Source organism: Squalius cephalus (assembly GCF_949319135.1).
Source record: "Squalius cephalus genome assembly, chromosome: 1".
NCBI classification, from domain to species: Eukaryota; Metazoa; Chordata; class Actinopteri; order Cypriniformes; family Leuciscidae; genus Squalius; species Squalius cephalus.
In genome coordinates, this window is record NC_137122.1 from 2,555,327 (window position 1) to 2,627,415 (window position 72,089).

The window sequence follows — 72,089 nt, forward strand, 5'->3', positions numbered from 1 at the left end:
CATCTCCTGACTAATACACAAACACTACATTCCCCCATTACTTAAAGGATTAGTTCACATCAAAATGAAAATGTCCTGATAATTTACTCACCCCCAATGCCATCCAAGATGTTCATGTCTTTCTAACTTCAGTGGAAAAGAAATTAAGTTTTTTGAGGAAAACATTTTAGGATTTTTCTCCACACAATGGACTTCAACGGTCACCAAATTGTTGAAGTCCAAATCAAAGCAGTTTCAAAGGGCTCTGCACGATCCCAGCTGAGGAATAGGGTCTTATCTAGCGAAACGATCGCTCATTTTCTAAAAAAATACAAATGTATCACTGACTTATTTAGTAATTGTATTTTCTTACTTTTTAATGACTTTTTAAAGTATTGCATTATTTACAAACCGGTTATTTAGGAGTTGTTGTTAGTGGTTCATAAGATCACTTAGAAAGTGTAAGTAAACGATTAATAAACTATTTAAAAGTACAGTCATACATCTTAAATATTTCTATGTTCTGTATCACTGTGTTGTGTTTATTTCCTTTTTCTGTTTAGAAGATAACTGTACAATCTCCTTTGTAAAAGCTTTACAAGGCATAACTAGTCCTCACTTTAGATGAGCTCACAAAAAAACTGAATTAACTATTAATTATTGACACACTAAGTAACTATTACTATATGTCTGAATAATATGTATGAATGTACATTTAAATAGTTGATTTATGTAACTCAGGTCATAACTCTGGTCACTAATATTAATAATTAGTATTATTTTATTTATATCGCTATAAAACTAATAGTAAAAAAAGAACATGAAGTATCATTTTTATTTTATTTTATTATAAAAAGAAAAGGTTCCTGAACCGATTCCTGATTGGTGAAGTGAAAGGTTAGCCCCGCCCCCTGTTGGAGAGTTCCAGAAGATCGCGCACAAGCAGAAATGTAGAGACTGGAGATTGCGAACGACACGAGAGTGAGAGCAGATGCGATTGAGTGATTTGAGGGAGAACAAACTGTTTAATAAATCCAGCAATAGATTATTAACAAGTTGAGAAGTAGATTTATGAGGTATTAATTATTTAAAAAGCCCACGCTTTGAGAAGAGTGCGATGTGAATCTGAAAGCGACGAGAAGAAAAGACACTGACGGAGAAAATACTTTTTTTGTCTCTGATTTATATTTCTCCTTGGTGAGTATCAATTTCTTAATAAGAGATGTATTTAGGTAATGTGGATACTGTTTTTGGACTCTTAATGTGAAAAATACATTTGAAAAAGTGATGAGTGATATAAGAAATGTTTGAAAATGCTTTAAGTGTTTTCTAATATGATCTGTGAGTGCATATAGTTATGTTTAAATGTTTGAAAGATTATATTTTTTGTTGTGAAGTGTGTGCCATGCGCTGCTAGCTTCGCTAGCTCTGTACACAGACTCTAGTGTGTTAATCAAGCACATGGTGACTAGCATGTGTTGCCTATATCCAAATAATTGAAACAGACATTTTGGTCATTAGAAACTGTTTATTTGAATGAGTTACTGATGATTGTTTTGGCTTTGTTTTTGCAAGGCCAGGTTTTGTTCTTGTGTTTTATTTTTCTCTTTTGTGAGTGTCTGAAAAATTGCTGCTGTGATCCTGAATCCTGTCCTGGCTGTGGACTCTTATCCCGGGTTTGGACTGGCGAGCCATCCCATCGTTTCGTACCTGGAAACAGAGGAAAAGGAGTTGTGAGAAAAGGAGTTTTCTGATTGGGTAGGACAGAACTGCATACATTGCGTTTTTCAAGTATCCCAGGATTTCCCTGAAGACAAAATTAATTCTCTTCATGGACTGAACTGTGTTAATTTTTGAACAACTTTCCTACTCAGTCATTTTTTGGAATTTGAAAACAAGACATTGAACTTGAAATTGAGAAACTTGAGGTTGAATTTTAGAAATTGATATTGGACATTTTTACGCCCGTTTGTTTCACACATCCTCCGTGTGCAGTGTGTGTGCGGTGTGTGTGAGCAGTGCGCTATAGTGCTTTCACATATGCTGCATTTGCAGTGACTGATCCGCGGCTGTACCACAAACACACATACTCACTCTTTTTATTTCAAATCCAGAAGTTATCAGCAACTTTTATTAAAAAAAGTTTTTTGTCAGCGTTGCGAAACACAATTTAAACAACGTAGGGCTAGTATTCCATGCATTACTTCTACTTATATTAAGTTACTCAAGCAAGTGGTCAAATATTTAACCATGACCTTATATTAAAATCGCAAACATTTTAAATGAAAACTTAAAATTGACAGAAACAGCCGACTCTCATGCTTTTTCTTTTGCACTTAAATTTGAATAGGCTACAATACATCTTGCATGTCACAAAGAACTTGTTTTTCCACCTCCACGAATGAGACGAGTGTTGTTCATAATGTCGCCTTGTTGAGGTAAATTATAGTTTTCCTTGCTTTACCCCGGTCTTAGAGTAAAAAGATGACTGTGAAAAATAGTAGTATTTAATTAAATACAACCATGTGCTGTCACTTTAATTCAGCGCGTGCACACAGCAGAAATAGACTCGGTGTGGGAACGATCTCTGCACTGCTGTATACGCACCGCAACTGGAGCGGATCGCCGGACCGCATCCGCGTGCAGTGTGAAAGCTCTAACCTGTTAACATGGGCACGGAAAATATGCATTCCAGTGGTCTGAGTGGTTAATTGTTTTTATTATTTTCTTACGATCGTCTTTGCAAATATTTGCTTCAGTGAGTCGATCCAAATCTTCTGCTTCTGGTCCATAGTTTTGCTAAATAAATGTTGCTTGCCCACTAGAGGGAGACACAGGATAAGGATGGAAACTATGAATGGAAATAATCGCATTGATCCAGTAAACTAATTATCATGATTTAGTAGGCTAACATTAACCAATGGAAAATGTAATATTATAAAATAAAAGTAAAAATTCCAAATGTTATAAATGCATGAATGTTATATTTCTATATATTTTATGATTATATGTTATTTTCATAAGTGTTTAAAACACATATAATAAATAAATGTTGCTTGCCCACTAGAGGGAGACACAACATAAGGATGGAAACTATGAATGGCATTAATCACATTGATCTAGTTCATTTTATAACTTATGGTGTACTGACAGAATTGTTTTATACAATTAGTGTACATAGAATCTGTGAAATGCTTATGGATTATTAAATGTTATAACACATATATATATATATATATACACATATGTTATATTTATAAGTATTTATACCATATATGGTGCACTTATTATAAATGTTGTGAACACTGATTTATTTTTCACACAGGTAAAGGATTCACACAGGTAAAGTAATCAACAGGTTTATTTGCAGAAGTATGTGATCGCAGCGATGGAAGCAGGAGAGTAACTGATGAATACAGTGTTCAGGATAGATGTCTGTTCTGAAATGGAGATCGAGGCAATGACTGAAGACGGATGAAGGAAGCAGATGACTGAAGACAAGTTGTTCAGGTAGGTATCGTGCAGGTAAGGAGTCAGGTAAGGGCATGCAGGTGAGGGCCAGAGAGGATGATGGGAAATGTAGTGAGGAGGTGGTGACTAGCTGGTGACCATGACAAAGTGCACCATAAGTGAGTAAAAACCCTCACCATTTATCCGGGATTGGGACCGGCACTGACATCGCACTACTTTGAGTAATGTCAGAGGCTGGGTTAAAAAATAGTTTACATCTAAAAGAGTGAAGTGAGCTTTTGAACAAAAGAAATGGACTGGGGCGTACTCGTCCAGCCACTCGAGACCTAACCCCTCCCCACGGCACGATTTACGACTCACCCCACAGTCAAATACTCCTGATCAACGGGGATGTTCTGCAGAGCCTTAAATAAAACCACTTCCTGGTCTTCTCCGTTGACAACCATTTTCCAGCAGAATGGCTTATATTGGCCGGCTTAGAGGAATGATGGATTTGAATCCGATTTTGATTCAATATCGATTCATTTCGATAAATATTAGATACATGTTAATTTTTTATTACGCTATATTAGCAATAATGATTATTTTGGGAGACATGGATGAGCTTTGATTGGTGGTTCCCATCATGCACTGCAACATTAGGCTTTATGTTTATTTCACCAGTGATGGTTGGTTGGTCAGATGACAGGAAGTTAATAACCACAGGAGGAGCTGATGATGTTTAAAGGAGGAGCTGTAACTATATATAATGAAGAGGAAGACTGACAGAAACAGAAAATGGCTGATAAGTGTGATCTGTGTCTGCTGGGACTGATCATTCTCTCTTCACTTCTCACAGGTAAAGAAATCTGTATTTTCTCTAAAGACATTTAGTGGAATTAGTCTGGAAAGAGTTCATTTGAACATGCTCAGTTTATTCTTGCACACATTCACGTTGTGATCTCAGAGTTGTGTACTGATACACACAGATCATACTGTATTATTCCTGATACTGGACATAGTGTCACTCAAACATCTGATGATGAAGAATTATCTTCATATTAAGAGTGTGTCAGTGATTTGAACAGCTCTCTGATAAAGACTAATAGATTATTCTGGAGAGTGTGTTGTTTGCTTTAAGTCAGGAAAAATACTATGATTTAAAACTTCTGCTTTTAATCCTGGTGTGTTTTATGGTTCATTTATTAATACACTGTAAAATTCACCCGTATATTTACAGTAAAATACTGGCAGCTGTGGTTCCAGCCATTTACCATAATTCTACCATTTCAATACAGTTTCAAATTGTACTTGCAGCAATGGTCACAGCAATAATTCTACAATACATAAAAAAACATAATACATTATTAACATTTCTAGTATATGTAGTATATAATGTATACCGACATATCAAACTATTTTTCACAAGATGTAGAGAAAATAAAGAAGAACTAGATTATGGTACATCATCTTCTATTTATTAAAACACAAGCAAAAAATGGCCATTTACAAATTGGCTGAAACTGACCCAAACTGAATCTCAGCATAAATACAAACAATAAGTTAAAAAGTAAAATAGCACTTGCTTTAACAAACACAAATCCTTTAACTCTCTGGTGTTCTTCGGTCACTTTTGACCACAAAGATAACAAGTGACTCCCAGAGGGTTAAAGAATTTGTCCAAAAATGTAATTCTCATGATTCTTTACCCTGATACAATCCCAGATGTGCACAACTGCCTTTCTTCAGCAAACACAAACATTTTTTAGAAAGAAATTCAAAATCTTTAGATGCATACCATGAAACTGAAAGACAATCATTTGGAAAGTCCAAAAGTAATGCATGAACCTGATCAATTAATATCTTATGTAGCAAAACAATAGGTGTCAACAAAACAAATAAAGGTTTAACAAAAAAGCTCTTCCTGTCTGCACTAAATTCATTGTGTAGCTGTGCAACGCAAGTATGTTGGCATGTTAAAGTGTGTAGAAAACGATGCTTTGATTGCAAACAGAAGAATGAACTTCACATGAATATTCTGATATTTCAAACGGTATCAGAGCCCTGGTCAGAAGTACTAGTTTAAAGTAGAGAATGTTTTACTTGTTGATTTGTTTCTTACAATAATCACAATGCTGGAACCCATTTTCTTGCATAGTATGGATCCATGTAGGAAGCTTGAATTTCCTACAGATTAAATATATGCATTTCTATTCTGTTGAAGAAAGTCATATACACCTTGGATGGCATCTGGGAAAATAAATAATGAGAATCTTTATTTTTTAAATGATGCTGCATTATATTGTTTAAAATTATGATAACAGTTTTAAGAGGATAAATCAATGTCTAATAGAAAAGTGTACATTGCCCAGCCCAATGAGAGGAACTAGTGAGTGAATTAACTTTAAGAGACCAAAAAAAAAAAAAAAAACCAGCCAACACGTTACACCCTCTTTGGATAGATCTGGCAAGACGACTGTCGAAACTGGTCAACACACCCAGTTCTAAGAAAAAAAAAGAAAAAAAATGTTAGTGCTTATATATAGCATATGGCAAACAAACGATACTTATAAATAACATTGCACACACTTTTAAATTAAACATAAAATTAACTGTTTAGTAGATGAACATAATTAGAAACTTAAAGTGTAAATTGCAGGTTACATTTTTCACGGAGATAATGCAATGTGCTTATTAAACAAAGATAAGAGCCGCCCACCATTGTTTTGTATGTTTTTTTATACCAAAATGCTGAATATAATATGAAAAGTTGGTACTTTTTACAGTGGTTTTAAGCACTCCCTCTCCCTTTCACTAGGCAGGGCGTGACGTCATATGAGGGACTCCAAGCCTAGAGTTACCGTTAGTCTAACGGCAAGTAGGCTAGCAGTTATACTGGAGACCTAGCTAGCAAAATTGGTTAACTATTGTGTTTGTGCGGGATGTACGAATACATCAAAAACAGGGCAGAGGCTCTGCAAGTTTCAGGCAGATTTTACTGCTGCCTCCGTGACAAAGTCAGCCGTCATATGCGGCGAACACTTCACTGCTTTAGACTATGACCCTGGAGACATGCGTCAGTTCAGTATGGGTTTTAAACGCCAGGTACGACTCATTTCCGATGCAATTCCTTCACGTCATTCCCATTCCTGCTCCTCTGCCTGTCCTGTCCTGTTTATATGTTTTTTTTAGATTCAGAAGTGATGAATGAAATAACTAAATTGTAAACGTACTCGTGTGTGCTGGCTTCAAGAGGACCGTGATCCTGCCTGAAATGAGAGTAAGCTATTCGCAAAACAAACGGGTTCAGGCAGCATGCGTCAAAACCAGGATGCTGCGTGAGGCACGTCAGATCTGCCGGTCACGGGTCGAGCTGCTCCACTAAACTCCAAAACGTGTTCACCTCACGGCAGTTCATCACCCAGTTACTGTAAAAAACATGCTACCTTTGAAGAAACCCCAATAAATGTTATTTTAACACATTTTAAGACAGAAATGTTTAAAAATATACATATTGAGCTCTTTTTACGAGAGCACCACGGCACATGCATGGCCTTGCCATAACTGAGTAATTTCCTCTTGACCGCTTACACCATCAATATGCGTTGGCAAAGATGTTTTCAGTTATGAATTCTTTTGACTTCTTTCCAGAAATCATTTGAATTATTTTTTTGCAGTTTCCTTGCAAGTGATTCAGACCTCATTGTGTTTTCATTCCTCTTTATGAAACGTAGGGCATATTTAAAATGTGCATTTGCCCGTTTCTTATATTCAAATAAGGGACCATGTTTATGTCTATACTCAGCCCAAGCTTTAAAAGCCCTTTTAGCCTCCGCATGAAACTCTTCCACATATTCATTTACACCTGGCTTGGCTTTGTTCATCTTGGTCTTGTACAGAGGCCTGCTTGATCACCCACAATAAAAAAGCAGGTGGAAGCCTGATCTTGAATAAATGACACAGGCCAACCTGTTGAGATATTCATCTTCATTCTGGGAACTCTCATGGGGTGTATAGATGTTCAGGATGATGAATGTTTTTCCACCATAACTGAACTCAATTCCTATAGCCCAGTAAGCATTCAGTCTGATCAAACTTGTTGTGCCATAGTACGTCAATGCCGCCAGGTATTCTGCCATGAACTAATCCAGTGCTTAAGTCAGTGGCAGATTCACCCGCCCCATAGAAGTCTTTTTATGTGGGGAGTTCAGTCTTTCCAAATCCTGCTAAGCTAAAAAAAAGTCTCTTGAACACCCAGTACATCACATAATAATAATAATAATTCATTACATTTATATAGTGCTTTTCTCTGCACTCAAAGCAATTTACATGGGAGGGGGAATCTCCTCAACCACCACCAATGTGCAGCATCCACCTGGATGATGCGACGGCAGCCATATTTGCGCCAGAACGCCCACCACACACCAGCTTAATGATGGAGAGGAGACGGTGATGAAGCCAATCAGTATATGAGGATGATTAGAAGGCCATGATGGACAGAGGACAAGGGGCGAATTTGGGATTTTTTGTGACCACAGAGAGTCAGGACCTCGGTTTTACGTCTCATCCGAAGGACGGTGCTCTTTGACAGTATAGTGTCCCCATCACTACACTGTGACGTTAGGATCCACACAGACCACAGGGTGAGCACCCCCTGCTGGCCTCACTAACACCTCTTCCAGCAGCAACCTGGTTTTCCCAGGAGTCTCCCATACAGGTACGAACCAGGCTCAGCCCTGCTTAGCTTCAGTGGGAGACCAGTCTTGGGCTACAGGGTGATATGGCTGCTGGCCCAGCAACATGTCTCCAATACTTTATCCACCACAGAACGGCGTGATTTATTTCGGTTTATCGGCTGCTGTTCTCATGTAGAGCTACCCAAGTTCTCGCTCACACTGGCCTGAGCTTCCAGGGCCATTGCTGCCAAATCCGACAGGTGGAAGTTCATCCAGGTAGTGTGATACAAACCTGGGAATGTTTTCACCGCACTCATTAAGCACCTTCAGACAGTCCTTAAGGTTGTTAACCCTCTGGGGACCAAAAAACGTTCCGGCGCGTTTTGTTCGTGTTTTTTTTTTAGCAATGAAAAATAAACACTAAATGCTCTGTTAATTTTGATCTTTCATTTTCGTATAATACATCAATCGATCCTGTTCAGTTTCTATTTTTTTTCTGTATACTCACAATAAAAATAAAGTGTTTTGCTTTTTGACAAATAAAGAAAAATTAACATGATGCGATTTCTGCCTTCTCTCTGTCAGTAAACTCCCATTTGAAACGCGTTCGAAAATGATCTATAACTCCGCGAAAATTCAGTCAAACAGGCAAACTTTTGTACAAGGGCAAGCAGCAGCTCTAGCACGTACCGCCACACCCGTCGCCATCTTTCTTTATTTTTTATAAAATTATATATATATATATATATATATATATAATATATATATATATATATATATATATATATATATATATATATATAAAAAACGGTTAGTTCCAGTCCTTGATTCTGATTGATTCATTTTGACGGCAATGAACTTCAAAAGCTCACCCTCCACTATCACTTGCCAAATAGCAACATTATTAATTAATTAATGCCAGTGGCATTAAATAGTGACAACATGTTACAATGGTTACATGGTACAATTTCTGGTAAGCTATGCTTTTTTATTATTTCAGTTCAATTCAATTCTTGTGATTTGATTTAATATTGACTCATGTGGATAAATATTAGGTAGGCTACACAAGGTAGGCATTCATTTTTCTCAAGAAAAAAAACAGCTCACCTAATGTAAACATACAGAGAGCCCTATCAGCTGGCAGTATTATTTAAGGTTAAAAAATAACTCAAATACATATAATGCGTTTTTTTTATTAATAACAACTTTATTTAATGATATAAATAAAAATAAATAAGTAATATAGTACACATATTTAGCAAAATACTCTCTATAGCTCTTTTTTTCTAGCCAACTAATGTGCTTAGGTGATGTTATGGTCATCAAATGGCTTTCCTGAGGTAGCCTAAATGTTATGTGACATAATTGTTCTCCAGCTGTTTTATTGACCCATTTGTTTGATTGATTGGTCGATATTATGTATGAGGAATATACATTTCGGTAAGTTGCACTGTATCTTTCAGTGTTTATTCGTGTTTATTTACTATTAGGTTGTAGAGATGATCGGTTCACGTGCCGCTAGGGATCTGTCGCGTCACATTTACAAGCGCCAAAACGCTATTTTTTGTTTGAATTTCATAATAATAGTGACAGAATCTGAGAGCTGCGATTTTTTTATATCATAACTAACCTGCTCTGTCTAGTCTGTCGGTATCCGTGTTCTCTTTGCTTCGCAATTTTTCTGTGCGTGAGAAAATGGATGTGTGGCGTGAGAGCGTGTGAAAAGCGTCAACCGCGTGAGTCTCACTGTGAATGTGAGAGTTGGCAGCTCTGTGTTCGTCTTTTGCCATCTTGTGAATAATAGGGGTTATGCGGAACGCCCAACGTTTGAACCGGAAAACAGGTATAAGCATTTCCGGTTTTCACTGCTGTACGCATCTGCAACGCTAGGTGATCTCTGGGGTAACTTATTTTTCGCTTTTTTAGAATACAATTCTTATTTCTGTTTTAATTCAAATGTCACGAATGCTTAAGTCTCAGAAAAAAAAAATTTATAAAAAAAATAAAAATGCAGTCTTCATTCATTGTTTTAATCGTCTGCAAGCAAATATAAAAGGTTAAACTACTGATAGCATACAAGTCTAAACTAACTTACTGATAGTTAGCTAACTGTACATCGGGTGCCATTAGCAAAAGCTACATATACTAACTTACATACCTTCATAATCATGAATAAATGAGGAGGTGTAAAAACTTTAATCCTTTATCTAACGGAGTACTCGGGGCTCTGGACGTCCGTTTGGCAATACGATGTACATCTGAAATGGATAGAATGGGTAGCTCCTGTAAACACCGGCTATAAAAGGTCGCCATTCCTACGCTGTGTTTACCTCAGTAGCTGACGACCGGAAGTAGTTATACCCATTTTGTAGAACCCGGAAGTATGTTCCGCATTCCGCATCGGTACCCCTCCGGCTGACATGTTGATGTGATATCTGATCTAAGTGGGCGTGGTGTGCGTAAGGTACGAGAGGGCATGACTGATGATAGTGTCGTGATCCAGTCATGACAACGCTATTCTCAGCCTGCGCTCCAGCTGGGTAATCAACTTTATTTAAAAAAATTATTTATATATTTTATATTCAAACTCAAAACATGATGTGATTAACACTCAAGTCATTCAAGTCATCGTGTCTCAAGTCAAGTCCCGAGTCTTTAACTTCCAAGTCCGAGTCAAGTCTCAAGTATTTTATTTTTTGTCAAGTCAAGTCACAAGTCATAAAAATAGCGACTCGAGTCGACTCGAGTCCAAGTCACAAGTCCCCATGTCTGCCATCAAGTGACCTAATGGTGTCCTAAAACTCCATCAGGTGACCTAATGGAGAAAAAAAAACCTAATGGAGAACCCAGGCTCAGTTGGGGGCCAGTTCTCCTCTGGCATTTATGAACTAGAGGCCGGATTGTAGTTTGAACTGTGAGATTAACAATATTATATGAATGCCTGGCCGAAAAGATGCGTATTTAATCTAGTTTTAAACTGGGAGAGCGAATCCGAGCAACGAACAGTATCAGGAAGACTATTCGGAGCCAAATGTGAAAATGCTCTCCCTCCTTTGGTTGATCTGGATATCCTAGGTATGACCAAAAGCCTCGAATGTATTGATCTTAAAGAGCGCGATGGATTATAGGGTGATAGAAGATCCATTAAATAGACTGGAGCTAAGCCGTTTAGGGCTTTATAAGTCAGTAGCAATACCTTATAATTAATACGGAACTTTATTGGTAGCCAATGTAGTGATGATAAAATCGGTGTTATATGATCATATTTTCTTGATCTAGTAAGAACTCTAGCAGCTGCATTTTGGACTAACTGTAGCTTGTTTATTGAGGATGCAGGACAACCGGCTAATAAAGCATTACAGTAATCTAGTCTCGAGGTCATGAATGCATGAACTAACTTTTCTGCATCAGAAACTGATAGCATATTACGTAGCTTAGCAATGTTTCTAAGGTGGAAAAGGCTGTTTTTGTAACATACGAAATATGATTTTCAAAAGACAGGTTACAATCGAGTATAACACCCAGGTCTTTTACTGTAGAGGATAAAGTAACAGGACATCCTACGATGTCAAAGTTGTATTGTGAAAGGTTCTGTGGGCGTTTTTTTTTAACCGATAAGTATTACCTCTGTCTTGTCTGGATTTAATAAAAGAAAATTACGCGTCATCCAATCTTTTATATCTTTAACACACTCTGTCAATTTGGATAATTTAGCGTTTTCATCCGGCCGTGATGAAATATAGATTTGAGTGTCATCAGCATAACAATGAAAACTAATTCCATGTTTCCTTATAATATTTCCAAGTGGCAGCATATATATTGAGAATAATAGAGGGCCTAACACAGATCCCTGCGGCACTCCATAGTTTACTGGAATTATGATCGATTTTTCTCCATTTAAATAGACAAAATGGTAGCGGTCAGATAAGTATGATCTAAACCAGCTTAATGCTTGTCCTTGAACACCAGTATAATTTTGTAGTTGATCTAAGAGTATTGTGTGATCTATAGTATCGAACGCAGCACTTAGATCAAGTAAAACTAGTATTGAGATACAGCCTTGGTCAGAAGCTAAAAGTAAATCATTTGTGATTTTAACGAGCGCAGTTTCAGTGCTATGATGCGGTCTGAACCCAGACTGAAACTTTTCATAGATATCATTTTCTTGCAAGAAAGAGCCCAGTTGGGCGGACACAACTTTTTCTAGTATTTTAGACATAAAAGGTAGATTTGAAATGGGTCTATAATTTACTAGATTATTATGATCTAATTGTGGTTTCTTAATGAGAGGTTTTATAACTGCCAGTTTAAATGTTCTTGGAACATAACCTAAAGATAAAGACGAGTTAATAATATTGAGGAGAGGCTCTTCCACTATAGGTAATACTTCCTTCAGTAGTTTAGTTGGTATAGGATCTAATAAACATGTTGTTGTTTTAGATGAAGTGATAAGTTTATTTAACTCTTTTTGTTCTATAGTTGTAAAGCACTGTAATTGTTCTTGCGGGGGGATAATTGAGGCTGAATTATAAGGTGCGATTGAACGTTTACAATTGTGGTTCTGATGTTTTCTATTTTCTCAGTGAAGAAGTTAATGAAATCATTACTACTAAACTGTAACGGGATATTTTGTTCGGGTGACGTCTGTTTATTTGTTAGTCTAGCCACGGTGTTAAATAAAAACCTAGGATTGTTTTGGTTGTTTTCTATTAGTTTGCGGAGGTGCTCAGCCCTGGCTGCTTTAACCCTCTGGAGTCTGAGCTGTTTTCTGGGCCCTGGAGGTGTTCTGACATGCTCTGACATTTGTGCTTTTTTCAGTTATATATAAAAATGTTAATGGCAAAGGTGTAAATTCACTCTATATAGCACAAACAGGGCTATCAAAATATCTGATCAACATGCATGTATATGTTTGAATTTTTAAGAGAATAATGTTTATGCGTGGTTATTGGAAAAAATAAAAATGAAAGTTGCAGAAATAACATCACAAAACACATACTAAATATGTGTAAATAAGACTTTTGACTAATTAATTGTGTAGCTTTGAGTTCTGGCTTCAAAATGATGTGAAAATTATCCAGCCTTATCGTTCTCATAAAACAGTACATTGATTTGAACTTTCTAAAACTGTTTTTTTGTCAGAAGAGGTTTATGCATGGGAGGGGTGGCCCATCAATATTAATGGCCCAATGGCCATCAATATTAATGAGATTCAGACCAGGGGTGTGACATACACTCTTCCAGTGACTAATGGCCCATCAAGTGCCTGAACAAAGAAGAGGAGATTCAAAGGTTTTGTTTTTCAATCTGTTTTATTGTAATTCCTCTATGTGGAGGAACTAAATGTTCTAAATTTGCTATAAACAAAGCAATTGTGAGCGATAAACAAAAGTAAAGGCAGGTATCTCACAGTAAATTCCTGTGCCCCGTTTATATGCGGGCTACAAGTAAATCAAATGAGCAAAATAAAGAATCCTGAAAAAACTATCACAGGTTATAAAAAATATATTTTAACCCCCTGAGGTCGGCTATCGCGCCGGCGCGATAGGCTCGTTTTTTTTCGTATGAGTGCAAAAAAATAATAAAAAAAAAATATTAATTTTTATCTTATATGCTTGTGTTATACATCAATCGATCCTGTTTAGTGTGTATTTTTTTTGTGTATGCTCATAATAAAAACAAAGTGTTGTGCTTTTCGCCAAATAAAGAAAAATAAACATGATGCGAGTTCTGCCTACTCTCCGTCAGTGAAGTCAATTCTGAAACGCGTCCGAAAATGAACTGTAACTCAGCGAATACTCAGTCAAACAGGCATACAGTCACACAGGCATGAAGCTTGAATTATCTTCTTTCAAATGAAGTAATTTTTATAAAAAACAAATATTCACAGTTTATATAATATGTATGTAAAGAGAGAGATGTCAGTCGTTCTCATCTCAGCTAATTAAGTTTTAATGTGACTCCGCCTACGGAGACCGCGCTATTCAAACGCAAATGTGAGGCGATCCATACAAACCTGTGAAACGCCCACATCCGCTGGATAAGGCCGGTGAAACACTGGATGCGTGGCGTAAGCGTCTCAGCTGCGTGGCGTGTCCGTTTTTATTTCGGCTCCCATCCATGTTAACAGTTTAGAGTTTGCATACTGCCTGTGTGAGATGCGCGTCTCAGGCGCGGCACGAGCCGCGTGGAAAACGCGTGCATTCTAGAAATAGAACCGACGCCTATTTTTCACGCGACACGCAAGCATCTTGGAAGCGTTTCCATGCAAAATTGAATAGGAAAATCTGTTTATTTGTCATTTTGACACGAATACATATTAATAAATGTCCTTTTGATGTTTAAAAGTGTCTAGGTTTTGACATAAATGCAAATATAAATGTAATTTTACAAAATATGATCGATTTTCAAATACTGCTGTATTGAATGAACAGCTTTTAGCAAACTCTATTGCTATACTGAGATGAGGAATATATACTGTATGTGTTTTGTCAAAAATAAAGTCATCAACTAACTAATGAATCCTTTACTTTGAAATACGTATGATAAATGTATACTTTAGTTTTGAAAGACGTTGACTAGTTTTGAAAAGATTATAAAGTATGTATGTGCATGCATATATATATGTGTGTGTGTATGAAGAGTTCAGATGCAAAAGCCTCTAAATGCCATCTGAAATTTTCTCCTAGAATGATCATTTTTATGAAGCTTGTATATTTAAGTTAGCTATAGGTGACACGTCACCTGAATGAATGGCTCATTAAGTATGCAGGGACGTAGTCTCACCAGGTGTGAACTACTACATATGCATGATGCTGTTGGAGCGTTTACGCCCCATCCGCATATTGGCTTTCCAAACTAAAAGTGTTTCACAAAACTAAAATCAATGTATCGTTTTTTTGTGGATGATTAGGCAGGATGATTTTCATATCATTTTGAAGAAAAAACACTAGGCGATGAAATCCATTAGTCAAAAGTCTTATTGCCACATATTTAGTATGTGTTTTGTGGCCTTATTTCAGAAACTTTAGTTTTTAGTTTTTTCAATAACCACGCATAAACATTATTCTCTCAAAAATGCAGACATGTACATTCTTGTTGCTCACATATTATGGTAGCCCTGTTTGTGCTAAATAGTGTGTAATTTTTTTTTGCCATTAATATGTTTATAAGCAACTGAAAAAAGCACAAATGTCAGGGCATGTCAGAACATCTCAAGGACCCCAAAAACACCCCAGACCCCAGAGGGTTAAGCAGCACAACAGTTTCCAACATTGATTTAAAAAAATAGTCATCATATCAGAATGATTTCTGAAGGCTGATGGTTAGTGGAAGGTGGTCAGCAGAGCACACACATCTGAACACAGTCACACATCTTTATGCCACTCCTGAAAACAGTTCCTGTTTAACTGAAGACATAAGTGAACATTGCATGCCTGGCATTTCCATGGTGTTAAATTCCTTTTACCATGCTGTGCTTTGCAATGCACACATTCGCGGCGACCAACTGTGGCAACATCCCTGTCATCTGATGTCAGCTCAGCTCCTGGAACCGGTACATGGTCACTATTGGTCCGTTTTGGTGCTGTTTTCTGTGACACACCACAGAGCTCTGTTATGAGTTGCTCCATAAACTCTTTATGGGACAAGTTACCATGCAGCTCTTTGTGCACAATGAAAGAGTTGGTGGAAGCAATGTCCAAGAAGTGTAGAAAGATCTTTCTGTACCACTTCATTGTTTTGTGCTGTGTTGTGTAGTACTGTATCAGCTGATCTGACAGATCCACACCCCCCATGTGTTTGTTGTATGCAGTCACAGGTGCAGGACATGGAAATGTCTTTGTCCTCCATGTATCTTGTGTTTTCACCCTCCTCTGTGCAGTGTCTCCTGTATAAGCAGGATGGATGGTAGAACAGACAGATACCTCTCGTGTGTCCATCCACTTTACAAATACAAGAGGTCCATCCCGAACCCACCTGATGGATCCTCTGGCAGATTTTTTAGAGAGTGAATTAGCTGCATTCCGAGGGCAGTCCTTTCTGTTGTCCCTGTAAGTCCCACATGCACCAAACTTCATTGCAAACAGGTCTTTGAGGAGCTTTGGACTTGTATAAAAATTGTCCATGTACACATGGTACCCAGAACCCAAAAATGTAAGATCTAAAAGAGATATTACAGCATCATATGACAGTCCATGGCCTGTGGGAAAGTTGTTCTTTCCTGTGTACACAGAAAAGTCCACAGTGTATCCATTCGATGAGTCTGCAAGAACAAACAACTTGAAACCCCATCTGGTTGGCTTGGCTTTCATGTACTGCGTCATACCCGTGTGTGCTTTGCATGCCACCATTCTCTCATCCACAGCTAAGTTTTTTTTAGGATGATAGATGGCTTTACAAGCCTGACGAATAGTGTCCATGAGAGGTTTGACCCTGAAAAGACGGTCATGTTCAGCTGTGCCCCTCTTTCTGTCATTCTCCTTATCTGCATCTGGGTGACTCATGTGCACATTCCATGAAATGATGCGGTATCTGTCCCGGGACATAACTGTAGCTGGAAAGGGTACGGAGAAAACACTGCTTTGCCGCCAGTAGTCGCTGATGGAGCTCACCTTCACCATGGCCATGTAGAACAGCAGCCCAATGTATCGGTACATCTCACTGATGCTGATATCTGTCCATTTATATTTGCAGCCCTTTGCAGTTGCCTTGGCAGCCTGAGCATTGGTGTTGTGGCACAGAGTTGAGACAGCACTTTCTGAAAAAAATTGTTTGAATAGACTCATGGGCGAATGTGAGTCAACAGAACTCGGTTGTGGTCCAGTTACCCGTGCAGGACGGAATCGCACAGTCTGTGGAACCATGTCAACATCAGTCTCTGTTTTCCATGCCAGAGTGGACTGCCTGTTGCTTGCCTGCTGGTTAGCCTTGGCTCTCTTCGGGACAGGTGCTTGAACAAGTTCATTGTCACATCTGTAAAAAACAAAAACAAAAAAACAAACATGTGAGCATGCTAATAACACAATTAAAGAAATTGTATTATAATTATGAATCACTAATGGCCATGGATAAAAAAAGACAGCGTTTTTTGTCATTTCACACAAGAATAGGTAGGCTACTTTTATATTATGATGATGTAAAAACAATTAGGCTACATTTCATTTGTAAAATATTACGTCCTATGCACTTACTCAGTATGATTCTCGATCGCACTGAGAACTGCACGACACCTGCGTGCCCCTCTGTGGGGAGCTGGAGAAGGAGAGCTGGACACATTCCTTAAAAAAAAAAAAAAAAAAATGTTAGCATACATTATTCAAAGTAAACTGATGAGCAATGGATGGTTATGGACGTACAATGTATATATTTGTTGATGGCCCATAGGATGGAGAAATATATTTATGGGCCATTGACCGCGCCACCGCAAGTATCTGTTGATGGCCATAAAGACCGCACGCATTTAGTGACGCACGCAATGATCGTTCGCGAACGACACACATCACTACATTTCAAACATTTACACCTGTATTCACAAACATCTGTGCATAAGGCAGTATTGAAGCGTATCATACGCTAACCAAAACCGAACATTAATATAAAAATATAATGTATTTAGACAGTGTCACATATTTTACCGGAGGATGAAATATATTTGCACTAAATCACACTATAGGCCTATTACCTAAGCAGATATTTGCAAACAAGCTACATTACGCATAAGGCAGCATTTTGGCATGATAATGTCATAAGCTAATCACAACTGAGTGAAATGTATTTAATATATTTAGTTTACAAATATGTTTAAATAGCAATATCACATTTAAAAAAAGTTTACACGTGAGCATATAGCCTACACGAATGTTAGGATATTGTAAGGCAATCGCTCCTGTAAGATGTCAAAAGCTAGCCAAAACTAGGCAAAATATAGTCTGAAATTTCATATGTGTTCTATATTATCAGAAAAAGAATTATATAACAGTAGCAGCTAAACAACTTACCCCGAACGTGTGTCCTCAGCGGGATCAATTCGCTCTTCAAAATGCTGCCGTTCCTCGTCCGAGTCTTCATCTTCCTCCGAGGAAAAGGTGAATTCTTCCTCGCTGTCCAGAATCATCTGAAGGGCATCTTTACCGGAGAAACGAGCCATCCTCTCTAAACGCGATGCGTATAGCGCCGGGGGCGTGGCGGCCACAGCTTATTAGAGATAATGAAGGGAGAACGAAAAAACGGTACCTCTCCTTGCTTTTCCTTGGATTACATAAAATGGGAATATTTGTTTTTTATATGAATTACTTCATTTTAAAGAAGAGATTCCAAGCTTCATAAAGACATATCTCACGTGCCTGTGTGAGAAGTATTCGCTGAGTTACGACAGATTTTCGGACGCGTTTCAGAATGGTCTACACTGGCAGAGAGAAGGCAGAACTCGCCTCGTGTTTATTTTTCTTTATTTGGCAAAAAGCACAACACTTTGTTTTTATTGTGAGTATTCACAAAAATAATACACATTTAACAGAATCGATTGATGTATGAAACTTGTTTTGTAAAATCAAAGTCAAAAGAGTATTTTGGGTCTCAATTCAACTCATAAGGAAAAAAGCGAGCAGATCACGCCGGCGTGATCTCCGACCTCTGAGGGTTAAGGGCCTTTTTATAACGTGACATACTGTCTTTCCATGCGATTCTAAAGACCTCTAAATTAGTTTGTTTCCATTTACGCTCTAAATTACGGGTTTCTCTCTTTAGAAAATGCGTAGTATTATTGTACCATGGTGCTTTAATTTTCTCTCTGACCTTTTTTAATTTAATGGGTGCAACAACATCCAATGTTCTAGAGAGAATGGTGCTCATAGTGCTAGTTAATTCCTCAAGTTCATCTGTTTGTTTGGGTTCACTGAGCAGCTGAGACAGATTAGATAAGCAATTTGAGAAATTATCTATGGTGGATGGAAGGATTGTTCTGCCTGGTCGATAACGTGGCGCCGCATGACATATTACAGCAGTACGTAATATGCAAGTTACCAAGAAATGGTCAGTGACATCATCACTTTGTGGAATGATATCTATATCGGTTGGATCGGTTCCATATGATATAATTAAATTGAGTGTGTGATTAAGACGATGAGTTGGTCCGGTGGCGTTTTGCTTGACCCCAAAGGAGTTTAATAAATCTATAAACGCAGCCCCTAACGCATTATTTGAATTATCTACGTGTATGTTAAAATCTCCAACAATTAATGCTTTATCTACATTGACCAATAGATCTGAGAGAAAATCTGCAAACTCTTTTAGGAAATCAGCGTAAGGCCCAGGCGGTCTATATACGGTAGCCAAGGCTAGAGATAATATGGATTTTTTTCTAACATCTAAGAGCGTAACATTTAGTACAAGTACTTCAAACGAAATAAACTTATAACCCGTTTTCTGAGTAACATTGAGAATATCTCTATAGATTGTTGCAACACCGCCGCCACGACCAATCAGACGGGGCTCGTGCTTATAGGAGTATCCTGATGGAGTAGACTCATTTAGACCGAAATAATCATTTGGTTTAAGCCAGGTTTCAGTAAGGCAAAGTACATCGAAGCTATTATCTGTGACTATTTCATTTACAATAACCGCCTTTGGTGTGAGCGATCTAATGTTTAGAAGACCTAGCTTTAGAAATTGTTTTTGTTTACTAATAGCAACATTTTCTGTTTTAATAACAATTCGATTTTTCCTAGATCCTGCAGTAGATTTATTATTTGATCTCACTAAACGAGGAATAGACACAATTTCTATGCAATGTTCTACACTAGTATTTATATCATTTAAATTGGTGCAGGAGAGACTATGATTTGAACTTTTGGTTACTAGTCATTTAATGGTATTTAACATTTTGGAGATGTTATCCGACAGAAGATCCACTCCGAATCTGCTTGGGTGTAAGCCATCGGCATGGAAAAGCCTAGGACGCTCCCAAAACAGATTCCAATTATTTACAAAGAGCATTTTCTGCTCATTGCACCATGACATTAACCATTCATTTAGCGCGAATAGTCTACTAAACTTTTCATGTCCTAGACGGTACGTGGGAAGCGGTCCTGACACAATGATCGTTGTTTCAGGCGATGTGCTGCGTATCGTATCGATTCCTGAAGTCTTTCTTCAGAACTTCCGTCTGGTGCAGCCTGATGTCGTTCACTCCCGCGTGCAGGACCACAGTTCCGACGCGCTCGTCACCGTTCAGAATCTCGGGTACGCGAGCAGGAATTTCAGAAACACGAGCACCAGGAAAGCAGTGACTGTGCACCTTACTTTTACCTAACGTAGCGTGTACGTGCCGAACGATGGAATCGCCGATGATCACAGCATCGCGTTCGGTTTCGCGAAGATGTTCGTTGTAAGTGAGTTTAAAAGGAAGAATTATAAATCAAATCGATACAGCTCCAAAGACAACAACGCGTTCAGCGACGCATTCGAATTCCAGAAGTGAATTTAATTATAAATCTGTTTGAATGTCCGCTGCGATATCTTGTCCTTTTTACTGTTAAGGGGTTTTCCAGTGACACTAGTCATTTATCAGTTGCGTCTTGCTTCTCTGTGTTCACAAGTTTGAATCCTAAAAGTCATCTCTACTGACTGACTCACTCATAAAGACAGTCTTTGCCGCCATCTATTGGCGAAATAATGTATGTAACTTCTGCTGCTGTTCACGGTCAAGGACTATTTTACCAGCGGAAAGAAGGCTTTTAGTGATTTTACTTCATGAAAGTTGCATAGATACATATTCTTCGGCTTTGATATTTGCATTCTGTGTTAACCGTTTTATAAAAGCAATAAGGCACTTGAGGCAGCACTGGCAACACTGGTCAGCGCAAGATGACACCAGATGTGCTAATGCGCATAGTGACGTATGCCATTGGCTTCTGTGCGTCAGATGCCATGTCACTTAATGTTAATACCAATGTCTTGTGGCCACGACATAAGGATGACATTACCTCGAAAACATGATGAAATTTTTATTTTCCTCATCTACACATATCAGTGGGCAGTGGCATACATTATTTGTCAAGGAGATAACAGATTCGGAAATGCTGCAATGAATGATCCACACAAAAAAATGGAAATGCAGAATGTTTATGCTTATTGTTGACAATACACAATCACATATTCAAAACGGGAATGGCCTTAAATGAGAAATGATTTAATGATTAGTTTGCATAGATATTACAATCAAATGCCAATGCAATGCTTCTATGTCCAGAGGCATAATGAGCAATTAGTATGAGCATCAAAGATTAGTTTCAGAAACTTTTTTTTTTAACTAAACGAATAAATGTTTTTGGACTAATCTGTTCATTTAATGGTTCAATTGCTCACTCATGAAGGCATTCACTTGTCGCCACCTACTGGCTTAATGATGCAAGTTACACAAACACAAACAATACAGTGAAAAGTCCCAGTTCTGACTGGTGAAATATAACATATTCGAGGACCATATTCACATTAATATTTATACAATACTTCTAATATTATTATTACTATATACAATACTATTGCTCATTTCTTGGACTGGGCAAATGCCTATTGTCCATTTATGTATGAACTGACTGTTTGTTCTTTACTGTTATTGTGAAGCGTCCTTGAGCTTGGGAAAGGCGCTATATAAATTAAACATTATTATTATTATTGTTATTATGGCATTATATTTATTAGGTGCTTGTGTTGTTAAATTGAGCTTATATTTTCCACAGTAATTAGCAGAGAACATATGTGTTAAATAGGAATACACTAATAATGTTAATCTCACCCTGGGCACCTGCTCTTCCTTTCTCATCTCCAGATTGTTTCTGTTACTCGTTTAATACTTTTATCGTACACAGTTGTTTGGTTTAGCTACTTACATCTCGAAGGCCAGACTCGCACTATATGACCGTTCACTGAAAGCGTGTCGTGAAGCGTCGCGCTCGGCTCGCAGCTTCTGTGAACATAAAGCCCTAAAACCTCATTTGATTCGATTTTTTTCATCTCGCCTGGGAAAACAAGCGAGCGTTGCGACGGTGTCACTCTTTATTTGGGTGCACTTTTCGCGCTTCTACAATTAAAATAACAAACGTCCCAGACAGCAACATAGTGTCAGCCCAGATCCGGCCCAAGTGGAATCCATGTGTGTACCAGATGTGGGCCGGATCTGGGCCAACACTATGTTGCTGTCTGGGGTGAGAGCGCAAACATGTGAACGGCCTCTAAAGCAGCTCAGATATGCAATATCATTGCAGCACCAAAGAAGAGTTAATATTAGGCATTTATTTCACAAACTTCATTATATGCACTTAAAAAAATTAGAGGTTCGGACCTCCGAGACCTCCGTGGTGAGTATGGCCCTGTGTGTCAGTGATTTGAACAGCTCTCTGATAAAGACTAATAGTTTATTCTGGAGAGTGTGTTGTTTGCTTTAAGTGAGAATAAAACTTCTGCTTTTTATGTTTATGTTTTCATTTATTATATCATAATTATCACTGAGATATATTGTGTTTCAGGAACCAGTGGACTGGATCATGTGTTCATCAGTTCTGGTGAAAATGTCTCTCTGTCCTGTTATAATACTCTTTCTGGCTGCAAATCACTATGGATCTACATTAGCTACGTTAAAGGTTCAGAAGGAGTTATACTTAATGAAGAGATAAAGAATAAAGACTCAGAGAGACATGAGAGACTGAGTCTGGAGTCTGACTGCTCTCTGAACATCAAGAACGTCACAGGAGAAGATTCTGGATCTTACAACTGCCGACAATATGTGAATTACAGAGGACAAGGACCTGATGCACGTGTTGATGCAGTTGATGCACATTTTTTTCTGCATGTTCTTCATGGTAAGTTTATGATTATGTGGTCAATTTAAAAAGGGCAGATTCTCCCTTTAAACTCAGATGATGATTGAAGAGTCTGATTTGTGTCTTGTGTTCAGTTTCAGTGTCTCCATCATCTTCATCATCATCCTCACAGACTGAGATCAGTCCAGGCCGCTCTGTGACTCTCTCCTGTCAGGTGTATACTATATACTCCTGTGATGCTTGGGTCAGTTCTGCGGGATTAGAGCTGTTGTGGGTGAATCAGGCTGGTGTTGATCTGAAGACAGACTCCAGATATCAGATATTATTCTCATCAGATCTCTGTATCCTCACTCTGACTACAACACTCCTGAATGAAGATGACAACAGAGAGTGGAGATGTCAGCTTACTCGCAGAAATCATCTCGAGACCTCAGTCAGATACACTGTCAAGTATTCAGGTGAGAAACAACACTGTAAAATATGATGTTAATTCGGTTTTAAATTATACAGTAACGCATTAATACAGTTATACAGTAATACAGTACAGTCTCTTCTCAACTACTGCCACTGTAAACTGTGATAATGAACACAAACTGCATGTGATGATCGATATGAAAATATGATGTTAATGTCCTACAGGTGATGCGTCTGAACATTCATCTTCTGCAGCTCCAGCCGCTTCACCAACACTGATTCCAGTCAGAAGCTCAAACTCTGAGAAGACATCAAGCCGAACTACAGCAGCAGCTCCTACACAAGGTTCATGATCACATGATCACTGTATAAATAGATTTATTTTTGGTGAATGGCGATAGTCATTCTCCTCCTGACAGCTTGAGAGTGAAGTAAGAGGATAATAGATGACAGACTCGTGCACATATTCATCATTTCTGTGATGTGAAGCTCAAGTATTATGTGATGATGATGTTGTGTATATGTGGCATGTGTTATGTGTTGAACTGAACTAACAGACGTGATCCACAGATGCAGCTGATACAGCATTATAACATTAAACTATCAGTCAGCAGGGACGGACTGAGGGTAAAAAACAGCCCTGGACTTTCTCCTAAATAGGCCCATCATCCGACCATTTGTCCCTAGCCGTGTGCGACAGACACTAGTCAGGATGTTCTGATACTATGCCACAATACTGTAGCCTATCAGACAAGGTATTCACAGTAAGTAACATCTCAAACCCAATGATAATAATTGGGGTTGTGTTTATTAAAGCGGCGCTATGCAGTTTTGGCGCTTTTTGCTCGCGGGTTTCTCTATAGAGCTCCCCCAACAGCTTCGGAATAGATATTTTGTTATGGTGATGCGGAGGAGATAAACCCAAATGCAGACAGAATGCAATATACACGGTTTGATACAACTAGACAGAATAAACAGGAAAACAAAACCCACGAGGGGGCAAAACAAGACAGGATAGACTAATTTGGACTGACAAGACTAGACTAAGATTCAGACAAAAACTAACAGCTAAGACAGGATCAAACTCTTCTTTCTAGACAAGACTTTCAACAGGTTACTCACGAATAGTTTCACACAATGAATGACAATGAACCGGCACAGGACAGCAAACACAAGGGGATTAAATAGTGAGAAACTAATGAGGGAAACAGGTGACAAGGGTAAAGCAATGATTGAGTAAACGATGATAACAAGGGGGCGGGGCGAGGAACGAGACAACACAAGCACATGGCCCAAACAAAAGGCCATGTGCTTGCACACAAAACAAGGGTCTGTCATGATCCTGCCTCAAGAATTAAAGAATGACAAGGACTAGATGGCAGAATCATGACAGAACCCCTCCCTTAAGGAGCGGCTTCCAGACGCTCCTCAAGGGAACATCAAACACGGGACATGACAGACTGTGACACAGACACAAACCAACAAAACATGATAAATAACAATAAAGGTAAACAAGAATACACAACGACAGGGTCCGGGTGACATAGCAAAAATAACAAACAAGGAAGGGGAGGAGGCGGGACAACAAAGTTCATGGGGGGGAAGTCCATGGTGGATAGGGGGAGCGGAGGTCTTAGGATGACGGGACAATGGCTGACGGCGAGGGGTCCGGGCAGACTTGGATGGGGACACATGAGGAAAAGTCTTGGAGGAAACAGTCCGGGGTTTAGTGGAGACAGGGGTGACCAGGGAAACCCCCCGCGGCTTGACAGGGGTGGAAACCGCAACAGGAACAGAAACAGGGGGTAGAGCGGGTGACAGGACAGGAATCATGACGGGGTACAGCAGGCAGCTGTGGAGCGGGAACAGGAACTGGGCTCTCAGAAGCGACTTCAGAACCAGTACTGCCCGAAGCAGACTCAGAATGTACGCTCATCTCCGATTCGGTAACAGCGTCTGATTCTGGGACAGAGCTCTCTGCAGCTGGCCTGGGATCAGCGCTCACTGCCGTAGACTCGGGAACAGTGCTCTCAGCCGTAGACTCGGGAACAGCGCTCTCTGCAGCTCTAGGCACGGGGTCTGGGGACAAGACAGGTCTGACAGGGACTTCTAGAATCTTAACAAGACATGACAAATAATCCGACAGGGTCTTAGCAGCAATGACGACCGGCATCTCCTGACGAGCAGAAACAGACCGTACCACTGCTTTAGCCGTGGCCTTCTCTGCAGCGCTCACGACTGCAGGTACGGGAACAGCCTCCACTTCTGCAGGTTCTGGGGCAGCGCTTTCAGTAGCGTGCTCTGGGACAGCGTTTTCAGTAGCGGGCTCTGGGACAGCGCTTTCAGTAGCGGGCTCTGGGACAGCGCTTTCAGTAGCGGGCTCTGGGACAGCACTTTCAGTAGCCGGCTCTGGGACAGCACTTTCAGTAGCGTGCTGTGGGACAGCGCTTTCAGTAGCGGGCTCTGGGACAGCGCTTTCAGTAGCGGGCTCTGGGACAGCGCTTTCAGTAGCGTGCTGTGGGACACCGCTTTCAGTAGCGGGCTCTGGGACAGCGCTTTCAGTAGCGGGCTCTGGGACAGCGCTTTCAGTAGCGGGCTCTGGGACAGCGCTTTCAGTAGCGGGCTCTGGGACAGCACTTTCAGTAGCCGGCTCTGGGACAGCGCTTTCAGTAGCCGGCTCTGGGACAGCGCTTTCAGTAGCGTGCTGTGGGACAGCGCTTTCAGTAGTGGGCTCTGGGACAGCGCTTTCAGTAGCGGGCTCTGGGACAGCGCTTTCAGTAGCGGGCTCTGGGACAGCGCTTTCAGTAGGAGCAGAGGGGTCTGGGACAGCGCTTTCAGTAGGAGCAGAGGGGTCTGGGACAGCGCTCTCTGCAGCAGCGGGATCAGGACCAAGCAGAAACGAAGGACGGGAGGCTCCCTTCCTCTTCTTCCTCCTAGTTCGCGGTGCAGATGCCGTTGGCGGACTGGTGAGTGGTTGGGGAACCATGGTGGGATCTGTGTCTGGGGTTGGAAGATCCGTCTCTAGGAGGGCTGATTCCGTCGCGGAGGACTCTGATGCAGACTCCCAAGAGGTCCGTCTTCCTCGCTTGCCGAGTAGACCTTCGGGTCCGGAAGACTTCTCGGGAGTGGAAGTGGGACCAGCTTGATCCCCCTGGGAAACAACACTTAGGACACAACCCTCCGGAATCATTGGCAGCTTGACTGGTGGTGAAGACAAGATGGACCCCCGCGACTCCCTCCTCGATAAACAATCCACCATATCAGCGAACGAATGGCAAACCAGCTTCTCCCGTTCAGCCAGGGGTGGAGGAGAGTTGAGACCCGCAATGAGGTAGCGGTTTAGGAAGACATCAGGCAGGAAAAACCTCCTTTCGTTCGCGACCCGAGCATACTCCCTCAATGATAGCTCTCCCTGGGAGGGAATCGGGAGTTTGCCCCTCTTAGAGTCAGCGATGGTCCTGTGCCACCAATCCTTAAGATCATCTGGGTTATGCTTGACATAAGAGGACATAATGTCTGCTGGGTTCGGTCTTGGCCGGTTCATTCTGTTATGGTGATGCGGAGGAGATGAAACCAAATGCAGACAGAATGCAATATACACGGTTTATTGATACAACTAGACAGAATAAACAGGAAAACAAAACCCACGAGGGGGCAAAACAAGACAGGATAGACTAATTTGGACTGACAAGACTAGACTAAGACTCAGACAAAAACTAACAGCTAAGACAGGATCAAACTCTTCTTTCTAGACAAGACTTTCAACAGGTTACTCACGGATAGTTTCACACAATGAATGACAATGAACCGGCACAGGACAGCAAACACAAGGGGATTAAATAGGGAGAAACTAATGAGGGAAACAGGTGACAAGGGTAAAGCAATGATGACTAAACGAGGATAACAAGGGGGCGGGGCGAGGAACGAGACAACACAAGCACATGGCCCAAACAAAAGGCCATGTGCTTGCACACAAAACATGGGTCTGTCATGATCCTGCCTCAAGAATTAAAGATTGACAAGGACTAGATGGCAGAATCATGACATATTTGACAACACTGCCGTTAAAACTCATTGGCGACTGTCCCCCCTCCCATCTTCTCCCTCTGGTCATGTGCATTTGTTTTCAAAGAAGCCGGCGAACGCACGGAGCCATGTCCACTGAGGTGTGTATGATACACAGAAGGCTAGCATATAAATGTTTAGATAGTATATGTGTGCAGTGCCGTAAAGCAATTTGTTACATCGTGAGACCTGGTATCACGCGTTCCTGATGCTGAGGCCCGCCGCCCCAAAGTTGCAAGGGTGGTTTTTCTGCTCACAGGCGCTCGGGGGGTGCGAGACGACCACCATTCAACCCGAAAAAAGTAATATAACTATTCCAATGACTCCGAAGCTGTTCAGTTGAGGTAAATTAAGCTTAAAAAAATGCATAGTTCACCTCAGCCTTCAAATAAAAACAAAAAATGTACAATGCCATTACATCTGCATTGAAAATGAAATACAAATAATGAAATGTCACTGGCTACAGAAACCCCAAATTACACAAACTTGTAATTATAAAATATATAGTTACTATAGACTATAACTTACTATTCAAATATAATATGAGCTAATTTAACCCTCTGGGGTCTGAGGTGTTTTCTGGCCCTGGAGGTGTTCTGACATGCTCTGACATTTGTGCTTATTTCTGTTACTTGTGACATTTTCATGGCTAAAGTCTGATTACACTGTATTCAGCACACACTCTGCTACAATAATATATCAGCAGCATTTATGTAAAAGTTTGTAGTTTTGAGATAATGACATTTATGCGTGGTTTGTGAAAATAAAATAAAAAATGTCACTGAAATAAGGCCATGAAACCCATACTGATTATTTCTTCACAATATTTAATACTAATATTTGCTCCAAAACTATGTGAAAATCACCCTGACTGCTCATTCAGATAAGACAATATATTGATTTAAAATTTGTAAGACGTGTTTTCTGTAAGAAAGCTTTATGCGAAGAGGCGTGATCACATCATTAATATGTATGGTTTTCACTCCTGAGAAAGACAAAGACCCTCCCCTAATGGCCCTATTAGGATCTATCAGGCCCTGTCATTCTGAGCAACCTTGCACAAAGAATGAGGAGATTTAAAACAGAATGGCTTTTAGATTGTTTGGGATTTATTTACAACACAACATAATCCAAAGATACACAACAAATAACAAAACAAGCACATTATTGAAAACAATGATCCAAATACAGAGACCTTTGTGCCATTCCTAAAAACATTGTACATACCTTTCATTTCCAAGGTGTTTGATTTTCACTTTACCATGTTCATGTACAGAGACTCATCTGAATGTTGAAGTCAGCAGGACTCAGTGGCATCTGGTCTCTGTAAAAAATAAATAAACCTGTGAGAAACTATAGGGCTGCACGATTTTGGGAATAGATTTTATATTTTTTCTGGTTAAAATTGCTTTTTAAAATTCACAGAACACACACACAAATGTTTCCAATAATGTATAATGAACACCAGGTTTGTTGTGCCTTGAAGGCATAGGCTAGCGCAGTGCTGCATAAAATAATAATAACAATAGCCTAAGCAGCCTATAAATCTTCCAAAAGATTTCAGTAACAACTACGTTAGAGAAAAAAATATTGATTATCATATGTTACTTCAAATGTTTCTATTCGTTATGATGATATGAAATGAGATTAGAGTAAAAACATGAAGCCTTTGTTTGGTGCGTTTTGCTTTTCAAACCCACAGCGCGCTCCAAAATATGATGCATTCAAACGCAGAGCGCACTCCAAAATATGATACATGAAACGCACGGCGTGCTCCAAAATATGAAATATTATGGTTACCATATTATACACATCTACGTTTGAGCAGATATCCACAAACACAGTAACAGTAAACACGGGTCTAAATATAATATTCACCTTATATCTAGCAACAGTTCAACTGCAATGTGAAGTTTATGCAACAATAACATAAACTAATAATTAAGAATGTTTTACCTTACATCTTTCTTGTCTTCAAATCGCGTTCTTCTAATTCTTCTGAGGTAAATCCAAGGTAAACAGCACAGCACAGCACAAACACAGTCTTCCAAACTCGATGAAAAGCAGAGGAGTAAGTTACTGAAGTTTCTGATTCTTTGTTTTGAGGTGATGAGGGCGTTTACAGGCCTGCGTTCGTCGCGTGGATCATTTGCATGTCAATCGCTCGTGCGCGCGTGGGCGTGGTCACATTAGAGTTAATTAGGACGCGCTTGAGAAACTGTACATGCCACTGCTTTCATACGGATTACTTAAACAGAGAATATTTGTTTTTTAAATAATTTATATACTTTAAAAATAGAGACTCCAAGCGTTGTATAGACATGCGTTTCAAGTCTGTGTGACAAACATTCGCTGAGTTCCAGGTCATTTTCTGTCGTGTTTCAGAATGAGTTTCACATTGAGAGAGACGGCAGTTTTACGAAAAACACAACCTTTTGTTTTTATTATGAGTGTACACAAATAATTTTTTAAATAATTTATATACTTTAAAAATAGAGACTCCAAGCGTTGTATAGACATGCGTTTCAAGTCTGTGTGACAAACATTCGCTGAGTTCCAGGTCATTTTCTGTCGTGTTTCAGAATGAGTTTCACATTGAGAGAGACGGCAGTTTTACGAAAAACACAACCTTTTGTTTTTATTATGAGTGTACACAAATAAAAGAAGACATTTAAAGGAACTCTCCACCCATTTGCATTAAGCTTTGCAATGTTAGAAACCCAGTCATACTATTGAATGGTCGTGCAACATTTTCTCATTTTCCCCTGAGAAGAGAGAAATCTGTATTTACCTCTTTACACTTCCTCCTACAATGACGCAAAAATCGTCATTTTCCGTTATTGTAGGAGGAAATGTAAGAGGGGGGGATTTCTGTTAAGACTACAAGCACTAGTTCCCACCCTTTCAAACCCGCCCATAGGGCGTTGGACCTAATGTGAGAAAAATGGAGCGCAACTGGAAGAAAACAAAACTAGAGGTATTTCGCATTTCATGGAAGGAGAGCTCAATTACTTACAGAGAGGCTTTAAAAGCTGCTAGATCTGCTTATTTTTCAACCCTATTAGAAGAAAATAAACATAATCCTAGGTATTTATTTGAAACGGTGGCTAAACTAACGAAAAATAAAGCTTCAAGCACCGAAGTTTCCAAGCAACACAGCAGTAATGACTTTATGAACTTCTTCACTTATAAGATTGATAATATCAGGGACAAAATTATAACTATGCAACCGTCTACTACAGTATCGCATCAGGCAGTGCATTGTAGTCTCCCTGAGGAAAAATTTGATTCATTCGTTGCTATAGGAGAGGAAGAATTTACTAAACTCATTAAATCATCTAAATCTACAACATGTATGTTAGACCCTATACCGACTAAGCTACTGAAAGAAATACTTCCAGAGGTCATAGATCCTCTTCTTAATATCATTAATTCGTCTTTGTCTCTAGGATACGTACCAAAAAACTTTAAGCTGGCTATGATTAAACCGCTTGTTAAAAAAACGCAACTTGATCCTTCAGAATTAGTCAATTACAGGCCGATCTCGAATCTACCCTTTTTGTCAAAGATATTAGAAAAGGCGGTATCCTCACAACTGTGTTCCTTTCTTGAAAGAAATGATATCTGCGAGGATTTCCAGTCAGGATTTAGACCGTACCATAGTACCGAAACAGCTCTCGTTAGAGTCACAAATGATTTGCTCTTATCATCCGATCGTGGTTGTATCTCGCTATTAGTGTTACTCGATCTTAGTGCTGCATTTGACACCATCGACCACAACGTTCTTTTAAATAGATTAGAACATTATGTTGGCATTACGGGAAATGCACTAGCATGGTTTAAATCATACTTATCTGACCGTTATCAATTTGTAGCAGTAAATGATGAGATGTCTCATCGATCACAAGTTCAGTATGGCGTACCACAAGGCTCAGTACTAGGACCGCTGCTGTTCACTCTGTACATGCTACCCTTAGGAGATATCATTAGGAAACATGGAATTAGCTTTCACTGTTATGCCGATGATACTCAGCTGTATATTTCTTCAAAACCTAACGAAACTTATCAATTCACAAAATTAACGGAATGCATAGCGGATATAAAAAATTGGATGACTTGTAATTTCCTACTTCTGAATTCTGAAAAAACAGAGTTTCTAATTATTGGACAAAAAACTTCCTCACGTAATAATCTAGAATACTGTCTAACACTTGATGGCTGCTCTGTTAAGTCTTCGTCGTCGGTTAGGAACCTGGGTGTGCTCTTTGATACCAATCTTTCATTTGAAAGTCACGTGTCTAGTATCTGTAAAACTGCATTTTTCCATCTTAAAAATATATCTAAATTACGCCATATGCTCTCATTGACAAATGCGGAACAGTTAGTTCATGCGTTCATGACCTCAAGGCTAGATTATTGTAATGCTCTACTGGGTGGTTGCCCTGCACGCTTAATAAACAAACTACAGCTGGTTCAAAACGCAGCAGCTCGAGTTCTTACCAGAACCAGGAAGTATGACCATATTAGCCCAGTTCTGTCAAAACTGCATTGGCTCCCTATTAAACATCGCATCAATTTTAAAATATTGCTGATTACTTACAAAGCACTGAATGGTTTAGCTCCGCAGTACTTGAGCGAGCTCTTAACGCATTATAGTCCGTCACGTCTATTACGATCTCAAAATTCCGGCCAGTTGATAATACCTAGAATATCAAAATCGACTGCTGGCGGTAGATCCTTTTCCTATTTAGCACCAAAACTCTGGAACAGTCTTCCTACCATTGTCCGGGAAGCAGACACACTCTGTCAGTTCAAAGCCAGATTAAAGACACATCTCTTTGACCTAGCTTTCACATAATACATTATAGACTTCTATAATTTAATGTTAGGCTGCATATAGTAGGTCAGCCGGAACCGGGAACACTTCCCAAAAATCCTGATGTACTCGTTACATCATGAGAAGAATGGCATCTACGCTAATTTTAGTGTCTGTGTTTATCCCGAGGTTTTCCTGCAGCCTGCCGGATCCAGGCCGTATCCAGATCTGACGAAGGACCTTCGCCTGGACCGATGACAACGCAGTGCTGAAGTGCCAACTAGTCTCTCCCTATGGAGGATCCCGCTACCACTCTACAGATAAGGCGTTGTCGGGAAAATTTGTCTCGCGGTCCTACCCCAAAGCAACAAATAAAATAAAATTCCTTATCAAAATTTATAAGGAAAGACAAGTATTCTGTTTAGGCTTGGCTTGTAGGGATTTCCAAACCTGCGTATATTCAAACGCACATACCTATAGAACCCATTCTAAATGCGCATGTGAACGCCATCAGCGTTTCTCACGGGTTCGCGTTTAGAGTCTGTGTGGAGAGAATGGTGTCGTCTTAGCGGCCCCTAATTTAATAACAAATGATCATTGCGACGGAAGCAAATCAATTAAAACTAACTTTAGATGGAAATAACTTAACTCTGCTGTACAGCCGAAACAATCTCTGTTGCCTTAAATTATACGCTTATCTCTGTAAAGCTGCTTTGGGACAATCTACATTGTTAAAAGCGCTATATAAATGAAGATGACTAATGTGCTAACAGACCTATCACAGATCAGTGCCAGTGCGTTTGATTCCACCGGCAGAAACCTGCACGTCCAGCCGTCGAGATAGTCCAAAATGTGCGGGATTCGGCTTTACTTTCTACGGTCGGCATTCATTGTTTACATGCACACCTTTTGTTTCAATCTATCTGAATTCATTCCCATTGGTGAATCTGAATGTAGTTTACATGAACGCTAAACAAGTGATCGGTTGATGTGCGTTTTAACATTGCTAAGAAAATACCCGCTCCTCCGTGAGAGATACGAGACCGGTGCGTCTCACAGGCGCCGCTCATCAGTAATCACGCCACCGGCTTTTGCGTTCTACAGTCGCCATTCATCATGTTTACTGTAACGAGCAGGACGAGGCTAGGGCCGCGGGAGAAAGACGCGAAGCCAGTGGCGTGATCGGTTGATGTGCGTTTTACCATTGCTAAGAAAATACCCGCTCCTCCGTGAGAGATACGAGCCAGTGCCTCACAGGTGTCGGTCATCAGTAATCACGCCACCGGCCTCGCGTCGTTCTCCCACGGCCCTAGCCTCGTCCTGCTCGCCACAGTAAACACAATGAATGGCGACTGTAGAACGCAAAAGCCGAATCCCGGACATTTTGTGCGATATGCGATCTCAAATACCCGGGTAGACTCACGGAGACTACTAGTAACTTAGCTTAGCTTTATTGTTTACAACTGCTCTCTAACCGGTAGGCGTGGCTTGGGAGTGGCCTCGTAGAGCAGCGAAGCAAGTGCATTCTGGGAGTTGTTGTCTTTCATCCACATGAGCCAAAAATACATTTTCTGGCTTTTCTCAGTCTAGAAAGCTCCAAATTCAAAAATAATTTCACATTTCTTCTACATAAATGACCCAATTTAAATACACATTCATCTTTCCAGAGGTGGAGTGTCCCTTTAACAGTTTTTATTGGTGTTCAACACAAGATGTGCTTTTGTAAGATCAAAATCAACAGAGTATTTTGAGTCTCTTTTGCACTGATCTGAAAAAAACTAGCCTATCGCGCCGGCGTGATAGCCGACCTCAGGGGGTTAAAAGTGCAGTAGGTAAGCCTTATAAAACTAACTTTGTCATATTTGCTGAAACTGACCCCGTGTTCAAGCAGAACTACATGAAGCAGGTAATAAAAAAAAAAATCTCCTCAGCTAAAAAGTAGCCCCCTTCCCCGTTTGTTAGTACGCTTAGAGTGGTAGCAATGCATGCCTGATGTTTTCCCGTTTAATTCAATACCATAGTCTTCATTCTAGCAGAAAAAGTGAGCTCACTAACCTCTCATATACAACGAAGTGAAATCGCAGTCAACCCGCGATAAATTTCGAATGCGTTTAATGTTTCAAATTACCCTAACAGAAATGATTAAACTCGTTAAGTTTGACAGCACTAAATGGCATGATAATTTTCATAATCATGATGCACACCCATGTTGATAGCTGACTATGCAATTCGCTAAGATAGGGATAAAGCCAGCCTATAATAATGTGTCCTGCTACTGGCACTTACCAGGACCTCTTGCTGATGTGAAGTTAACTCTGCTGTCTGTCCCTCATCATGACCAGGCTGTGGATGCTCAGGCTCAGCTTCCACTTGCTGGTCCTCTACACTCTGGCTAAGTGAAGCAGTGATGCTGGCAGTTGCACTGCAACCAAAAAGCTCTGTGAGCTTTTTACATTTTGCTGCATCAGTTTCGAGAGACTTGGCCCTCTTTTCTTTTAATTTTTCCCATCCACCTTTCTCCTTACGTTTTGTGCTAGCCATTCTGCCGGCGATTTGACATGATTTTGATACGAATGCACGGCCGGGGACCAATCACAAACTGGTGATTGGACCAATCACAAGTAGGCCTACTCTTCTTCCTCATTTTTTTGCACGTAGCATATAAGTGATCGTATTAGTGCCCCTGCTGTTGGCTGTTCATATTGCTTTATTAGACTTTTTTTTTGTGCCGACGGCCCTTGGTTGGACGGCCGTTCTGGACTTTTCCCGAATGCACAGATTGTCAGTCCATCCCTGTCAGTCAGTCTGTAAATGCTTCATCAATAACTGTTGATAGTTGAATACCCTTGACTTCAGTCATGTACAGTTTCTCTTCTTCCTCTCATGTTTCCTGCAGTGATTGTGATTATTGTTGAGATCGCAGTTTTGCTGCTCCTACTGTGATTCTTCTTCAGATCATCTGTGCAAGAAGAGCTGGTAAGTTTTGAGCCGCACACAATCTGATGATTCACACTCATCTGATCTGGAACAATCTGCAATCATGATAAAAACACATACGAGAGGTCAGTCAATGCTTTTATTTTGCAGGGAGGAAGGACTCGAAGCACCCAGAGGAAATAGAGATGCCGACAATATTAGAATAAAATACTGATGAGTTTAGAGCCAATCTGCAGCAATATTTACAATAGAAAAAACTTACAGAGGATTGTTCATTGTTTTATTTTCTTCTTCTCAGAAAACAGAGAAAAAACTCTGAGCACTTATAGTGATATAATCATGTTTAGATTAAGGCGAGACACGGCAGGCAAAAACTTAGATTTTTCATGCAGTGGTCAGTTTTGAGATTTTGGGTTTACTCCTTCAGTATGTGTTCTTTCAAGCTGCTATAAAGAAAACGTTGAAAATATACATTAAGATGTTTATTTTATTACATTTTGTTTACTTGCGGCAGTAAGTTTCTCCCGAATCTACCAGGAAGTTAGCATTCAAACACGACACGCCGAGATCCGTCTGTTCACTGAAGTCTGTCATGACCGGTATCCCTGTAAAGCTCTGAATCTCCTGCACAACGCTATGTAACCCAAATATGGGCATTTCCTTTCTATCAGTAACCAATCGTGAATGTCCAAAGGGGGATTTAAAGTTAATGACGATTTCTCATTTAGAGCTATTTAAATCTGTAACTGCCGTTTTCTCAAAATGAGTTTTTTGCGTTTTTTGTCATTCTCCAGTACAAACATCTCAGCCTATGTAGCACCTGTGTACACCAAACTTTCCAGTTATACACTTAGCAGTATTCTGAAGATATTTCCAGAGGGATTTTTTAATAAATCATTCCTGGCCTGATTTATGTGACATTTTAATAAAAAAAATATGGCGAAAATCTATTTTTTATGGCTATGGACAGTATATTTTGATTTCCTAGGTAATGAAAGCATATATCCTGAAATCCCTCTGAGTTTTTATTTTCATCTTGTGTGTAAACAAAATGAAAAAAGAATTTTACACCTGGCTTTATCATATGTTCAGATCTATCTACCGAAAATATATGCAAAATCGTGCATATTTAATGAGATAATGTCTAATTTGCATAATTAAATATACAAATTTCTAAAACTTGTAATACATTTTTTTATATACTTGTGTAAGTAATCAACTGAGGAAGTTTCATGGTGATATCTATTATTTTAAAATTTTACCCTATTCACCTGTAGTGTCTCGCCTTAAAATGTTTGTTTTTTTACATATAAAAAGCCAGATTTATTTTCATTTATATGGATTTTATGGATATATTTGCCTACAGTGTTGAAAGTCATTCTCTTGTGCTTCATATGTAAACTGCTTTAAATATAATATTAATACAGTAATGGACAGACTCAGACTGTTTAATCTCTCTCTGTTCTGTGTGATGGAGCTGATTTGAGGATTCTTGGATCTTGTCTGTTCATTCCTGTTTTTAGCATCTTTTTTCATTTTGAATGATTGCTATAATTTTCTTAATAAAAACTCTGCAGTTGTGTTTAATAAGTCTCCTTTCCTGAGATGTTTGTTAGGAATATGTTAATTCCCCTTCATGAGCTGGTAATGTATCTGTAAGTCCACTGAAGCGAGTTGTAGTTGAGAAGCCGCTTCAATAACCAAGAGCTAGATATTGGGTCTTAAACACCTCACGACACCCTGAAGGACCCACTGAGAGGTCAGACTTGAAGCACTGTTCCTGAGATGCTCTTCTTGGTGGTTAACTGTAAGCAACAGACAGATCCAGCAAGATGAGAACGTCTCGGTTACGTATGTAACCCTCGTTCCCTGAGTAGGGAACGGAGACGTTACGTCGGATGATGACGAATGGGGTTTCGCTTAGAAATCCTATCACCTTTGAGTATATAAAACGAGCCAATGGCAAAGAAATGCCATGGGTCTGCGGAATTTGCATAGCGTAACTCTGCCCCACCCTGGGGGTATATAAGGAAGTGCGCTGGCAACATGCAGATATGTCTTCGCTGAGGAGCCGAGACTGAACTCAGGCGTTCCAGCGATACAACGGAAGTGGCAGGGAGACGTAACGTCTCCGTTCCCTACTCAGGGAACGAGGGTTACATACGTAACCGAGACGTTCCCTTTCGTTGTCACTCCGAGTTACGTCGGATGACGACGAATGGGGTTCCCAGTGTAATCACGCCACCTCTCGACTGTCTTCCAGTGCCCTGCGTAAGTCTGAGCTCCCTGTCGTGAGACTAGCACGGACGAAGGAGTCCTACTTAACACAGGAATACCAAGGTACACTGGGAAGCATATCCAGTGGAAATATGCAATTATGCCCAGCCCGAAGGGGGGGACTTGGGATACACATATGACCCCGAAGGGCTGCATATGGAGAATCACTGGGGTGTCCAGCAGCAGGTGGAATATTTCAACCCCAGAGGTGGCAAGGTGGCTTGCCAAGGGAAAGACACATGCTCAAAGAGGCTTACAGTGGAATACACATGTGGGGGTCGCCCAGAGTGGGAACCATGCACATGGAGGCACCTAGCCAAGCGCTAAAGCTGCCGTGACATAACTCTGGCGCTGATGTCGACAGTGCTGGAGGAGACTCAGGGCTTATTAGGCTCACCTGAGGAGAATATCGCACGTATCCCGTCCGTGGAGAGGAATGGCGAGCAAGCGAAGACACCTGAGCAGAATCTCTTACCGGCTAGTTGAAGCGAGTACATCAGAAGAAACTGGCTCCACTCGGAGATTGTAGAATCTCGCGAATGTGTTAGGTGTCGCCCAGCCTGCAGCTCTGCAGATGTCTATTAGCGAGGCGCCATGCGCTAGAGCCCAAGAGGATGCCACACTCCGAGTGGAATGGGCCGTCACGCCAAGGGGGCATGGTCGACCTTGCTGCTGGTAAGCCAAAGCAATGGCGTCCACTATCCAGTGAGACAACCTTTGATTGGAGAGAGCCTTTCCCTTCAGCTTCCCACCATGACAGACAAAGAGCTGGTCTGAGGTCCTGAAACACTGCGTTCTGTCTACGTAAGCACGGAGGGCGCGTACTGGACAGAGCAGTGCCAAGGCTGGGTCTGCCTCCTCCAAAGGCAGCGCTTGCAGGTTCACCACCTGGTCTCGAAAGGGTGTGGTGGGAACCTTGGGCACATATCCAGGCCGGGGTCTCAGGATCACGTGAGAGTTAGCCGGTCCGAATTCCAGGCACGCTTCGTCAACCGAAAATGCCTGCAGGTCCCCTACCCTCTTGATGGAGGCCAATGCAACCAGGAGCGCTGTCTTCATTGACAGGAACTTAAGCTCCACTGATTGCAAAGGCTCAAAGGGAGCACTCTGCAGGGCAGTCAAAACCACTGAGAGGTCCCAAGAGGGTACGAGGGGAGGACGAGGAGGATTCAGTCTCCTGGCTCCCCTCAGGAACCTGTCGATCAGGTCGTGCTTCCCCAAGGACTTACCATCAACTGCGCCGTGATGTGCGGCAATGGCGGCAACATACACTTTCAGGGTGGAGGGAGACAGCCTTCGCTCCAACCCTTCTTGCAGGAAGGAAAGCACGACACTGATGGGGCATTTCGTGGGTTCTAGATTTTTAGAAGAACACCAGTTGACGAAGAGGTTCCACTTCAACGCATAGGCATGTCTCGTGGACGATGCTCTAGCGGAAGTGATGGTAGCCACCACCGCTGGTGGTAGGGTTATCAAACCTGCCTCGTCCCATCCAGGAGCCACACGTGGAGGTTCCAAAGATCGGGACGAGGGTGCCATAAGGTGCCCCGTCCCTGAGAAAGCAGGTCCTTCCTCAGAGGAATTGGCCAGGGAGGTGCTGTCGCGAGGTGTACTAGTTCTGAGAACCAGGTGCGGTTGGGCCAATACGGGGCAACCAAAATGACCTGCTCCTCGTCCTCCCTGATCTTGCGCAAAGTCTGCGCAAGAAGGCTCACTGGGGGAAACGCATACTTGCGGAGGCCCCGTGGCCAGCTGTGCGCCAGTGCATCCGTGCCGAGCGTGCCCTCGGTCAGGGAATAAAACAGGCCGCAGTGGGACGAGTCGTGGGAGGCAAAGAGGTCTACCTGTGCGACCCCGAACTGATCCCAAATCAGCTGAACTGTCTGGGGATGGAGTCGCCAATCTCCAGCGAGAGGCCGAAGCCGAGACAGCTCGTCGGCCTCCTAGTTCAGGTCTCCCGGAACATAAATGGCTCGAAGCGACCTCAGATGCTTCTGACTCCATATGGGGAGGTGGCGGGCGAGTTGTGACATACAGCGGGAGCGCAGACCACCTTGGCGGTTGATGTACGCTACAGTCGCGGTATTGTCCGATCGGAATAGTATGTGTTGACCCCTGAGCAATGCACGAAAGCAGTGCAGGGCAAGACGTACAGCCAACAACTTGAGGTAATTGACGTGCCAAAGGCGCTGGGGTCCTGTCCGATGGGCAACCGTGCGATGGGCATGTTCCCGCAATGGGAACATGACTCATCCACAAACGCTGCCTTAGCGTGCTCTAAGCCCAGACACACAAGACAGCGATTGTGCCCATCAGAGTCAGAAATGAGAAGACCGCAACCAGAAGTGCACGGGCGAGGCATCTTTAAAAAGACGTGCCGCGTGCAAGCTCTTTTTTAGAAAGGAGATTTCTCCACAAATGCTGAAGCGACCAGGGAGAGAACACACAAACACTGGCAAATCACTGCACAGATAAGCAGGGAATGTGCACTCGCTGGAACTCGCTGTCACACCAACACTTGGAGAGAGGCTCGTCTCGAAGAGAATTAAGAGATGAATCTTAGGATTGGCTGGGGAGTGAAGTAAATAAACTTGGCTCCGAAGCAAAAACATATCTGCATGTTGCCAGCGCACTTCCTTATATACCCCCAGGGTGGGGCGGAGTTACGCTATGCAAATTCCGCAGACCCATGGCATTTCTTTGCCATTGGCTCATTTTATATACTCGAAGGTGATAGGATTTCTAAGCGAAACCCCATTCGTCGTCATCCGATGTAACTCGGAGTGACAACGAAAGGGAACTGAGGATTCGGAGGCTCCTCTTGCCAGTCTCAGAGCTTCAATAACCGAGAGCAGGGCCGTCTCAGTTTAGTGGCCCAAGAGGGGGGGACCAAGAGCAAAAGAGAGCAAGAGCACAAAAAGAGACAGAGCAACAGTTACAATCTTCTTTTATCCTTTCCTGACCATGTAACTTTGTAATCCCGCACACGATCGGCCCAAAAATAGGCATCCGACCAGCGGGGAAACTGCATGTTACTGTCTAAAACTTTAAATCAAATACATTTATAAATATTTCTCCTATGTATTCTCTCGTTATTTCATCTGACTCCATAAGTGAAAAAGTTTTAACGATATCCGTGCAACATTAAATGTATGCGAATGTTTGACTATTCTTTTAACTCTTTAATGAAAACAATGTTAGAGTCCGTTAGGATAAAATCAAATGTTTACAATTTATTATGTCAGGTAAATGTATCATGCCAATTTCATAATCAGTTCAAAGATAATCAATACAAAACATCAAATGCTCTGGAATAAAGAGAAGAGATGCGAACCCTGACATTAGGAAATACATGATGCTGAGAGTCAGGCTGATCTGAGGTACAGAATCGCGCTGATCCTCGAGTTGCATTCCATTATATAGACAGAAACTCTTTCACATGGAATCATCTGCTAACAATGGTAATTTACATTCAGAGATTACACCTTTTGGGGTTTGAGACCAATTGTCTACAGACCACCTTCTTTTGTGTGCCAGTTATCTCTAAACTCTTAAAAACCTTATTACCTTTTGTTTTACTTACCGTATTTTCCGGACTATAAGTCAGACTTTTTTTCATAGTTTGGCTGGTCCTGCGACTTATAGTCAGGTGCGACTTCTATATCAAAATGAATTCATACTGACTGACATGAACCAAGAGAAAACATTACCGTCTACAGCCGCGAGAGTACAGATGCTGCTCCTTTAGCCTACCCCTGAAAAAATTTACTGAAAAACTGTTACCTGAAACATTAACCTAAAGACAACTGAGAAGGACTGAACACAAACAAAATGCCCCCAAAAAGAAAAAAAATCTCTTGTTTACGGTGCTGATGCGGTGGTGACGCGTTCATGTAACATGTGAGGGTGGCGCTGCCAATAAAGCACCTAAAAGCTGTCACAAAGAACCGGCAAAAGTAATGATTATGAATATGTCAAATTTAGCAAGGAGACATTTCAATTGTCTATTAACCTGTTAAGCTGCAACCCCACTTTTGAAAAATCCCCAGAAATGACATACCCAAACTGAAACAGGTACAGTTCATGAACCCTTTGTACTAAAAGCACAAGTATGATCTCATTTGAAAGCTGACACCTGGCAGTTTATTGTAAATGTAGAATTAATTATTGTCATAATGACAAAAATTGTTATAAATAGCTTCAAATTTTTGTAAAGTTATTAGAAATTAATTTTTATGAAACATCCTCATGAAAATAAAATTGAAGTTGGCACTGTAGCAATCTAGAAATGCACTACAGCTTAAGCCACGTCTAAACATTTTATGTTTAAAATCTGAAGATAATAAGTCCAAAACTCTGTATTTAGTTAAATGTTTTTCAAGACCATGTCAATGACTTTATTTTGATTTGACGCTAAAATGCTTCTGATGTTTATTGTCATTTTCTAACCATCTATCCAGTATATTGTCTCTATTGTTTTGTGGTGCAGACGAGCCCCATTCAGTCTCAGTCTCCCCCTACACACATTCACACCTCTCCAGCCTGGTTATGGCTCTAAATATGCATTTCTTTTGTCTGCATTATAGTTACTAACGACTGGCTATTCACAGGCTATTCAAAGGGTTTCAGTCCCTAATTTCTTTTCTCAAAGTTCATCTCAAATTTTAAACTGTATCAAATGCATTTATTGAATAAGGAAACATTTCAGAAAGCATTCAAAACATCATAAAAGTATAACTTCTAGGCTGCAGGTGCACCTAAGGCTAGCTAGCATGTTAGCTTAGCACACCATCAATACACGACAATTTATGAGAATAAAACCATGTCTGTGCTTCAAACTTACTTTATAACGCAAGATGAGTATTTTAAATAATCTTCTGTGATCTAATTTGGCTTCAGATAAAAAAAATCAGACAGAAAACATACTATTGTATGGCATTCTGCACAATGACAGTCTATATAGATTAGCATTACATTATAAATATAATCTATTATTATGGAAATACCTGGCATGGCTTGAAAAACACAGGTAACTCAAATATCATTGCAATCATGTTTATTGTCTTCAACACATCTTTTTTCTGCATGTAACAGCGCGATCTCTGTAGCTTTGTGTGTATCAGTGACGTCCTGGAATGTCACATGATCATGGCTCTTCTTCATGTTCCATATATGGACTATTATTGTGCATAATAGCGCCCTCAGGCTATTGGTATGAATTGATAACACAGTATCAGAGATTCTAAGCATTTATAATGAATACATTGACGCATTTGGGTATAAATTCAATAAATATTATTCCTGTCTATAGAAATCTGATGTAAATCTATGAGAATCTATCAATATTTCTCCAAATATGCACATTTTTTGAGCTGAGCCCTAAAGGACGTTGTTTTGTGTATCGCTGTCATGACGACAGCACGGGAGTTTTTTATGAATGAAAGCGGCTGACGCGCATAATTCATATCAAAGGTATCGACTCATTTTTTCATTTCATAACTCCTGACACAAATTAAGAAATAACTGTCGCTATAAGTTTCTCAGAATACAATAGTAGTCAAATACTGAAACTTGAGTATTATATCTTTTTAATGATGTATAGTTTGTCAAGGTATAACATTAAATCTGATAGTAACTTTGAACTATATAAAAAAACGCTTCAGTGCGCCCGCGCACTGGCAACGGTTAACAGGTTAATAAACAAGTGTTTTCTGTGTCAAAGATGAAGTTGACGATGCTGACTCGCGATTTTCACAGTAGTGAAAGTAGCCAGAGAGAAATTCACATTTCATACGGATTACATAAGCAGAGAGCAATTTTCACAGTTTTCAATTTTCAATTTTCACACTGCGATTTTCACAGTAGTGAAAGTAGCCAGAGAGAAATTCACATTTCATACGGATTACATAAGCAGAGAGCAGTCTGTTTTCTTTCGTTTTGAATTGAATTGTTCTGTTTGAAAGTAGACATTTCAAGCTGTCTCAGGTCTGTGAGGCAAGTAGGCTCCCTTATACGCTGAGTTTCGGTTCATTTATGAGACGAGCTCCAGTTCACGCGCCGGCGCCTCCATGTAGTTTTTATCTATTGTCTTCTATATTTATTTTCACGAGTTCACACTTACATGAAATCAGATGTAGTATGCGTATTTGGCATGCTGTCCGGGGGAGGGCTCCAAGCTCGGAATTTGGCCCGAACCCAGAGTTTTTCCCGGAGTTCCATTAGTTAGTTGATGACTTTATTTTTGACAAAACACATACAGTATATATTCCTCATCTCAGTATAGCAATAGAGTTTGCTAAAAGCTGTTAATTCAATACAGCAGTATTTGAAAATCGATCATATTTTGTAAATTACATTTATATTTGCATTTATGTCAAAACCTAGACACTTTTAAACATCAAAAGGACATTTATTAATATGTATTCGTGTCAAAATGACAAACAGATTTTCCTATTCAATTTTGCATGGAAACGCTTCCAAGACGCTTGCGTGTCGCGTGAAAAATAGTCGTCGGTTCTATTTCTAGAATGCACGCGTTTTCCACGCGGCTCGTGCCGCGCCTGAGACGCGCGTCTCACACAGGCAGTGTGCAAACTCTAAACTGTTAACATGGGAGCCGAAATAAAAACGGACACGCCACGCAGCTGAGACGCTTACGCCACGCATCCAGTGTGTCACCGGCCTTATCCAGCGGATGTGGGCGTTTCACAGGTTTGTATGGATCGCCTCACATTTGCGTTTGAATAGCGCGGTCTCCGTAGGCGGAGTCACATTAAAACTTAATTAGCTGAGATGAGAACGACTGACATCTCTCTCTTTACATACATATTATATAAACTGTGAATATTTGTTTTTTATAAAAAATTACTTCATTTAAAAGAAGAGAATTCAAGCTTCATGCCTGTGTGTCTGTATGCCTGTTTGACTGAGTATTCGCTGAGTTACAGTTCATTTTCGGACGCGTTTCAGAATTGACTTCACTGACGGAGAGTAGGCAGAACTCGCATCATGTTTATTTTTCTTTATTTGGCGAAAATCACAACACTTTGTTTTTATTATGAGCATACACAAAAAAAATACACACTAAACAGGATCAATTGATGTATAACACAAGCATATAAGATAAAAAATAAAAAAAATTTTTTTTTTTTTTTTGCACTCATACGGAAAAAAACGGGCGCGATAGCCGACCCCAGGGGGTTAAAGACAGGCTTTGTGCTTTCTGTTTGAGGTCTCTGTAAAAGTTTCAAAGCAGTCTTTTAGTGCCGCTTTCAGCCGGTTTCATGTATATCGACTGAATCGGTCATTAGTATTTGTATTTTAGTAATAAGAATTTTATTTAGCAAGTATTAGTAATATTCTTCATGGATTTTACTCAGCACGATCACTCCATGCGCTCGTGTGGTGATTAGCACGAGCGACGAGCCGGATCACATTCATCGAAGAGAAGGTGAACCAGATAGCGCTCCAGGTGACCGGAAAAGCCTGGAGTTCCTCTGTTGTATCGCGGGAGAGTTAGACAGCCGCTCGTGCGAGCCAAAGCCATGACATCATCGTATCGCGGGACACGTCACATTCTAGAAAACATCAGGCCTGCAACGGCCATGGCGAAGGCGTTTCAACACATGACGAGACGATTTCGAAAACAATAGCTGCCAAACTTGATCTCCTAGCTGAGATTGTACATACTCACTCCCAGGAATTGGAGAACTGTAAAACGCAGCTAGATGAGGCCGAGCGAAGAATCGTTGTGGCGGAGGAATTAGCGGATAGCATGCAGGCCCGCGTTTCAACTCTGGAAAACCAAATTGTGTCGCTTACCTTACTTGCTGATGATCTGGAGAACAGAGGACGGCGCAAAAATATATGTATTGTTGGCTTACCAGAAGGGGCAGAGGGCTCTGATGCGGTGACTTTCCTTCAAAAATGGATTCCGGAGTTTCTTCAGCTGCAGACCGAGGGAGGCTATGTCAAGATTGAAAGGGCTCATCGCACCCTAGCACCCAGGCCAGGAGTCAAGGAGAGACCACGACCGCTGGTGGTGCGTATGCATCATTTCAGAGACAGACAGAGGATTCTCCGGAATTTATAGTGGAGACTGTTCATCTGGATTGAGCCGTGGTTGCTGTCAGTTCACCCTCGGATAGGCCTGTGGTGGGTGAAGGAATCTTTCGGTGCGGTGCGTGACGCCGAAGCATTGACATGAATGCGTTTCTTTCTCCTTTTGTCTGTTTTGTGTCTGGTATATTTTCTTTCTTTTGCTGGACGGTGCAGACGATGTGATTACGCAAGTTTACCTCTTGAGTGGGTTTTTTGTTTTTGTGATTGAAAGATTTTTATTCCGTGCTGTTCGGAAAGTGTTGTTTTTTTCCCCTTTATGAGTAGGGAAAGCGCGTCTTCCTTTCTTAATTTTTATTTTTTTATTTTTTTATGAGTTCTATTAAAGGGATAGTTCACCCAAAAATGAAAATTCTGTCATCATTTACTCACCCTCAAGGTGTTTCAAACCTCTATGGATTTCTTTTTTCTGCTGAACACAAAAGAAGATATTTTGAAAAATGTCTGTAACCAAACAGTTGATGGACCCCATTGACTTCCATAGTTTTTTTTCTTCATAGTATTTTATTTTTCTTCCTTTACAACGAGTAGTAGGGGGGTAGCTATCATTGCTAATAGAAATCTACCCCTTAAGATTATAAATAGCACTAAGGATAAACGAGGCTGTTACGTTACTGTTAGAGGGCTACTGTATGGAGAGGAGATAACTTTTTTAAATATATACTGCCCACCAAACCTTTCTCCTGAGCTGATCACAAAGGCTTTTTCAGATTTGCTAGATACTGCTTCTGGTACTGTAATTGTAGGGGGAGATTTTAATTGCTTGTTGAATCCTTTACTGGATAGACTGGAAATGCCCTCCATCCAATCAATCCAAAACATTATCTGCTTTATGCGAGGAATTAGGTTTTTCTGATGTTTGGCGTATACTTAACCCTTTGCAAACATATTTTACCTTCTACTCTCCTCCCCATAAATGTTATTCAAGGATTGACTATTTTTTTGTCCCAAGTGTAATTCTGCAATATATCTCCCATTGTTTCATAAGCAATACTGTGGTTTCCGATCATGCCATGGTTATATTAGTTATATCTTATTCCAGTACTAAAAAACGGAAGCAAGTAAAGAAACAGGAACGCTTAGAACAAGAAGTCAAAAGAGCAACTGAAGATCATGTGAATGGTGCGTCTCCTGCCAGTCTGGAGAAGCTGGTGTAATACACGCTCCTTTGGATTCTTTGTTATTGCAACAGGCCAACACTAAAATACTGTTTTCAAAGCAAAGACTGTATGAGCATGGCAATAAGCCTAACAAGTATCTATCTTATTTACTGAAGGAGAAATCTGGCCCACAGTTTATAACCTCTATTATGGATTCTTCTGGAAAGCAATCATTTGATTGTGGTGTTATAAATGATACGTATAAGCAGTTTTATTATGACTTATATCAAACAGAATATTTCCCTCAACAATATAACGCTATGGAAAATTTATTTGATCACTTAACACTCCCTAGTATATCTGATGATCAGAGAATGGTTTTGAATGCCCCCATTTCAAGGGAAGAAGCCTTAATGGCTTTACATAGTTTACAGTCTGGCAAATCCCCAGGTCCAGACGGTCTGGTGTGTGTAATATAGTAATATAAGTATATAAAGTATTTGAGCAAATATTAATAGATCCCCTGTTGGCTATGTATGATCACTCATTTATGACAAACAGGCTTCCTCAGTCACTTAGAGAGGCCAACATTTCCCTTATTTTAAAAAAAGGAAAAGATCCGGAGATCTGTGGGTCATATAGACCGATCTCTATGCTAAAGGTAGATTTAAAGTTACTCTCCAAAATCCTTGCACTTCGGCTGGAGAAAATACTTCCTTCTATCATTGATGAAGACCAAACGGGTTTCATCAAGGGTAGAAGTTCGAGTAATAATATTAGACGGCTTCTGAATGTTAGCGATCTCTCTCAAAAATGTAACAGTGACACCCTTATTTTATCATTAGATGCGGAGAATGCCTTCGACTGTGTGGAGTGGCCTTATTTATTTTATAGTTTGCAAAGGTTTGGCCTCGGTGATCATTTTATAAGATGGGTGCGTTTACTATATTCTGCTCCACTCGCAGCTGTTGTCACTAACGGTCATAGGTCTGACAATTTTCCTTTGCTCACTGGACAGGGCTGCCCCCTCTCCCAATTGCTCTTCGCTATACCAATAGAGCCATTGGCACAGGCGGTTAGGGAGGGGTCGGCTGTGTCCGGTAGGGGTGTGCCATATCATACCGTCCACGATAATACCGGTATAAATTTTTACATGATAAAAAAGTGTCATATCGCGATATCACTGATATAGCGACGCAATGACGTATGGCGCATTACGTTCCTTAGCACGCACAATAACAACACCTGTCTGAGCGCGAGAGCAGCAAGTCAGCCTCCAATGACGATTTAGTACCTAAAAAGAAGCTACTTCAATAGTATTTTAATAATTCCCGCAGGTCTACCACTTATAATGCGGGAAATTCCCCCGCAAATATTGATTTTACCAACCGCGTGAGTTTTCAGCGGTGCCGCGTCTTCTCTCTCTCTCGCTTTCAAAATGGGTTGCACAAGTCAAGCGTCGATACCACACTCTTGTGTTTAGCAGTCAGGACATGACGGAATTGTCTTTTGTCACTTGCATCGTAACTAAAGTTTATCATTTTTACTTCTTTTTAAGTCTTATCAGTTTAAACATTTGCGATTTTAAACTATTCAGTACTCTCGCGCGCTCTCTGAGAGATGTTTACTCTGCGTGCATACAGTAAAGCCGCCTCACAAACAGCTCGCGAGTAACAAAAGTTCTATTTCGCGGATTATATCGCTTTAACGGGGGGAAAAACACGCAAAATTGTGTCAAAATTCCGGTCATGGTTAGTATATTCGTAAACAGTCGGTTATGTCTGAAATAACCATAAAACGTGTGTGACAGTGTGACAGACAGTATAACAGTAATGGATCCGGGCACTAGCTCTAAAAGTGACAGCAGCCATATGTGTCTGTCATTAATGTTGTCGTCAAAACAACAAAAGATAGCTTTCATTGTAAGGAATCAGAATTAATAGCCTTTAATTTAATTTAGCCAGGACTAGTGTTATTTTACATTTGATTACCTTATTCAGTTTCTGTAGTATTTCTGAATAGTGTTAGACCTACCCAAAAACTTTTCTCTTTATTTATATCTTTATTATTTTGTATATATATGTTTTGCTACTTTTTTCAATTTAATTCAAAGATTGAAATCAAGCTTCCTTGTGTTGTGTAAACTCTGAAATACAAAATTACCCAATTGTAAAAACACAATGAGTGAGCAAACATTTAGGTGAGATAAATGTAATAAAAAAAATTGTCTACATTTTTTTTATATATCGTCATAAATATCATTATCGCAAATATTCTTGAAATATTGTGATATAATTTTGAGGCTATATCGCCGACCCCTAGTGTCCGGTGTCTTGGATGGTCTTGGGCAGCACAAGATCTCCCTCTATGCGGATGATATCTTGCTCTTTTTATCAGACATTGAATCATCTGCGCCTTCTTTAGTAGATATTGTTAATTCATTTGGGAAGTTTTCAGGGTATAAAATGCATTTCTCCAAATATGTTGCTATGCATTTGAGACACTCAAGCTCTCGGATAATTAATATGGCTTCCTTTCCATTCAAAGTGTCGGACTCTGGTATTATGTATTTAGGAATCCATATTACCCCTATCATTAGTCAATTATCCAAAGTGAATTTTTTCCATTGCTTGATAAAATCTGCAACGATTTGGTTTGATGGTCTGATCTCCCCATTTCCTGGCTTGGAAGAATTGCTGTAGTTAAGATGAATATAATGCCCAGGCTTCTCTACCGATTACAGATGATACCAATCCTGTTGCCGATTAAAAGGGTAAAGGAATTAACTGGTTGGCTTAGTTTGTTCATATGGAGTAAACGAAAACCAAGATTAAAATTTTCAAAAGTTGCAACTCTCTAGTTCTAAAGGGGGCTTGGATCTGCCAAACATTAGAAAATATCAATTGGCCTGCCAGCTCAGATTTATTGCCGAATGGTTCAGAGAGGATCCTAAATCTTCTTGGGTTGATTTAGAGGCCTTACAGTTATCATGTCCTTTACAAAATCTGCTATTTGTTAGAAGTTTCAAGGTAATTAAGGCTTTATGTGATAACACAATTGTGCTTAATACATGGAAGGCCTGGTCCATCATACGTAGGATTGAGGGCAGGGCTGGTACAGTATGTCTTCTCCGCTGACTCCCCATTTACAATAATCCAGAGGTTATGCCTAGCCTTTTAGATTCTGGTTTTAAGGTTTGGCAAGCTCATGGGTTATGTAGACTTGGTGATTTGTTCAATGAAGGTTCTCTATTATCTGTTGAAGATTTAGTTATAAAATACAAGCTGCCCAGATCCAGCTTTTTCAGATTTCTCCAAATCAGGGATTATATTTTTAATAATACTGCCCTTATCACTAACCACTCTGTGTCGGCTGTTGAGAAGATTCTTTTGAATCCCCCATTGAGAAAGCAGATATCTTGCTTTTATAACACCCTTTGCTTATATGAAGTGGCGAACACGCAAGATCTCTGTTTGCAACAGGGCTAGAGCTATTCAGCTCAGGGTCGTGCATAGAATGCATATCACACCACTCCTTAGAAGTAAATTTGACCCAAGCAATTCTCCATTATGTCTTAAATGTAGGGTGGAAGTGGGGGACCATTTTCATTGTTTTTGGGACTGTTCTGTAATTAGAACTTATTGGTCAAAAGTGGTTCAGTATATGAGTCAAATGTTTGGATTAGTGTTACAGCTGGACCCATTGTTTTTGATTTTAGGTCTTCCAAATAGACATTTGCCAAATAGATTCACTAGATGTTTATTTGACATCTTAGCCTTTGCTGCTAGGAAAAATATATTGTTATCCTGGATCAGTGATAAACCTCCCTCTTTAAAAGGATGGCATATGTTATTAGAGAAATTATTCCATTAGAATATCTAACATGCGTTACACATTTATCAACTGAAGATTTCCATCACACATGGACCCCATACCTTGATTGTATTGATGATTCTTTAATTAATATTTTGAGGTTTGGTATATTATAATGCTCTTGTCACTTTTTTATTATTATTTTTTATTTATTTACTTATTATCATTATTATTATTTGTACTGTAATTTCTGGGCTTTGTTGTTGTTGTTTTTTTGTTTTTTTAAATTTGTTTTCTTTTTTGTTCAGGTTGGTAATGGTTGTAATGTTGATAAAAAGTCAACACCCACCACATTCCTATTCAATAGTCTTTATTGCTGCTGAAGGGAATGGAAAATATATATACATGTGATTATTATAGGTAATCATAACTGTGAAACAAATACTTACCCAGGCCCCAGCTTTAACATAGCAGGTATCATTACTAGGGTTACATACATAAGTACATATACACAAATACACAAACCATGGAAACCCCAAATAAGGAGAAAGAACTAATATTAAGACTGACTACTATGGATAATAAGGGACTAAATACTAAAGTAAACTGAGAACTCCAGAATAAGCAGAGAAAACTAAGGGGGAAAATATAATAAACAATAGCTAGGATACTCTGGAACAGCGGGAAGAAGAAAACACCACTAAAATAGACAGATTAGATCTAGGTGTAACTTTAAAGGCGGGTATACACTGCGATTTCAGCAAGGTACCTACTCACATGAGTAGATCGCATGCGATGTAAAGCCAAAGCTCAGGATTTATGTGCTCACACTATAAGGTCCGAACGTCGAGCTGCGACTTCACTGCTCACACTATACGTGTGAAATATGCGCGGATTGCGCCTATAGACGATATCATGTATCCAGAGATATTGTCAAAACAAGCATCAGCTATCAAGATGGCTTAGCATTTCCAATTTATGTATTAAATTATTATTAGTATTATTGTATTATTATTATTATTATTATTATTATTATTATTATTAGGGAAGCCCTAGGCTACTTTATTATTAAATTGATAGGCTATTATAATTCATTTGCCACACAATAATTTCATTGCGCATGACTGCATAACCAACGTGCTGTGAGGATAATAATATATTACATAGAAGCTTCCGCCTCATTGAAAATTGTCTAAAACATTTAGGTCGATTACAATGAATTATAGGCTTATAATTAATTATTAACCGTCTATAATATGTCCGAACACTGCAAAAATAAGTTCAAAACTATTCTCTGATCATCAGATATACTGGTGATATATAAGTGATCAAATAAATTTTCCATAGCGTTATATTGTTGAGGGAAATATTCATATAAGTTTGATATAAGTCATAATAAAACTGCTTAAACATATCATTTATAACACCACAATCAAATGATTGCTTTCCAGAAGAATCCATAATAGAGGTTATAAACTGTGGGCCAGATTTCTCCTTCAGTAAATAAGATAGATACTTGTTAGGCTTATTGCCATGCTCATACAGTCTTTGCTCTGAAAACAGTACTTTAGTGTTGGCCTGTTGCAATAACAAAGAATCCAAAGGAGCGTGTATTACACCAGCTTCTCCAGACTGGCAGGAGACGCACCATTCACATGATCTTCGGTTGCTCTTTTGACTTCTTGTTCTAAGCGTTCCTGTTTCTTTACTTGCTTCCGTTTTTTAGTACTGGAATAAGATAAAACTAATATAACCATGGCATGATCGGAAACCACAGTATTGCTTATGAAACAATGGGAGATATATAGCAGAATTACACTTGGGACAAAAAAATAGTCAATCCTTGAACAACATTTATGAGGAGGAGAGTAGAAGGTAAAATATGTTTGCAAAGGGTTAAGTATACGCCAGACATCAGAAAAACCTAATTCCTCGCATAAAGCAGATAATGTTTTGGATTGATTAGATGGAGGGCATTTCCAGTCTATCCAGTAAAGGATTCAACAAACAATTAAAATCTCCCCCTACAATTACAGTACCAGAAGCAGTATCTAGCAAATCTGAAAAAGCCTTTGTGATCAGCTCAGGAGAAAGTTTTGGTGGGCAGTATATATTTAAAAAAGTTATCTCCTCTCCATACAGTAGCCCTCTAACAGTAACGTAACAGCCTCGTTTATCCTTAGTGCTATTTATAATCTTAAGGGGTAGATTTCTATTAGCAACGATAGCTACCCCCCTACTACTTGTTGTAAAGGAAGAAAAATAAATTTGACCAATCCATCTATGTCTGAGACTGGCATGTTCCTTGTCATTCAAATGTGTCTCCTGCAACAGGGCCAGATCAATTAAATTATTAATAACCATCTATACATTTATTTTAATAAAATGAAAAAGCATAAAAAATGATAATAATAAATAAAATAAATAGATCTCCTGCACTAACATTTTTGCATAATTTAGGTTTTTGTTTTGCATTGTACAAAAGGAAGAAGTACAAACATTTCCGGGCAATAGAACATTGAATAGAACAATTGAATAAAAATAAATAAATAAAAAAAATAAGAAAGGAAGAGGCGCTTTCCCTACTCATAAAGGGAACTCTTTACCCAAAAAAAACCCAACAATTTCCGAACAGCACGGAATAAAAATCTTTCAATCACAAAAACAAAAAACCCACTCAAGAGGTAAACTTGCGTAATCACATCGTCTGCACCGTCCAGCAAAAGAAAGAAAATATACCAGATGCAAAACAGAAAAAAGGAGCAAGAAACGCATTCATGTCAATGCTTCGGCGCCACGCACCGCACCGAAAGATTCCTTCACCCACCACAGGCCTATCCGAGGGTGAACTGACAGCAACCACGGCTCGATCAAGATGAACAGTCTCCACTATAAATTCCGAGACCGCTGCCGGCGTGGTGAAGATCTTGGTGGTATTCCCCATCGTTACTCGCAGCTTAGCTGGATATAACATTGCATAGCGGGCTCCGATCTCCTGCAAGCGGCGTTTGACCGAGTCAAATTCCTTACGCTTTCAGATCACAAAAGCGGAGAAATCTTGAAAGATGGAGATTTTATTGTCCTCAAACCGCAGGCTGTCATGCGTGGACAACTTTCTACTTGCATCAAGAATCCTCTGTCTGTCTCTGAAATGATGCATACGCACCACCAGCGGTCGTGGTCTCTCCTTGACTCCTGGCCTGGGTGCTAGGGTGCGATGAGCCCTTTCGATCTTGATATAGCCTCCCTCGGTCTGCAGCTGAAGAAACTCCGGAATCCATTCCATCCGGAGGAACTCTGGGTTTTCCGGTCATCTGGAGCGCTATCTGGTTCACCTTCTCTTCGATGAATGTGATCCGGCTCGTCGCTCGTGCTAATCACCACACGAGCGCATGGAGTGATCGTGCTGAGTAAAATCCATGACGAATATTACTAATGCTTGCTAAATAAAGTTCTTATTAGCAAAATACAAATACTAATGACCGATTCAGTCGGTTTACATACGGGATTATCGTGTGAAAATCCTATTATTTAACCACTATAATCTTCTCTTTTCTCCGACTCGTGTTCCCTTTTTTCCTCTCTTTTAGCCACGCCCCTCCTTTTTTTCCATTTGCGTGATACGTGAGTACGTAATAAGACATTAAACATTAAATAATATTATATATAAATTTATAACTATATACATACACATGACAACACTGTAGAGGCACAGAATAAATAAAATACACACATTATAATGTAAAAAGTGTCAACTACTGTTATCAACCTCGGTGTTAAGCTGGACCCACAACTGACCTTTGCAAATCATATCAAACATCTTTACAAAACCTGCTTTTTTCATATCAAAAACATTTCTAAACTCTGCCCCTTCCTCACTTTTCCTGACGCAGAAAAACTGGTCCATGCCTTAATTTCATCCAGGCTGGATTACTGTAAAAGCCTGCTTATCGGTATACCAAATAAACATCTTCAGAAACTTCAATTCATTCAGAACTGTGCTGCCCGAACTCTAATGAAAACCCGCAAATATGAACACATCACCCCCATTCTTCAGAATCTTCACTGGCTCCCCATAACCTCAAGAATTCAATACAAGATTGCCCTCATCACCCACCTCTGCATCTATAACAACGCCCCACAATACCTCAGAGATCTCCTTACCCCTCACTCTTCCACCCGTAACCTCCGGTCTCAAAGCACAAACCGCCTCCATCAGCCACGCTCTAAACTTCTCACCATGGGAGACCGAGCCTTTTGCACTGCTGCCCCTCGCATCTGGAACTCCCTCCCTGAACATCTGCGAGAACCCCAGTCTGTGGACTCTCTTAAAAAAGAGCTTAAAACTTTCTTGTTCAGGCAGGCGTTTTCAAGCTGTCCTTAGGCTTTACTAATTTTTAGGAGTGTAACGATACATCGATATGGATTGATGCATCGATATAACGTCTAACGATACGATGCATCGATTCCACACTTAAAATATCGATATACACGTTTATTTTGACACCTCCACATTCTCACGTAACATCCTTCCGCCAAAGCGCACATTCGTTTACTCACCAACCATACTGTCTGCCGGTGTGTAACGTTAATCTCCTCATCTGAAATAGACGCCTGACAAGACTGACTAAACCCTAAACAAGTTTTTTTTTTTTTTTTCACAAAAGTCGGTATTGTCCGTAGTCAAGGCATTGCGAGTTCATGTTTTACAGCAGAAACAGACAAGCACTCGCACCCGTGTTGGTGAACACAACATAAGTCCGTTTTAGCGACTCAGCGCGCAGTAGGTCAGATGTCACTTTGAAAAGACGCGCTGGCTAAGAGGAGTTTCGTCAAAGCTGACTAAAAGTGATCGAGGATGGATAATTTCAATGAACTCGTGATATCTTCTAAAGGGCGTAAAAGGAAAATAAAAGCTGAAACATTTTCATGGACCTTACTAAAGCAGCTCGTTTAGTGCTGAGGGAAAAGCTCTCTGTACTGCGTGTACGTTATCACAACAACAAAGTTTGTCAGGCGTCTATGTCAGCTGAGGAGATTAACGTTATGAAGATTAACCGAGTGTTGTATTATTTATCATAGCAATTACTTGTTTTGTTTGACTCAGAAAGATGAAATGTGAATGTATCTGCTCTGCTAAAAAAAAAAAAAAAACTTTTAACATATTAAAGCATACTTTCAATTAACTTTAATTTTGTAATTTACCTGTGTTTTTTAACTTGTTATTATTATTATTATTAATCAAAACAACCCAGCTGCAGTTTGATTGATATTACTTGGAATGCACAATAATAATAAAAAACATGATTTATGAAAATGAACAAGAACGGAGTACTTGCAAATGACCACTTCTGTTATAAATCACCTAAATGGGAGAGGGTGTGCAATTTTCAAAGAGTTTAATTAAACGTTCATGTTATATATTTTGGGTGCATTTGTGAGTTAATAAAAACGTAACTGGTTGTGTGAACATAATATCTAAATATCGATTAATCGATCGATATAGCCCTGAATCGAATCGAATCGAATCGTATCGTGGAATTTTTTGAAGTATCGGAAAATATCGTATCGCTGGCTGAGAGAATCGATATCGTATCGTATCGTGATGAACTGTCCAATTTACACCCCTACTAATTTTGCCCTGCTATATTTTAGTAGTTTTCTGCCTATATATTTTAGCACTAGTTATTTTATTTTGATTTTAATTAGTTTAATATGGTCTCTGTAGCACTTTGAGATTATTTTATGAAAAGTGCTTTATAAATAAAATGTATTATTATTATTATTATTATTAAATAAACATATTACTTTCAAACAGTAATTTAGTGTCTTTAGGCTCACCGGGAAGTTATTTAGTATATTTACTATTTTAATATTTTAGTCCATAGTACTGCAATAACTTGTTTTAAATAATACATTGAATGTTTTTGACTAGGGGTTGAGTGGCATTGTTTTTGGGTATTGGCATTGTATTGAGTGTGTATGTGGGTATGGTAATTGGAGGTGAGTTCATAAGATCACTTAGAAAGTGTAAGTAAACGATTAAACTATTTAAATGTACATTCATACATCTTAAATATTTCTTTGTTCTGTATCACTGTGTTGTGTTTGTTTCCTTTTTCTGTTTAGAAGATAACTGTAAAATCTCCTTTTTAAAAGCTTTACAAGGCATAACTAGTCCTCACTTTAGATGAGCTCACAAAAAAAGTTAACTGACCACAACTAAATGCTTTATAACTACCTGAATTAACCATTAATTATTGACACACTAAGTAACTATTACAATATGTCTGAATAATAAGATGTATGAATGTACATTTAAATAGTTAATTTATGTAACCCAGGTCATTAAACTCAGGTCACTAATATTAATAATTAGTATTTTATTTATATCGCTATAAAACTAATAGTAAGAAAAGAACATGAAGTAATTTTTATTTTATTTTATTATAAAAATAAAAGGTTCTTGAACTGATTCCTGATTGGTGAGGTGAAAGGTTAGCCCCGCCCCCTGTCGGAGAGTTCCAGAAGATCGCGCACAAGCAGAAATGTAGAGAGATTGCGAACGACACGAGAGTGAGAGCAGATGCGATTGAGTGATTTGAGGGAGAACAAACTGTTTAATAATCCAGCAATAGATTATTAACAAGTTGAGAAGTAGATTTATGAGGTATTCTTTAAAAAGCTCAAGCTTTGAGAAGAGTGCGATGTGAATCTGAACGCGACGAGAAGAAAAGACACTGACGTGATAGGATCTGAACTAAATCTGTTTCTTTGAGAAAATACTTTTTTTGTCTCTGATTTATATTTCTCCTTGGTGAGTACCAGTTTCTTCATAAGAGATGTATTTAGGTAATGTGAGTGTCTGAAAAATTGCTGCTGTGATCCTGAATCCTGTCCTGGCTGTGGACTCTTATCCCGGGTTTGGACTGGCGAGCCATCCCATCGTTTCGTACCTGGAAACAGAGGAAAAGGAGTTGTGAGAAAAGGAGTTTTCTGATTGGGTAGGACAGAACTGCATACATTGCGTTTTTCAAGTTTCCCAGGATTTCCCTGAAGACAAAATTAAGTCTCATAGTCTTTGTAACCACATTTAAGCCTTACTTTACCCTTTGTCTCCATCGTGTGGCCAGAATATGTGACTAACGTGCAGTTTGACTTCTTCAGAGGTGTTTTCTTGTTAGAGGTTTTCTCCAAGTCTTTAAAGGACCACACGCTCCTCTCTGCTCCTGTGTCTAGCTTAAAGGTAAGTATGCAGTTGTTTATTCTGAACTCTTGAGTCCATTTCTTGTTTCCACTTTCCATGGTAGAGACTGTATTCATTTGTGTCAGCCATTTGCTAGCTGTTTGCTCACTTCGTTCAGTTTCGATGGTACGTATAAACAATTCAGCATCTTCTTGTTGTTCAATCTCATGGACTTTTTTCTACAATCTTCTAGGTTTGCCTTTTTGTTGTGGTGTTTTGCACATGCGGCTAAAATGGTTCCTCCGCGAGCGCTCATTACACATTTTGCCATAAGCCGGACACTTCCTTGGCTCATGTACGTCACCACACCTCGTGCACTCTTCCTTCTCTCTCCCTGTGTGCTTGACATTCGCCTGTCTGACAGTGGACTTTGTTTTCGTGATGTTGTTCACAGCCTCTTCTGCTTCTTCATGCAGCACTTTCATAATATGGCTTTGTGTTATTTCATTGGCACGACAGATATCCACTGCCTTTGCTAGGTTCAAACTCGTTTCCCTGAGAAGCCTAGCTCTCACGGTGTCATTGTTTACACCACAGACAATGCCACCTTTACTCAAGTCATCAGTTAATCGTCCACATTCAAGTCTTTCGCCTTATTTTACAAGTGAGTCACGTATGCATCAGTGGTTTGGTTCGGTCCCTGTGCTCTGGTGAACATATGGAGTTAGGAGGCTTCAACTGCTCAATGGTTTTCCTCTGACATCATGTGATGTTTGTGGACTGTGTATTTTAATAATTCACTGAGACACCAGATTAATGCCACTTACTGTTTTACTCAACTTTTTTATTCACTATTAATTTGCAAATTACTTAATGTATTAAAATGGGATATAAAACTTGAGATTAAATATTAAGTCTGTGCATAAAAATGAATATGAAATATATTGCTATGTGAATATAAATATTTATTAAATGTGCAATAAATAATAACAATTATGTAACAGTTGAGGTGTAATGTAATGCCACATGTAAAATCTGAAATATAAAAGTAATCAAGCTGTGCTAGCTGTGTCTCTGTAACAATGGTGACAGAGGCTCATGGGTAATGTGGAGGCTCATGGGTAATGTAGAGGCTCATGGGTAATGTGGAGGCTCATGGGTAATGTAGAGGCTCATGGGTAATGTAGAGACTTCTGTTATCCAAATCTGTTAAAAATTAGAACATGTTGGTGTAAGAAGAAAACAACAGACACAGTAGCTCAGGGTTAGAATGACTTTTACTTAAAAAATATTTAATTTCCAGATTCAAAACTCTTGATGATAAATTAATTCACTGGATAAATCCAATGTTTGTGCTTAAAGTTTAAAAGTTCAAGCTTTATTAAAGCTCCAATATGTAGGAATTTTGTAATAACATTTCCGAAAATAACTTGCACAGTGTGATATATTTCCTCCAGTTGTGTACTTACAATATTTCAAAAGTCTCCAAAGATTTTTTATTTCAGAGAAATTCCGATTTTAAATAACTGGCCGTCCCGGAAAAGAAATGTCGCGCCTCAGTGACGCAATGTCCGCTCTATCTTTGTTTTCTTGATTTTTTTTTTTTTTTTTTTACAACAACTTTATTGAGTTTTTTTTCTTATCACAATAAACAATAACGACGTCTGACAAAGAATAAAAATAAATAAAATAAAAAATATGACCCACCACACCGGAATATCACATGGTCAAATGCGGAAGTGGTGGTTATAGCGTTATAGCCATAGACTGTATGGTTATAGCTGTTATGGATCACGATTACTCTTTGGCGAGTATTGAAGTGCCAACAAAACGAAAGCGTCCATATTCTGATACACGCAGACTGTGTGACAAACGAAGGAATAAAACCCGGTCCCGGATAAATATCGGCAGGCGTTTTCGAGATGGAGAGAGCTGCGCGACAATCTTGGACTTGACAGAGACTCTCTTGCGAGTGTATTGAGACAGGTAAGACATGCTTATAAACAAAGTTATATTGCTCTTTGTACTTCAGTAAGGCTTTTTATCACGTGTGGTGACCGAGATTATGGCAGTACAATACAATCGGATATGTGTTGTTAAAAAAATATATTTAGTCATTACTTGCAAATGTTCGTTCAAATTTACTTTTAGATATTGGTTTGAACACGTTAAACAACACGGCATTAACCATAAACACGTAAAACTGCACAACATAAACCAAACAAATCATTTGACAAATAGCTGTAAGTTGTAACGGGATAATATAGCATAACATTTCATGTTCCTTGCAGTTAATTAATTATGATGACATAAAATAATACGATCAGACATACAGGTAATACAAAAACGAATAAATGACCTCATCCGTGATCATGATTCATTAATTCCATTTAGATACATCGCTAGATGGTGAAAACGCATTAAAAACGACATCTCCCATCGTCACCTCCTTCATAGCGTCATCAAGCTTCGCCTTTGTTATTGTTGGAAACTGCGCCCTCTTGTGGTAAAAAAAAATCACATACTGGAGCTTTAAGCTCCCTTATGCACAAATAGAAACAACTGACACATACAGGACATCTCAAAAGTAATAATAATGATAAATTGCGAATTACAAAATACAAAAGTACATAAAATATATAAAAAATAACCTAAGAAATCCCTCTAATCTAAAGTTCTACTATCTAAGTACCTTTCTCAGGAGCTCTGCCAAGAACAGGTGATTTTGGCCTGTCTACTTAATATTCATGAGCCTCTCTTCTGATTGGCCTGTTGTTTTCTGAGTGACGCACGGCCAGGCCAACCACAGGTAACTAGGGTCATGTGTGCTGTAGCCTGCTGTGGCTTAGTGATGCTCACAGGTACGGTAAATAAAACACCTGTAATGAAGGTGATAAATTACTTGTTATTAAAGTATAAACATTCACAAACCACTGTTAACCCCCTGAGGTCGGCCAGCGCGATAGGCTCGTTTTTTCCCTTATCGGTGCAAATCTGAGAAAAAGATTTTGATCTTACATGCTTGTGTTATACATCAATCGATCCTGTTAAGTGTGTATTATTTTTGTGTATACTCACAATAAAAACAAAGTGTTGTGCTTTTTGCCAAATAAAGAAAAATAAATGTGATGCGAGTTCTGCTTTCTCTCTGTCAGTGTAGTCCATTCTGAAACGCGCCCGAAAATGAACTGTAACTCAGCGAATTCTCAGTCAAACAGGCATACAGACACACAGGCATGAAGCTTGAATTCTCTTCTTTTAAATGGAGTAATTTTTATATTAAAAAAATATTCTCAGTTTATGTAATATGTATGAAAAGAGAGAGATGTCAGTCGTTCTCATCTCAGCTCATTAAGTTCTAATGTGACTCCGCCCACAGAGAGCGCACACTATTCAAACGCAAATAATCTGAGGTGATCCAGGCAAACCTGTGAACGCCCACATCAGCTGGGTAACACACACCGCGAGTTAACAGAGTCGTGTACTTTACGACGCTGTGAGGAATAATTCTATCTTAATGATAATCCTGGAAAATTTACCTCAGAAGTTCTGGAAGTTTCATTTCGAGGAGCAAAGGGATCCGGCTGAGGAATAGGTCAGTTCTATATCTGCTTTGTTCTAATCGCAAGTGTCTGTACACGCTGAATGAATAAACACACAGATGCGCGCTGTTATGTAGCTACAGCTGGCAAAAAGACTGTTTAAAAATGAATCGCGTTTCTGTGTGTGAATGAATGAACAGCTTTTACCAAACTCTATTGCTATACTGAGATGAGTAAAAATCGGATAGATTATAAAGTTTTTACTGCAAAATACTGCCACATTAAATAAGCTTATAATGTTGCCAATGTATGCTCATATGAATTGAATTACGTATGATAAAATGTATACTTTAGTTTTTACAAAGAAAGATTACACTGGAAATATTGTTACAATTTTAATTTTAATTATATATAAATATATATATATATATATATATATATATATATATATATATATATATATATATACAAGGATAGATGTAAACAAAATCTTAAAAGGTCAATATAAGCCTTCTCTTTAAATAATTTTATTAAGCTTTATTAGTGACAGTATGAGAACAATTAACTGCACAATTACTAGAAATGTTTACCTTGGATATTATACAATTTGCAAGCACAATTTGTGGAAAAAACAACAACAACTGTGAACCAATTATATATATATAGTCCTTGCATTCTTTCTTGTGGCTCAGTCACACACCTGAATGAAAGGCTCATTACGTATGCAGCCTCATTATGCCGGGGCCCATTGTCTCCTCAGGTGTGAATCATGCCCACCCGCATATTGCCTTTCCAAACAAAAAGTGTCGTACAAAATTTAAATCAATGTATTGTTTTATGTGAATGATTAGGAAGGATGATTTTCACATCATTTTGAAGAAAAAATTCTAGGTGACAAAATGCATTATTTAGAAGTCTTATTGACACACATTTAGTATGTGTTTTGTGGCCTTATTTCAGACATTTTCATTTTTAGTTTTTTCAATAACCATGCATAAACATTATTTTCTCAAAAATACAAACATTTACATACATGTTGCTCACATATTATGGTAGCCCTGTTTGTGCTAAATAGAGTGTAATTACACCTTTTCCATTAATATGTTTATAAGCAACTGAAAAAAGCACAAATGTCAGGGCATGTCAGAACATCTCAAGGACCCCAAAAACACCTTAGATCCCAGAGGGTTAATTTAACATAAAAGCAAGCATAGGCGACTACGTGCATGGTTTGGCATGACAGAAATAGCTCAAAGTGCGCTCCCTTAATAATTCCTAAAAAGCCGATATCTCAGTTCATCACGATAAGCTCAGTTATGATCAATGAAGATGACTGCACAATACATCTTTCATAATCTTTACACTTTGTTTGTTATAATAACTAAAAATTTATTTGTTTTTAGATGTTTTATTTTTAGATATTCATATGCATGATGGAAATGTCCATTACATACTTTTGACAGTTGTCTATATGTGACATTTTAAATTTAAATATAAAGGCTGACGTTATTTAGGCTTTCAATTCAATAAGCTGACCAAGTCTTGGGACCTCTTGCTTGCGGGATGTCATTAATTTGCACCTCCTCAACTTCTGAGAGCCCTAGTGCCAGCAGCTTTAACTGCAAACACATGTAATGATATAGAAAACATTACTGCTGACCAAAAGCATCATCACTTGTGAACAACAGTATGACTATATTTTACTGACCAGATCGATTCTTCCAAACACGTTGTGCTAGGATGTTCCTGTGCTGGCCTCTAAACATTGGAGACTTCAGTTCCCTTTCTTTCTTTTCTTTTTAGTCTAAAAGTAAACACTAAATGATATATTTGGGGGAGGCATGTGCAGAGCCATTTTCTTTTAAATTTAGGTAAATGCCATGATGAAAAACTTTACTTTTTGGGTTTCCAACTTTAATGACTCTGATGCCATTTGTAGATGTTTTTTTAAAGAGAAATAATTAAATGATAAAAGTAAAAGCTCAAAGAAATACAATAAGGAAAGAGATAAAGAAGAAAAAGAAAGAGAGATAGAGAAAGAGAGATGGCATTCACAGCTGATTTGTAACCAAAACGTCAAGATGCACGCACTTAGTTCCACATGAATTGCAAACAATAAACACGACTACTTATAAATATTAAAAAAACAACAACATACTTAAATTTCACGCCTTAGCTCCCTTCTTCTTATCTTTCTTCCTCTTGGTTCATCGCATTTCATTATTCAGCGCCACTAGAACAGCACATGGTCAAATGGTGATATTAACAACATTACCATTATATAAACATATAAATCATGAAGGTTGAAGATGGCGCCGGTGTGTGCGACTTGCCGTCTACCCTGCGTTACTTATGTTTTTATTGACTTTGCTGCTTCTACATTGTCACTCGTTGATCGCTTATGATTAGCAACAACTTTTAGATATTTATCATGCCATACCAAAGCTTCTCGGAACTTATCCCAATCTAAACAACTATGAGTTTTACTCACCCGGCCACCTATGCTGGCATGTCTGTGATCTTCCATGCAGGAGACGCCGGCGGAGACGTGGAGAACGGGGCGGCGTTGCGGTTCAGTTGAAGTCAGCCTGGGCACTGGGCTTCACCTCAGTGTCAATCTCCACCTCGTCGGATTCAATCCGGCATAATCGGCTTTTTTCGAAAGGCCGCGGATCAAAATCACCGGTGGATTCAGTCGATTATCCCCTCTTCACCCTTCTGGCTGACTCGACGGATCTCTCCATGACTCCGACGCAGGAATGTGAATCATCACAACCTGTGTTCACTTCGCAGAGCTTCCGACTCTTCACATGATCCACCGCAACTTAGGATGGCCCTCGCCAACGTTCGATCTGTAGTAAACAAAACCTTCATCTGCAGCGACCTCATCTCTTCTAACAATCTGGACTATTTCTTCGCTACAGAATCGTGGATAAAAGCAGGTGATATCAGTCCTTTTTCCGAACTGGTTCCCCCAGAGTATGACTTCGTTAACACTCCCCGGCTAACCGGCAGGGCAGGGGGACTTAAAACAATGTTCAGTGCCATTTATTGTCAACGGCCACTTTTACGAGCTTTGAAGTCCAGGAAATTCATTTAAATTCCCTCTATCCTATTCTACTCTTGCTAATCTATCATCCACCTTCATCTAGTAACTTTATCAATGAGTTTTCTGATCTCCTGGGGGATGCTTTGACGAGATATGACCATATTTTAATAATTGGTGATTTTAACATTCATGTATGCTGCCCTGCTAGTGCTTTAGCTAAAGACTTTTTAAATGTAAGAATCATAAACACGGGACGTGATGGTAAACTGTCCATTGTGCCAATGGCTGGTATGCACATGAGGTTTGCCTTGATGTTGAGAGTGGCGTGGGAGCTGTACCTCATTCATGGGAAAGATGTAAATTTCGGGACACATCATCATTAATGTACCTTTGAATCAGGGTGTGTTTCGGCCCTTCAACACTAGACACCCTCATCAAAGGTGGCCAGCTACAGGGTGATCAAACCTGAGCTTGTGTCCCATGCCCAATCATGAAAATTGCCTGGTTGATTACATGGCGCTGCCCACAGGACTATGCAAGGCAGGAGGCGTCCTCTTCCCTGAGTCAAGCCTAGAGCTGACTGCATACCTTGTTCACCTTCCTCATGGAGGGTGGTGACCTGGGTTCTCAAGTGGGTTATAGGGTGGGGGGATTAGTGAGTGGGTCATTGTTACGAACCTCACTGTTGGTCTAGGGGTGCACCGATCCGACTTTTTCAGTCCCGATACCGATACCGATGCCTGGGCTTTGTGTATCTGTCGATACCCGATACCGATCCGATACTATAGTTGAATTAATAATAAACTGTATACCTTCCACCTTATACCTTCCTTGAAGAGACTAAAGGCACCAGACTTTACTAACTAAACATAACTAAGACAAAATAACAGATGTATGTAATGTGTTGTATTCTTATTTATTTAAAAAACAATTGTGCATTCAAATCGAAAATAGAATATAATCAAACTTCGTTAAATAAATGTAAAAAAAAAAAATTAAAATGTAGCGGTGGAAACAAAAAAACTGTGTATTGGTCAAACGTGTCACACCACCATCACAAACATGACCTGAATGCTCACTTAATCAGCAATGGCAAATTTAAATGTCAGTTTTAATGATCATTAGGTTTCATATTTTTAAAAATGAAAACAAAAAGAAGCAGGGTTGTGTTTTATATTTCGTGTTGTTATGCAGTAAAGATAATCAATGTACGCGTTTGCCTGAACCACATTTATGTGGCCATTAATATGTTTAAGATTTTTTTTTTAAATGAAAAGAGGCAGAGTGGTGTTTTATAACATAGGCTACTTCGTTTTATTGTTGGCTAAAATATACATAAAGAGATTACCGAGTAGCCAGAGCGAGCTGAGTGACGCGATCAAGAACGCTGCTGTTCCATTTGCAGAATAACCGGACTCGCGTCCTCTCGTCGTCGGGAGTTCGTTCTCCTGAGTCGAACTTGGCAAGTCCGAACTACCAAGGAGGACGCAAGTCCGAAGTTTGCGTACTTGGTATTGAGAAACGGCCTCTGGCTCGCTCCATGTTGCTTCTAGCATGCGACACGCGTGAAGCTGACGAATGACGTAGGTTCTGCTGCGACGACGAGAAAAAAAAAACAAAAAAACCTGGATCGGCCCGTGGATCTGTTATTTTTTTCGATCCCCGATCCAGCTATTTTATCAGTATCGCGGCCGATATCCGATCCTAATATCGGATCGGTGCACCCCTAGTCTAGGGGTTAAATTAAGTCGTAACAAAATGTAAATAAAAAAAAAAGTCTGACGGTCACATCAATCCCCTGATCCAGAAAAGCACAAACACAAAATTAATCAAATATCTTAATTTATTAATAACAAAGGAAGCAAATCTTCAGGAGAGGGCCAGGCCAACATAACAAACAAAAATCCTCTAACTAAACACGAAAACTCTAACTAACCTTAACAAAAAAAAAAAGAAAAGAAATGACAGAGTCTTACCTATCTCCCTGTCTACCATAAACATAAACAAAATTTTAAATTCAAAGAAAATGGCACCCTCTCCCTACCGCTTCCAAAGAAAGACAAACAAAAGTAATTACATAAATTAGAAAATAACACAAAAGAATCATAAACACACCCACCATAGCGTTCACACGCTCTCTCATAGTTTGTAATTGACAAGTTCATTCACAAAGTTAAGAGGTAATAAAGACCACACTTGGTCACACTGAAATGCACAAAAGAACACCAGTCTGGATCAGGACAAAGAGTGAGCGCGTAGCCGTCAGCACCCCAGCGTTGTCTCTTTGCCGTCTTATACACCTTGGATCTCTGTAGCGTTCACTCAGTACTGATGAGTGATGGACATCAGCTGGAATCCAATTAGCTATCTATAACAGAGAGAGTCGGAAAGAGCAAGAGATGGAAACATGCAATGCATAATTTGCCCAGTAGGTGACACTCTCCCAAGAGCGCATAATTCACAAATACAGCCACAGGGCGTAACAGTCATGTTGATGCTCTATGAGCCCAACAAGGATCCTTCCTCTTAATCCATATCCACTGGCTGCTTCTTTCGGCCGCTTCAGAGACTGATCTAATTGTCTGTCGCAGAGCCTGTCCATGAATGCCAAGGTCTTTCAGCAGTCTGATGGTAGAAGAAGCCACAAAACCTCTGCTTCCCACTTCAACTGGATAGACTTTCGCTTTCCATCCTCGTTGTTGAGCGTCTGCTGCCAGTTCTATATAGCGCAGTGTCTTGCGTTCATAGGCCTCATCCGTTGAATTCTCCCATGGGACTGTGAGCTCAGGACAGACTTCAATGAAGGGGACCAGAGAACCTGGAGATATTACCAGAGAATATCCTTTTTAAATGTTGTTCAATGGGTAAATGGACCCACACACTGTCACGGTCATACACTAGATCTAATACTGTCATACGGTCTATCGGTGGCTGATATTGAAATCAGTGACCTTCCACTCTCAGACCACAGACCAGTATTTTCTTCTACACTTCTTCCAGCTCCACCCAATACAGCACCATCTCATGTACGCTGGTCTCGCACCCTAACCTCACATTCCCAGGACATGTTTTCTGACCGGCACCTGGAGGCTGATAATGCTCTAATGTCTGGCTCCCGTACTTCAGATTTAGATGTCAATGAACTGATACAAGACTTTGATGATAAATGCTCCAACATTCTTGACTCCATCGCACCTTGCAAACTCATCCATCCCAAACATATGTCTCAGCCAAGGATAAACAGCGACATTACGCCAACAGTGCAGACGGCTCGAATGAAAATGCAAGAAAGACATGCTCCAAATATCATTCGAGATGCTGACTGCCTCGTTAAATAATTTTCAAAAGGCATAAAGGGCAGCAAAGAACAAATTGCTGTCTGACAGCATTAAGAGGAATTCACATTGCTCCAGAACTCTCTTTTCAACCATTGACTCGGTTCTTAACCCCTCTGTTAAATCATAGTTTATGATTTCTCAGTCAGCCAGCACCCGATCCTATTTTTTCTTGGGTACAGTGGAGCGAATTCGACCTGGTTCGAGCTTTGAGACAGTCATTCATGCTATCATTTCCACGCGACTGGACTACTGTAACTCACTATATGTCGGGCTTCCTCTGTCTGCAATCTCGTATTCAAATGGTCCAGAACCCGGCTGCCCATTTGCTCACCGCCAGCCGTAAACGTGGTCATATTACCCCAATTATGCGCTCTCTACACTGGCTGCCAGTTCGATATCGAATTGTAAAATCTTAACTTTCACCTACAAAGCTCGTTGTAATCAAGCCCCTAAATATCTCTCTGATTTAATCGTCAATCACAACCCACCCAGATCCCTTAGGTCAAGAGATCAACATCTTCTGTCCCTCGATCTCGCTTACGATGCAGAGGTGATCGAGCTTTTGCAGTGGCTGGCCCTCAGTTGTGGAATAACCTCCCACTATATGTCAGACCTGCGTCTACACTTGCTGAATTTAAATCTGTGCTTAAAACTCATCTTTTCTCTTGTGCTTTCAATTCTGTGTAATTCTACTGCATTTCTTGTCTTCATTTTTATTTTTATTTTTGCCTTTTCTGTTTTTGTTTAGTTTTTTTTTTCTCCATGTACTGCACTTTGGCCAACCAATGTTGATTTTAAATGTGCTTTATACATACGATTTGATTTGATATAAATCATGGTTTTATCATCTGCAGTGCTTTTAAAACATTTTCAGCTTTTTTTCTTTGTTACAAAAGATTTATTAATAATTTAAAGTATTTTTTTAAAAATAATAATTTAATTTGATAAGAGTTTAATTATTTTGATGTGGTTCTTTACTTTTCAATATGGATTTTTTGAACAAAGCACATCAAATAGTCCAACAAATAGTATTTGTACAAAAGACAACAATAGTACACACAACACTGTCGTTATTAACAGCAGCGCTAGAGGGCGCTTGACTTTAAAACATAACTATAGGTGGTAATAAGATGTTATTACTGTAATAAGCACATACAACCTTCTCTATTAATCACTTTCACCCTCTTTTATCCAGTCTAAAGAACTCTGTTCAACAAAAGCACTGCCCACTTACAAGATTATGAAACAACAAAACTTCCAAGAACTCATTTATGTGTTTATGTGTGTGTATATGTTAATGTATCAAGCCTTTTAAAAACCCTCTAACACACATGTTGGTGCTGTCCCGCTTGTTGCAGAAATGATCTGTTTAGTGTTGAGACTGCAGTGAAAAGCAAACCCACTGTCTTTGAAGTACTTTATTCTTGCAAGAAGGCCATTCACACACAGACTTCAGAGTTTTCTGCTGCCTTTTCATTCATCCCTCACACCTCACTCTGCTGTGTTCCTGTTATGATCATTCAGAAAGAAGATCTGTATCATACAGTGGTTAAAGTAGGATTTGGCAGGTAAGGGGAACCCTCAAATATTGTGCATGCAACAGGGAAAAATGACTCACTGTTGGACAACATATTGAGTATCGTGATATAGAAATACTTTTTGGGACAAGAGTGTCACTGTAGCACCACGTATCAGGGTGGAGGACTGTTTCTAAGAAATGGCCGGATGTGGAGTTGACATGTGACAGCTTTTGTTGCAAAGATCTTCAGCTCACATTTGAAGAAAGTACACAGTAATTTTCCACTAAACTATTGCCTGTTGTCATGCAAGCACACACATTACATGAAGTAAAATTAATTTTTCATAACACCACTGAGGTTTTGTATTAACGTAAGTGTCAGGTTCTGTAAGAGAGAGAGGACCCAGACGCAGAACGAATGTGAAGGGAAGTTTTATTAACACTGTAGACAGGGCACAACAAGGAGAGTGAGGTGTGAAATAGTTCAAACAGTAGGGCAGGGCAGATGACACGACGACAGGCAGGATGAATGATCACAGAAACCAGAACTGGGGTGACGAAGAGCTTGAAGACTGCAGAAGAAGAGGCCAGCACCAGGTGGGATGATGGTGTGGAAAACAAACAGGAACACAAGGATCCAGAGGCTTGATGATCTCTTCGATGTGGAAGGTGGTACAGTCTAGCTGTCAGACAGTGGGGTTCAATGGTCAGTAAATCTCAGGATGCAAGGCCGGGCAGGAACACACACAAGACTCACAATGAACAAGAAAAGACAAGATAAACAGACAAGGCACAAGAGTATAATTAAATAGGCAAATAAGGAATTAAAACTAAAACAGAACAAAGACTAGAAGAAAAAGAAAAGAGCTAGGACTAAAACAAAATGAACTTGCAATCAAAAAAATAAATAAAACAAAATAACTAACTTATAGGGAACTAGAAACTGGAGAAGATAACCTAGAGAAGAAATAAAACTAAAAGAGAGAAAAACAAAGCAAAGCCTAACTAGAACAAAACATGAAGGAAAAAGCAAAAGGATACACAACTGCTAGAAACGATCAAATACTCAACTAGACCAGGAACTATGTTTAACCATACAAAAGGCAGGCAAACAAGACTACACCACAAAGCACACAAAACGAACCAGCAAAGACATGAGGGAAAAAGGCACAATATAAAGGGACCAGAGCACACGAGGAACAGGTGAGCACAATTATTGAAACGAGGGCAAGATGTGGACTAAACAAGGGGGCGTGGTAACAGGAAACAAGGAGGCAGGACAAGAGGAGCACATGGCAAACACAAACAAAGACAGAGCCATGTGCTCAGACACAAGACAAACAAGGAAACATTAAACAGTGACAAAACAGACAAGACTGTCAGAGCAGGACCCTTACAGTAAGCTTGTGAAAGCACATATTCAGATTATCTACAGATCGTATCACCCTTGTCTTATGCAGCACACACACCAAAAGCTCTATATGGAAAGTTCCCCTGTTCCCTTTGACCCTCTTCAGCTTTACACCTTTTCTATCTGTGAAACAAGAGATGCTCCAAGTTCTCTTCAGAAACACATGTGGTTTTAACACCCCTGAAACATGTCTTGTACCGATAGCTACACACATACACTCTCTTCCTATGACCCTTAAGTTCGCAGTCCAAGCTCAAACTAGGCTTTAGGTTGAGCTCGCTCTGCATATTCAACACATCTTCATTTGAACATTTTATTTCATTTTCAACCATAAAACTGTATGCTATGTCTATTATTTCTTATTTGATCTTTCAACGTGTCTGATAATCTTTATTAACTGCTGTGCACGATGAATCGGTTCGTCTCGAGGGGGTTGAGTCTTGGTGGAAGACCTTCGCCAGCGTCTTTCTCTCCTTCTTCTCCGTCTTGCGAGCTCTCTTTGCGTGGTTACTCTGGAGGTGTTCAACTACAAGATCGTCCATAACAATCTCACTCTGCACTGAAAAATATCTGCACTGCAACATGTAATCTAATTATATGTAATATATATTTGGAATCTGATTATTTAATCCATATTACATGAACCAGTTTCTACCCCGGGTTTACATTCAACACTCAACACATTACATGGGGGTTTGTAGAGTCAAGTCAAGTCAAGTCATCTTCATTTATATAGCGCTTTTAACAATGTAGATTGTCCCAAAGCAGCTTTACAGAGATAAGCGTATAATTTAAGGCAACAGAGATTGTTTCGGCTGTACAGCAGAGTTAAGTTATTTCCATCTAAAGTTAGTTTTAATTGATTTGCTTCCGTCGCAATGATCATTTGTTATTAAATTAGGGGCCGCTAAGACGACACCATTCTCTCCACACAGACTCTAAACGCGAACCCGTGAGAAACGCTGATGGCGTTCACATGCGCATTTAGAATGGGTTCTATAGGTATGTGCGTTTGAATATACGCAGGTTTGGAAATCCCTACAAGCCAAGCCTAAACAGAATACTTGTCTTTCCTTATAAATTTTGATAAGGAATTTTATTTTATTTGTTGCTTTGGGGTAGGACCGCGAGACAAATTTTCCCGACAACGCCTTATCTGTAGAGTGGTAGTGGGATCCTCCATAGGGAGAGACTAGTTGGCACTTCAGCACTGCGTTGTCATCGGTCCAGGCGAAGGTCCTTCGTCAGATCTGGATACGGCCTGGATCCGGCAGGCTGCAGGAAAACCTCGGGATAAACACAGACACTAAAATTAGCGTAGATGCCATTCTTCTCATGATGTAACGAGTACATCAGGATTTTTGGGAAGTGTTCCCGGTTCCGGCTGACCTAATCTATGCAGCCTAACATTAAATTATAGAAGTCTATAATGTATTATGTGAAAGCTAGGTCAAAGAGATGTGTCTTTAATCTGGCTTTGAACTGACAGAGTGTGTCTGCTTCCCGGACAATGGTAGGAAGACTGTTCCAGAGTTTTGGTGCTAAATAGGAAAAGGATCTACCGCCAGCAGTCGATTTTG

General features: G+C 39.7%; 1 protein-coding gene across 1 annotated transcript; it reads left to right on the forward strand.

Moving 5' to 3' along the window:
- The first annotated feature begins 4,203 nt into the window (after positions 1–4,203).
- LOC307167159 (uncharacterized protein) lies at positions 4,204–36,741 on the forward strand. The gene is made up of 6 exons (XM_079886123.1): positions 4,204–4,288; positions 22,631–22,963; positions 23,059–23,382; positions 23,564–23,683; positions 35,116–35,195; positions 35,307–36,741. Exons 1-5 carry the CDS (start codon positions 4,228–4,230, stop codon positions 35,160–35,162), a joined length of 885 nt encoding a protein of 294 aa, XP_079742249.1. The 5' UTR covers positions 4,204–4,227; the 3' UTR covers positions 35,163–35,195; positions 35,307–36,741.
- Positions 36,742–72,089: the final 35,348 nt, after the last annotated feature.

Excerpts from the sequence above, each read along its gene's own strand:
- LOC307167159 (XM_079886123.1), top strand. The coding sequence starts at position 4,228 with ATGGCTGATAAGTGTGATCTGTGTCTGCTGGGACTGATCATTCTCTCT. Across the intron at positions 4,289-22,630 it reads TCTCTCTTCACTTCTCACAG|GAACCAGTGGACTGGATCAT; the intron begins GTAAAGAAATCT and ends ATTGTGTTTCAG. Across the intron at positions 22,964-23,058 it reads TTTTCTGCATGTTCTTCATG|TTTCAGTGTCTCCATCATCT; the intron begins GTAAGTTTATGA and ends TCTTGTGTTCAG.